At 42.7% G+C, this 67,002-nt stretch overlaps 1 protein-coding gene across 1 annotated transcript; it reads left to right on the top strand.

The window, feature by feature from the left end:
* The first annotated feature begins 12,158 nt into the window (after positions 1–12,158).
* TRIM36 (tripartite motif containing 36) lies at positions 12,159–38,380 on the top strand. Its single transcript, XM_066569614.1, has 10 exons — positions 12,159–12,260; positions 13,199–13,433; positions 21,228–21,553; positions 24,777–24,923; positions 25,943–26,038; positions 26,903–27,156; positions 27,757–27,881; positions 28,666–28,959; positions 29,235–29,532; positions 33,622–38,380. Exons 1-10 carry the CDS (start codon positions 12,234–12,236, stop codon positions 33,974–33,976), a joined length of 2,157 nt encoding a protein of 718 aa, XP_066425711.1. The 5' UTR covers positions 12,159–12,233; the 3' UTR covers positions 33,977–38,380.
* Positions 38,381–67,002: the final 28,622 nt, after the last annotated feature.

The raw sequence follows: 67,002 nt of genomic DNA, 5'->3' as shown, positions 1-67,002 counted from the left end.
CAGGGCTCTGCTCAGGCTTGCTGGATTTGCAGAAAAAACACTTTTCTGCAGGCCTGATGGCAGAGTGCCCTGTGATGCAGGGGCCAGGATCATCCTGGCCAGAGCTGCTTGGGAGGATGCCATTGCCGAAGCTGTGAAATCAATGCAAAAGTGGTTTGTGGCTTCCTCATGCTTAACTATCACTGGCAGCCATCTGAACCTGGAGTGCTAACAGAGCTAATCCTGAAACAAAACCACTCCAGGAAGAGATCATGAAAGAACCATCAGCTTCTTCCATCTTCTCCTGTATCCTTTTTACCCTGGCTGATTTCATGACTTGAGCTACATTTACATCTCTTTACATTTACATTTACATTTATCAATTTATGGAAGTGGGACATGAGCAGGTGAAGGAAGGGAAACAAGGAATTGTCCTTTTTTTTTGTCCTAAGTCCTTGAATTGCAACCCAGGCTGGCCATAAACTACAAGATTTGGCCAAAATAGAGAAAAAACCACACAACCCAAATCCAACTGTCGAAGAAAAAAAGTCATGAGACAGCAGCCAGAAATTCAGAGCACATAGTTCACAGTACTGGTATGGTTGGTGGCTGAAGAACACAAGACAGAGCTCTGATTTGGAGCAGATCCATGGTGCATGCACAGGAGGAGGCTCTTGTCTCGCATACTTTGGCTGGTGGCTGTTGGGGGTTGCTTGACCGAGACATGACAAAGCTGCAGTGAGGTTCAGGTGCAGGTAGGCCTCCCACAGAAAGCATTCCAGGGAGTAAACAGCTTGTGCTGTGGAGCACAAAGGGTTGTAAATTCCCTGGCTTTTCACACAGCCTGTCATTAAGGAGCTCTAGGGTCAAAGGTATGTTTGCTCTTGGTGCTGGTTATGGTTTGGAGATTCACACTGATATTGTGGTACAGCCTTCCTTGAGGCAGGAGTGCTGCTGAGGCTAGCATGGTTTGCTGCAGATGGCTGCTGGACTGGAGCAGCTTGGGAGAAGCAAGGTATTCCTTCAGGCAGTCCCTTGTCCCAGCCTCAGCCAGCCCTGCCCTCTACCAGCAGCCCACACTGAGACAAAGAAATTAGAGTAGTGAAAACTTCCTACATGACTGCCATTCGGTGAGTTGAAATCAAACTAGGAAGCAAAATATCTCGCACTGAATTCAATTATATATGGAGGACTGCTCAGCTGTGTAGGCAATGATATCTGACTGTCCCCAGTGCCACTGCCTATTGTTTATTCCTGGGCTGTTTGCACAAAAGCAAGAAGTTCACTGAAAGCCTGTCTATATCATAATAATGAGCTATTTGAATAATGAGTAATTTGATAGACATAATTGTGCAATATCTAGTAACAGAAAAGTCTCGAGCTATTCATGAGTCCCGTTTCCTGAGAAAGGAAGGATATACTATTTCAGTGAGTAACCTGTAGAGAGAATTTGAGATAACATTACTACTATATCAATATCTTAGGAAATGCAGCCTCTGAGGGGATACATTATACTGTTATAAAATACTCTTTGGTGTGTTTTCACCACACAGGGGTGATGTGCTCCATGGGATACCTGATAGCTACAGCGTAAGAAAGGCTTGTCACCTTCCACCTCTCGGCTTGGAAGAGGACTGGTGAGATAGCAGTGGGCTGGCCATTCACCTGTGCTTCTCCCCCAGGTCTTGCAGGCAGCTGGGACCTTTGTGCTTGGGGAAGTTTGACTCCAGAACAGGAGAAATGAGCCACTTCTGGCTGAAGCGAACTGCAGTTCCTCCACCAGAAGGAAGGTGTATAAAAGGCATGGAGTGGGGACAGGCACGGAGCAGAAATGTGATGTCTGCCACATGTCTAACACCATTCCCCAGCTGTCCTGTGGAGTCCCCTTGCCCACTGTGTCTGGGTGGTTGTGCAGTGCCTCACCTGATAGCTGATCCTCATGCCTGGTGTGAACATTTCAGTGGGACTGATGGTTGCCTTCATCAAGCAAAGGATAGTACTTGGGTTGCTGGGACCAGTTTTTCTGCCACAGTTGTATACAGGCATGTTGTATCCATCTCATACCTAAAAGCTTCATCAGGCCTGGGATGAAGAAAAGAGCTGACAGGAAGATTTCTTCCCGTTTGAGTTACCCCACAAACACGTCACCAGTAGAGTGCAAACACATGAGAGAGATCATGTATGCAATTATCCACACTAGTAGGTAGAGAGACGATTTGTCATTTAAACAAAAGCTTAGAAGTTAAGAAAGCCAGATGGACCCTGAGTACAAATGCATCATTCTGTTCCTCAGCATACATCCAGTACAAGCTGTGCTTTGAAGGGAGGCATGCCCACCTTGGGTGTTGCCCTGTGGGGCATGCACAGGCACCAGCCCAATGCCACAGGCCCAGTGACTGATGCAGCATCACTCAGTTTGGACGAGACCACCAGTAGGGGCAACTTTGTCGGCTTTGACACAGCTCCCGCGGCCGCGGCACCTGAGCAGAGGCGGTGCTCCTGGGCCCCTCCCGGTGCCTGCCAGCCCTGCCGCCACGCTCCGGGATGAGGCGTTCTCGGGAGCATCCCGAGTCCCGTGAGGGGGTGGGCGGGCAGAGCATCTGCGGCACCAGGGCGGCCCTTTCGCGGAGCGCCCCGGGACCGGGACCGGGCAGCGCGGCGGGCACGAAGGGAGCGCAGGGGCGGTCCTGGAGCGATCCCCCCTGGAGCGGGCGAGGGGCCATGGAGGCGGCCGCGGAGAGCACCCGGTTCAGCTACATCCTGGAGCTGCTGCGGCGGGACAAGGTAGGGACGGCGAGCGGGACAGCGCGGGGCGGGCAGGCAGAGCCCGCGGGGAGAGACCGCTGCCTTCGCCAGTGGTTTGTCGGGTTTTTTAGGGGAATGTCGGGGGACGAATGACCCGTCTTCACAGCTTATGTACTCTGGAGGTTCGACTAATATTTGCCACATACTTCCGAGGCTAGGAGGTGAGAACGTTAAAAAATAATTTCCACGCGAAGCGTCCCCCAGCCCAGCACAGCTGGGCGCGCATCTGCCGCGTCTGCAGCCCCGCTCCTGCTCCGTGCGCGGCGGAATGCCCCGCTCCAGCGCGGGGATGGGATGCGCCCTGCCCGGGGGGATGCTGCTGCTGGCCACCGGCTGCGGGCAACGCTGGAGAGAGAGCTGCCTTCCCCAGGCACCGATTCAGAGCTGGCCTGTATTTTGAGGAAAACTTGCACGCGCATTTCGTAGGAAAGAAAAGAAAAAAAAAAGAGAAAGAAAAAGAAAAAAGAGCAAATCCAAATTCTTGTACTGCTGAGATGCTGATATGTGTGCAACTTCTTGTACTGTTGAGATGCTGATATGTGTGAAAACCAGGGAGCAGCAAAGATTCAGGCACAGTGGGTTTTTTTCAAAAAATGAAGCAGCCACAATTTTAAACTATTGTTTAATTACTGTTTGCCACAATTATTTTTAAACATAAAACTTAAAACTTAAAAGTAATTGTGGCAAACAATGGTGCTATCAGAAATATTGCTTATTCCAGACTCATCCTGCTGGCTTTCCAGCATATCTTCAAAGGCTCCCTTCACAGCCAGGTCTTTGCGCACATCCTTCTCCCCCTCCCTCTCCTCCACTCCCTCTTCTAAAAGTTCTGGAACAACCTTGAGAGCAGGTGAATGAGGAGTTTCCTGGGTGATTTTCTGCTTCTCTTTGCCTGAGCATAATCATGTAAAGGAAAATTCATTTTTGTTCTGTCCATTTTACACACCAAAGAAAACCATAAAGTGTTTCGGGCCAGAAACCCCTTGTGTGTGGAATGTAATGGGACAGTGCTACATCTGTCCCTTATTCCACAGTTAAGCAGTTTGGACTTAATTCAGACACCCTCTGCAAGAGCATATGGCTCGATAGACAGCAGAGTTGGCACAGTAGTGTGAAATATGCATGTTTATTACGAACAGTGCTGTTGTTTATACATAGACAATGACATTGCCAAGTCCCATCATCACAGACACTTGATGTACATGAAGAAAAGGGGAGCAAGACCAGTTGTGTGACTGCCACAGACTTCCCATGGTGGCGGTCACTGCTTGAGCTTCTCCAGCTCCCCGCTCTGAGACCTTTTGCTCTCCACATTTTCCTTTTGCATTTTTTGAACCTTCAGACTGGGGTTTTAGATTACAGCCTCTTTGTAATTTATTGATGTTATCCAGCAGCTTGGAGGTATTCTGCTGGGATAATTAAACTGCTTTCTCAGATGACATAAATCATGCCAGCAAAAGGACTCTTCTGCATGCTAAACTGCATTTGCTTGGGGTCAGGGTATTGCTGCTTAGAGGTTTCAGCACTCCAGTCTTCCTGTTCCCACATCCCCCCATCAATAAAGCTTTTGCAATAAAGCCTGGAAGCATTAACATTCTCTGAGTTAACTGCTAAGCATCTGGCTTTCACTGAACAAAGATCTATTAGAAAATCAGGACATAATAAGAATACTTTACACTTGCACACTCACTCCCAATACACAGGGTCCCTGCAGTATGGTGCATCAGCTCTTGAACCCTGGGCACATGACCCCTTTTGGCAAGCATGCTGTTTTTCCACTTAGCTGGCAACCTCCCTCAGACCTCTCAAACAGGGCAAATCATTATATATCGCTTTTCCCCGGGGGAATGTCACTTCAAAAACCTGTTATCTCTTTTAAGGATCTGTACTCATTATTCTCCTGTGACCCCCCTTCATACATACAACTTGCACATAGTACCTAGAACAGAAAGATGCATGTAGCACTTTTAGTTCCAACAAGACACTCCTTGTGTAATCCATATATCCACAACATCTGTTTAGGCTCACTACAATACTCTGAGATATTCTGGGCCTCCCTGGCACCTGTCACAAATGTCACAGTAGCATCTGAGAACTCCAAAATACCCCTGAGAGACAGATTAACAACTAACTGCATTTTGTATCAGAGGCACTGGTGCAGAAAGAGATTGTATGACCTTCTTTCAGGACTCTGAAATCTCAGTTCAAACCACAAACACAAAGGACACTCATCTCTCTCAAAACGATACATCATTCCAGAAATGGTCTCAGGCCTCTTCCCCACCCTTGCCCAAATTATTCCCTGTAAGTTTACTTTTGCAGTAGTCAAAATACACTCACTCCTACCCCAGCTATTCACCCAAACTCCAATTCAAATTGGTTTACTTTCATAGGTGTATGTTTTCTTCTTTTGAAATGCATAGGGTTCTCTTGTAGTATTAACTCCAGAGAATTTTTAGATGTTGTAAAAAAACAATCATATCTGATGGGTTAAATGATACCAATGCTTGCCATCTGTTCCGTAAAACCATTTGTGAGCATTTTTCTATAAGCAGAATACAATCAATAAGCTGATATAAACCAGTGGGAGTTTCAGATGGAAGCTAACAACATGCTTGATTTTTTAATCAAGGTCCTCACTTGTTTGCTTTGTTTTACCATCTTTTCCTACACTCCACATGGTTTGCAGAAACCAACAGTTTGTTGTTTATAAGAAACAGCTTTAAAAGCTATTCTCCAGAAAAAGCATTTAGAGAAATAGATACTACTGGAAACAAGCTCTAAGCCCCATATCATCTGAGCATGAGAAATATATAAAAATAATTTTAAGAGCATTTTAAGTTCTGCACGCTCTCTACCTGCAACCTGCAGGTGACATTGATTTCTGTCCCTGCCTTCTGCCTGGTTTCATGTAATGACTAATGTAAAATTCTCTTGTGGTAGCATTTCACCTTTTGTCCAGGTGACAAAAAGGGATACAGCTATACAGAGGTTCAAACTGAAATCTCAGTGAGGAGCCAGAGAGGAGAAATGAAACATTATTAGTGGCTGTGGTGGCTGGCAGGTGGCTCTGGGCTGCCTGACTCAGCTGAACTGGAGCTCTGCTCCTCATGTGAAAGAAGATAAGGCTTTGCATATTTCTTGCTTATGTGCGGGAAAGTGCTTCTTTGGGGTTTGGGCCCCTATGAGGAGAATTCTCCTCTAACAGCAATTTTCTTTCTTTTACAGAGTATTCAAAAGCATGCCAGAATATGTGTATATTGTGAGGGGCATTTGCACAAAGAAGTGACTCTGGTTGAGAGAGTATGTAAAGATAACTTGGAGTTCAGTGTCAGGTAGCAGCATTAAGTTAGATACTTCAGAGGGGTCTGAGATGGAAATCTAACAGTCAAGAGCAGTTAAAATCCAATTTGCCTGTCTTCACAGCTTTTAATCAGTTACTTGGCTGAGTTAGTCAGCCTGTATGACAAAGGTGTGTTTCCACATCTTAGACATGTCCTCATCTCTCCAACAGTTTTCTTGAAGCACCTAGAAGCACATGGGATGTGACATGGCAGGGGTGAGCTGCCAGCTTTTTCTTCTGTGACAGGGGTATATGAAGTCTGAAGCAAAGGAGAGAAGCTCCCCATGTGCTCCATGTGTACTGTACTATTTATTGTGTCACATCTTTATGGTGTCAGAAACTGAGCCCGTGACTGATTTGCTTATATTATTTTTTTTCATGAAAATGGTTTATATTCTAAATCCTTTTCAAAATAACCTTACATTGTTTTTCTGCTAAACAGTAATAATATCTTTAGAGGTAGGACTGTCTCTAAATTTAGAGCTGGGAGATATTTTGTTTTTAATGTATTGTATTTTTGGAAAGCTTTTTCATTAGAATTCTTTCACTACTTGGCAAGTGATTGCAAGATACGGAGGGAAAGAGCAGAGTCCTCTGTGTGGACTATTGTATGTAGCTGGTCCTTGGATCCTCTGCTGCTTTCCAGGCATCGTGGAACTGAAGCACAGCGCTGTACATTTGGCAGTAAGTTAAAAAGTAAAGACACACTGAACCACTTTAGCACACTTTGAAACATGCTAGCTACAAATCCTACCCAAAGCTAATTGCAGACCAAGTGTACTGGCAGCTCAATGAGTGCGGTCTTTATTGCTCGGTCCTCTCTGCAAAGCAGTGGCACATGGGACCTTCTGAACTTGTCCAGTCCTGCTGATCAGGTTATGGGATCTGTTAGGAAACCTGCCCAGCCTTCAGGATTATGGACCTGTGGCACTTCTGTGCAGAGAAGACAAACAACCCTGAACCAAGGGATTAGGATATTTTTGTTTTATGATGAGATACTCAGGCCATAGTTATGTTCACTTTGAAACACCCAAGGTCTACAGATCCATGCTAGCTCTTCAAGGTCCCACAGTTGAAGGGCAGCCATTGCGAAGACAAAAATGAGCCTCTATTCCTGAGCCAAAACAGGCACATTTATCTTAGGCAGCATAAATTCCTGCCTTATTGCGGCCTTATTTTTTAGCCTGCGTGACTGAAAGAAACCTGTGGGTAAAAGTCATCTTCATTAGGTTCAGCTGTTCAGGAGAAGAGAAGTAAGTAGAGAAGCAAATTGCATCACTGACAATTTACAGAGAGTGGGATGAGGGCTAACACCCCTCTGAATTCCTCCTGGAAGAAAACACATTGTACAGGGAAAAAAGTGTTTGTGTGTCAGGACAGTCAGTCATACTAGCTCAGGAAAAATTCTGTTCTCATCCTGCATATCTCCACTGTGATGCACTGGCTCTAATAATATTTTCAGTCAGAGGAAGGCAGACCAGCAGGAAACTGCTTCAGTCTCAAGCTGTGGTTGCAAAATCAGCATTAAAATGTCTTGAAAAGCTTTGGTTTGAGGACCTTCTAAAGGCAGGGGAGGTGTTGGCAGAACCTTTCTGGTGCTTTGGGACAGGCTTTTGTTTTTTCATGCAGTAGGACTCCAGCTGCACTGTTTAACAAGTGTAGGATTTTTACAGCTTGTTGGAAAGCAGTGCTGCATCCTTCTTCAAACTATCTTAGTAGTTAATGTAAATGAGCACTTGGGAGATTTCTGCATATCAATTATTTAATTAACAAGCATATTTAACCTGAGGTAGGGTGGAAAAGAGAATGCCAATGCCCACCCATCCTAGTTACTGTTTTATTCTGCTGTCTTGGGAGTGCAGGGCATGCTGTAAGTCCTGGTCAGACCCTGTCTGCCAAAGCAACAGGGCTGAATTTTGAACGATGTGTAGAGCTACTTAAACACTACCCAGGCATTACTCCATGCAAAGAGTCCCTTGTGAGCAGAACGGGTGTCCAATTGATTCACATATTTGGCTGGAAACAAAGCAGAAAGGTAGGTCTGACTTCTGTAGTCATGCTGATCTTATTAACCCCCTTGTCAGAAGCCAAGGACAGGAGTCTTTTCTGACATTGGTTTGTGCTCTTATCTTTTTAATGTATCAGTCATTTCTAGCTGTTGCTTTTCCTCCCAGTACTTGAGGCTAATGAGAATTTTGGCACTGCAAATTTAGTAGTCCCGAGCTGGGGGAGGATCAAAAGGCTAGTAAAAAGGTGTGAGTGCAGAAGAGGGAGTTTTGCCCTTTGCAGACCTTCAAGGACATTTTCTTCCATGTAATGGAGGTGGTAATTAAAATCTTGCTCTAAACTACCCTGAAGCCAGAGCAAACAAGTACACAAACAAGATAATACCTTAATGACCTGTTAAGAGATTGAACAAGGAATAATTCACAAGTCCTGGCAGTAACAGTAGCTGGCACTGTGGTCCACGTGAAGACTTCAGGAGGCCAGGGGAAAATGTGTGCTCCATGTTTGTCTGCACTAGCAACATCCACCTGCGCTGGCATCTGCACCTTTGGCATGGAGTTCAGAATGGTTTCCCTTGCTGAGGCACCAAAGACAAAAGTTCATCCTACTCTTTCAAAGGCAGCCTTAGAGCCCAGGGGTCTTTGTTCTAGCCTGAGGCTGATTGTTTATTTGGCCCTGCATCAGCCACAATCCAGCATCAGTGGTGGGTAGCGTGCTAGTGCAGACAAGTGCTTATTAAAAACTGGTAAGCCTGCTGGTAAGGAAAGCTGGAATCAAGGAAGCTGGGGAATAGTAGAGGTAGGTAAGAGATAATATCCTTATTCAGAGGTTTGCAAATCAGTATTCAAAGCATAATTGGAAGGCTGACAACATACGACCTTACCAACCTGTTCTCCCCACGCCCAGTTAAGTGACATGTTTCACTTTGAATACACATACTGTACATTTGCTGGCATTATCAGAATAATTTCAACCAGAGCACTCTGTATTTTTATGAAACTGGTTACTAAAGTAAATGCTAAATAATATTTTTATAAGTCTTCTGTAGAAAGTTCTTCTTTGTTATACTGGACATGTAAAAAATCACCTCTGTCTCCATGATTTGTGAGTGTAAATTTCCATTCAAGTTTAACATCCAGGCCCCAAAACCCAGGTGTAAATTATGCCCAAGCAAGGCATTTCAACAGTGTTTGTTTTATTGACTCATATGAAAAGTGGTTTTCAAGGGAAAAGGGAACTTCTTATCCTGATGTTTTTCTTCAAATAGGCAAGTAGGTCAAATTTGGTGTTTGTCAAACTGGCAACATTTCATCACTCATAACCCAGGCTTCATGTATTTTAATTAACTAAACCTCCTTGGGACAGTGCATGCTTTCACTCAAAGCTTTCTAACTGGTTCTTTCTCCCTTAGCTTAAGCTATGTTAACTATTGCCACTGCAATGGTTGTGTGTGCACCCTTGCCAAAACCTGAAGGTCCTGGAAATTTAAAAGTATTTTTAGTTTGTTCTAGTGGATGGTGAAAAGGGTATTTACTACCCCTTTTCCAATGGAAACATGCTGTAAGGGAAGGGTAGGAGGTGCTGGCCATCATAACCACTTCCCCACCTCTTTTTCATCCTAGCTGCCGCAAAACCTGCCTGGTGCATGCCCCCTGCATGATATTTGAGAACTCAGGGCAGTCAGGCAAAGCCCCCAGTGACAGGAAAAGGGGAAACACCATACCTATTTTTGATTAGGGGATGAAGGATGGTCTGGGTAATTACAGACTTGTGAGCCTTACCTCGGTGCCTGGGAAGATCATGGGACAGTCCTCATGGAAAAATGTTAACGCACATGAAAAACAAGGAGGTGGTCTGAGACAGCCAGCACAGCTTCAGAAAAGGGAAATTGTGCCTGATCAAACTGGTCACCTTCTGTGATGGGTGACTGCAAAAGTTGACAAGGCAAGACCAAGAGATGACCTCTGCAATGTCTTTGACACAGTCCCACATGACATTCTTATCTCCAACTTGGAGAGACATGGATTTGATTGATGGACTATTCAGTGGATGAGGAATTGGCCAGAGAGCTGTGGTCAATGGTTCTGTGTGCAGGTGAAGGCCAGTGATGAGTAGTTTTCCTCAGAGCTCTCTCTTCGGACTGGTGCTCTTCAGTATCTTTATTAATGACATGGGCAGTGAGATCCAGGGCACCCTCAGCAAATCTGAAGATGGCACAAAGCTGAGCAGGGCAGCTGACACAAAAGAAGGAAGGGATGTCATCCAGGGGTGTTGGATCGGCGGAAGAAAAGCAGCACTCAATATGAGTGACCAGCACATCTCGAACTTTATTGATAGTTCACGCATATTTAGATTGGTGTTAATGAAGCTTATACATATTGCAAAGCTGAGCTCATTATTGGTTAATTACTTATCAGTCAACTACGCCTACTTCTATACTCTTATGGTTATTTTGTTACTACTTCTACATTCTTGTGGTTATTCTGCTGAAACTATCCTCATATTTTTGGCAAAAGATCCTCTCCTCTATCCTGTTGTTGCACCAAGGGCACAATGTCCTTGTCAGTGGTTGGACACTGACTGCTGAATCCTAGACTTGCCTCCTTCTAATGTAACTAATGGTATTATGTCGACGTGACCTTTCTCAGCTAGCCAACTGTCCACAAAGCTCTCCACACAGGGGGACCTGGACAAACCAGAGAAGTGGGGCCATGAGAATCTTACGAAGTTCAGCAAGTGCAAGGAGCTGCGCCTGGATCGAGGCAATTCCAAATGCGAGGACAGACTGGGAGAAGGAGTCATTGAGAGCAGCCCTGAGGAGAAGGACTTGAGGGTTCTCAGGATGCAAAGTTGGATATCAGGCACCAGTGTGCACTTGCAGCCCAGAGAGCCAATTGTATCCTGGTCTGCATCAAAAGAAGTGTGGTCAGCAGCTTGAGGGAGGAGATTATCCCCCTCTCCTCTGCCCTTACTCTATCCACCCGGAGTACTGCATCCAGGTCTGCGATTCTCAGCACAAGACAGACACAGATCTGTTGGAGTGAGGCCAAAAGAGGGCCATAAAAATGATCAGAGGGCTATAACACCTCTCCTGTGAAGACAGGCCAACAGCCCTCAGAGACTACTGAGCATAGAGAAGGTTCCATGGAAACCTTACTGTGGTCTTTCAGTACATAAAGGGGGCTTATGAAAAAGAGGGAGAGGGAGTGTACATGGCCAGGTAGTGTAAAAAGGCATAATGAATTTAAACTTAAAGAGGGCAGGTTTAGATTATATGTTAGGAAGAAATTCTTCACTGAGACAGTGATGAGACACTGGCATAGGTTGCCCAGAGTAGCTGTTGATGCTCCAACCCTGGAGTAAGGCCAGGTTGAAGAAGGCTTGAGCAATCCATTCTGGAAGGTGTCCTGGGCATTGGAATTAGAATGTTTGGGTTGAGAGGACACTATCTGAAGCTGCATCAGGAGTAGTTTAGGTTGGACATGAGAGGGAATTTCTTCAAAGTCCAGGGAGATGGTGAAGGTATTTCAGGAGAGACTGGATGTAGCTCTTAGCGCCAAGGTCTAGTTGACATGATGGCTCTAGGACAGAGTGGACTCGATGGTCGCAGAGGTCTTTTCCAACCTGATTGATACTGTGATTCTGTGATCTTCGAGGTCCCTTGCAACCCAAGCCGTTCTACGACTCAGCGATTCAATCACACGGGTACCACGGGAGGTGATCAATGGCTGAGCGGGCGAGCCCTCAATACTGCCGGGACGGGCGGCGTTTCCGGTGCCGCCTGGCGAAAGACAAGGACCAAAACAATAGCAGGGCGAGACAGCCGGTGTCCCGCGGGGAGCTGCGCGGCGGGGGCGGCTGGACAGCTCCGCTCTGCGGCGGCTGCCGCGGCCGCGCCCGCCCCGCCCCGCCCGCGCTGCCCCGCGCCCGCCCGCCCGCCCAGCCCGCTCTGCCTCCCGCCCGCTCTGCCTCCCGCTCGCCATTTTGCGCCGGGCGCCGCCGCGGGCGCTGCTCCGTGCGTGTCCCGGCCGCCCGCCCGGGCTGACGGCGCCCCGGCGCAGGAGGAGGAGGAGGAGGAGGAGGAGGAAGAGGCGCAGGGATGGAGAGCGATCGGCTGGAGAGCCCGGTGAGCGCGGGGGGAACCGGCGGGGCGCGGCCGCCAGGGCGGGGTGCGTCGTTCCTCCTCTTGTGCTGCGGGGGGCTATAGGGTGTGTGCCTGACTGTCAGTCTGTCAGTCCGTCAGTCCCCCGCGGTGTGCGCCGACAGGCTCGTCCCTGCGGGGCTGTCGGCGCAGCCGGGACGGCGGGCAGGGCTCGCAGGGAGCTCCGACGGGCGCGGAGCGCGGAAGGGAAGCGCTGCCGGAGGGCGCCGGGCGGACCGGGCACTGCCGCCGCTGGCGCTGCCCGCCCGACGCCCGGGGCTTGGCGGGGCGCGCTGCTAGGGGCGGCCGCGGGGGTCGCGGAATTACTGAAGAGCCGCACCTATCTACAGGCGGCTCTTTGTGCGACAGATAAAAGACGTAAATAAACATATAAATAAATAAATAAATAAATGATGTTCCTGACTCGGAATTGTTACCCTAATGAAGTCAAGACAGTTTCAGCCCTTAAACGTGAATTAGACGTCAGGAAAGCCTGTTGTTTAACCAGTCTGACACTTAATTTTCCTTTTTTCCCCCTTCTCCCTCTTCGTAAGCCAGCGACGAAGCTAAACATATGGACTCCTATTGTTAAGAAGTATGGTTGCGTTCGGTTGCATTTCACTAGGTCCTAGAGTGGAATTAAGACTACTCCCCTCCTTTCCTCCCCTGCAATGCAGACATGACCTAAAGATGAACTGAGTTTGCCTAGTGGCAATGTTCACTTCAGTTGAAATGAATGCTGTCAGTGCTTTCATAAATGTTAATTGATATGTGTTTTAGTCAAAGAAGTGCCTCAAACCATATAAAATTGTGTGTATTTGTTCTGCAGAGCTGGGGTTTGGTGACATAGACCAGTGCCATAAGTCTTGGTGGTTCATGTTTTCCTGCACTTAGACTTGTTTCTCCCTCTTTCTATCATGAAGATTGCCATTAAGGGTATTGAAAGAGAGCTTATCTGCCCAGCGTGCAAGGAATTATTTACCCATCCACTGATCCTTCCCTGCCAGCACAACATCTGTCACAAATGTGTGAAAGAAATACTTTTTGCATTTGAAGACTCCTTTGCTGATGGAGGCTCTGAATCCTCTAATCAGAGTAGCCCTCGAATTAGAATCGCTGCTTCTAGCATGGACAGAATTGACAGGATTAATAGATCAGGTATGTATCAGAAATTGTGCATGTTTTCCTGATTTTATTATTAGACTGGCTTGAGCGGAATGGTGTCTGCATTGGTAAAATGTCTTCCTGGTACTCCTGATGTGGTTATAGAGATAACTTGGGGATAGTGCTGCTCTTGTTAATTTTGTGTCCATAACAATGGGAATATTTTTAAGGACAGTGCACTCTGTTCCATCTTTAATAGATTCGTCTTTGTGGCATTCTGCAAATCTTTATAACCGTTGTGTTTATTTCTGTATTTCAGTTACATGGCGATGTAGTAGCATCATGTTCAGTAGCATGGAGATATAGATTTTGGCGATTTAATTGCCTGCCATGGTTTGCTCTGGTTTCTACCAGCCTCAATGCAGTAGTTCTGACTTCCTTCTGAGCCTGTGTAGACTTTGCAAGCTAGTTTTGTCCTGCCCACTTCATTATGCATACAGTAAATAATTTTCCATTGGTTATGATTATTGCACGGTTGCAGATTTGAAGGGCAGATGACTGGAAGCAGACAGCCCTAACAGCCTCCTTCTTGCTTGAAGATTTAAGCAACTCCTCATGCTCTTTGTGGTATCGTGCTAGAAAGATTCTTCCAGTCTTTGTAATCTGTGGATGAGTTGGTCTGCTCTCCTACAGATGCATTGACAGTGCTTTGTGCATGCTTTACTTCTTGAAAGATATCTAATCTTGGCTTTCAGGCTTTTTTCTGACATAATTATCCACTTTAAAACCACACTCCTCTGTGTTCAGGAAGAGTTACCAACAAGAGAAACTCTAAAGCTTTATCTTTAAAAGGCTAATGCCGGTTCATAGCTTCTTAATGATTAGGATGATATTAAAGAGGATCAGCTTTGGCGAGTGGGGTGGATTCTACTACAATTGGTATGAAGCTGTGGTTGGCTTCACAGATTTCTGAGCATTTTCCATCAAAAACACCTGGCTGGGAGGCAAGAAAGGAGATTTGGTTGAGGTGTCCTGGGATTTTACACCTAGGCTGGAGACAGCTCATGAGTTATCTTATATTTCACGTTACTAAAGTTCATCCTTCCCAGTTTTCACAGATCAAATGTGCAATTTCATCAGCTTATTTTAAACAACTATTTAGTTCTGTTTAGTACTGAATTGTTAATACTGGTACTCTTTCGAATAAATTTGTTAAGCAAAAAGCCACTTGGTACTTCTCCTGCCACCACCACCCTGTCCTGGGATACATGTACACAGGTTGTTGCAGGAGTTGTAAATCTTTAAATCCACTGTGGTCTGCCACTGTCTCAGCAAACTGATGGGAATATATCTCCTGATCTGACCTGCTAACAGGGAGGTGATGGCTTTCCTAAAGACCTGTTTGATGAGTAGCAAGAGAGGGTTGAGATTTGGAAATAATGAGCTTGCCCCCTCTTACCTCAAAGAGCTTTGGGCAGATACACATCACAGGAAAATTACAATCTCAGACAGTTCAAATTTACAGAATGAAAAGCATATGGAAATTGAAGCATTAAAGAATAGATGTTTAAATTCAGATTATACTGTCTTTGCTTCTAATGTTATAGGCATTATAGCTCCATTGCTATATCAAATGTGAGATTTGCTCTCAGACCAGTTTGGTACCAGCAATGGTCGCCAGCTTGCAATTTGCATTTACATAGTTGTTTTCTTGCATCTGAAGAACTCATACTGTGCATTGCCTTGCTAAATTTTCTTTGTGATCTGTAGGGGAATTTGCAAGAAAACAGCTCCATAAGAGAGATAATGCAAGGAGAACATTCAAAGTGGGGTCTCACATGCATAACAAAAATCCACTAGAACTTCTGGGAGGCTTGTGCAGGGCATGTCAGTGTCAAGACCTTAGTGTCACATTTCAAAATGCATATGACACCTTATTCCCACTACGGGGTTTCTTTTTTCCTCCCACCTAAAGAATCCCTGATGTCTCTGTAAGGAATATAATCTATTTAAAATGGGTTGGCATTTAAATTCTTGGTATGCCAGAAGGAGCTGGTCTGTATTTGGTCATGTTCTGTATTTGTTGTGCACACACAGCTTGCATTTACAAGTACAATTTATCTTAATGTAAAAGCAACAGAACTCATTGAAATAAAGTGTATGTGCTGCTTAAAAACCAGTGTATGTGCTGGTTAAAAATACTCTCCTGTTTGTATTGTATTTAAAATAATTTTTAATTAGCAAAGTCTTGCTGTATATAACATGAAAATGAAGGCTATTTCTTATTGCTGTTCAATTATCTCTAATGTTACTGTAATTACAGTGTGGGTGCAATTAAAGCGTGTAATGCGATTATGTTGACACTCGTGTGAAAGTTTGAAATATCTTTCCCTATGCCCCTCCCCCTGCCAATGCCTTATTTCTCCCTTTTCCTGTTCTGCTTAAATCTTACCGTTGTTTGATATGCTAGGAAATTAAACATTCTTGCCTTTCAACCCTGCAGGAGTTAAGCAGCCACAGGAGAGAAAAGAGTTGGTGCTTTTCATTTGAACCATTGTAAACCAATGGTATATCTCATTTTTTGATGTCTAAACAGCTCTCTGTTCATTGTTCGCAGCCTCACAGAGGAGGTCTTTTGGGTGCAGAGGTAGAAATGCTTCACTTCTTGTGTTGGCTAGAGATAGTCTAGCATTTAGATCTCAAGTTAAATATTGTCAATTAGCATATAGCTTTTTGTCAGTGGTCAAGTCCACAAAAATTCTTTTGCAGTGACTAAAGGTACAGCAAAGAAGTTCTATAAGGACAGCTTTTCATTCTGTGCAAGAGTGATTTAAAGGTCAACTGGACTGGAATTCAGTTAAGGATTGGATTATATTTTTTTCCTTGTGTGTATATGACTGAATATACATTGGTGGGTACAGAAATGCACACAGAACCCTAGCAATCACCACACTGCCTCCTCCACCCCCTGCTTTTTAATTTTCAGGAGTTTACATGCTCAAGTTTCAATGAAACTGTCTTACTGGTAATGAAGTGTGATTATTGGATTGATCTTCCTTATGTTTACCAGTCGTGTTTGGCCATCACTGCTAAATGGAATGTAATATTGGTTCATTATTGTATTTAAACCTGCTTAATTTGATGAAGAACAGATTGAAATTTACACCATGTTGAAATGAGTAGGTAGTTATGAATCTCACAGTTTATCACAGCACATGAATGTGTGAGGAAAATGAAACATTTTACACTTAGACTTGTAGTATTTGGTGTGTCTAATGACACAATCAGATTGAAGGATAGTCAGGCTTTTAATTATATCTTGTTTCCAAAATTGAGCTTTGTCTGAGCAGCTCAGCCACTGTGTGGACTTTTTAAATTACATTTTTAAAATGTAATTGTTGGCCAAAAATGGGAGAAAAAGTCCCTGAATTCTTTGTTGCCACAGTATTGGCAGACACATGAGTAATCATAGGATATGGTGTCCTTCAAGACAGATGTGAAGTGAGCTAAACACAAATCTGAATTTCACACTCAGTGAAGGACAAAGCAGCTGATGGGAAGAGGAAGTTTAAATTGCCTCGGTTGAAGGCTGAAAGTGTCATTAAACGGAGATACCATACAGTACCATCAGACCTCTTGGAAAGCTGTCCATGTCTGCTCTTTTTGCAGAAAGCTCTTTTGATTTGTGAAAGACTAAAGTATCTGAAAGTAACATTTTAGCTCTGCTGGCTTCTCTTAGGAGGCCTCCCCACTTTCACCTTTCCCTCTCTCTTTCTCTCCTGCTTCCCTCTTTACCCCTTCCTGTTGCTATCCTTATCCCCTTTTTTCCCTTCCGTTTTTCCTTCTCCCTGAAAACCCCATCCAAAAACATTAAGTAAGTTATGGGGTAGCATAAATATTTGTATTTTTAAAAAGAGAATCCAGTTGCAAGAGAATCCAGTTGACTTTTAAATCTTTTTTTATTAGACTTTCACACATTAAATGTCCATGTCTTCCACAACCATAGAATATTATGGTAATACTGTTTACTTGAAAAACACAACTTTAAGATGTCTTATCCCTTTGCAAACCATTCAGTGCAGCTTGGACTTTTCAACATTTTAAGTGTTGGTACTTCTCCTTGCGAAGATGATGTTTAAACATTGTCTTTAAAGGACATACTTAAAATTGCTTTTTGACTTGAATCTTTGCAATGTGTATGGTAATACTTGTGAGTCTATGTTGTGATTTTTTTTTTTGTAAACTGATTGAGCAACTTATTGCAAATGGAGCAATCAGTTTACAAATCACAGTGGAAAATTTCGTGTGGTGATTTCTAATATTTCACAAAATACATATTTGCTTGTTGTAAACTGAATTGGCAAGTCTGAAAGAGAATGTGGGTAGGAGCTAAGTTTCTCTGAGCTGCACCTCTAAATATGTCTACAAAATCCAAGGGTTTTTTTGCTCTTTTTTTGGTGTGCTTTTTTTTGTTTGGATTTTTTAAAATATAACCAGAATTTAGTTTCAGCAAGTTGGACACCATACAGATAGGAAAGATAGTGTCCAAAGTAATTCACTACTTCATCAGTGCTTTCTTCTTAAAATAAGAGTGTAGAAATCCTTTAAGCAGAAAGCATTTGTTAGTATTAGCAGAGTGTTAGTATTTAACACTCACTAGGCAAAAAGAGGATGTATCTCCTTATTTTTGAGTATTGAAGTGGCAGAACATGCCAAGCAGCTTAGCAAATAAATTTCTAGGATTTAAAATGGGAAAAAACCTCCAACCTAGATTCTCAGAGTGCTGTCAGTGAAAAGGGATGAGACATCTGAAGGTGTGCAGGACTTCCTTGATACTGGATTGCTTTCTGTAAAGAATGTCACCAGTCTTTGCAGAGCATGGCTCATGATGACAGTCTCATTTTGGTCCACCACTGGCGGAATGAAAGGCCTCCATTGGGATGGATAAGAATTTTAGATTGTATTTTTAAACTTGACCACTGCACCATGGTTTTTTTTCCCTTGTTTTCTTGCTTTGTCATTGTTCACTCTCTGCTCTAGCATACTACTTGTAGGCAGTCCTGATATGTGCTGCATTGTATGATTATTTTCTTAGTTTCAGCAAATGTGTGTATTCTAGATCACTTTTTGTAGCTGTTGTCTGCATGGCACTGCATGTGAAGTCATCTTTTTGTCTAGGACATTGTAGAAGTCTGTATAGAAGATTTCTCTGTGTTCCTGTGTGCAGTGCTAGCTTGGAGCGTACACTGAAAATACAATTTGTGTTTCACTGTTGTTGCTGTGCCTTGCATGCGCGTGTTGCTGTGTATGCCAAGTTATAGGTACTGCAGGATGTGCAGTAATTAATTCATTTCAAGTAAATATGAAAAAAAAGTGAAATCAGGCAACAATCTCTGCTCCCTTAGATAGAGAGTTGCATACCTGTGCCTTGTGTCACCCATCTTCTTCCGTAAATGCAGCCTAGTTGTTCTGCTCAGAACTTACAGAAAAGCATGGGACCAAGCTGGGTGGGAGACTGTCAGTGCACACTTATCCATGCTCTGACTCTGACTTCTTAGCTGACAGTCATGCATAACTACCACGGGTTAAATTTCAAAGATATTTAAAGGAACTGATTCCTCATAGGAGGGTCGGTTTGGTGTTTTATTTGAAGAGACTGGAAAGGGCATGATAGGAATGGAGGTTTTGGATTGTTAGGTGAAGGAGCAGGAGAGCAGCTCAAGGCAAGTCTATTTTGGGTAGCAGTACAGGACACTTCAGAAAGAAATAAAGCATTGGCAATTTTGATGGGAAAATACTGATTAAATACAAGAACAAATTTCCCTTTCTGAAGAAGAGTCAATTTCAACACTAAGAATTCAGCTTTAAGTCATACCTCCATTTACAAATTTGTTAGTGTCCTGGTTTCAGCTGGAATAGAGTTAATTATGTACTGGAGTATATATTGAAGGGATAACAAAAATAAAAAAAATAGTAGTACAAAAGAGAGAAAGGAATAAAATCCAAGAAAAACAAGTGATGCACAATACAATTGTTCACCCAGTGCCCACCCTGTCACACCTGACTGCCCCTAGTTTATGTCATGTCCAGGACCTGTTATGGTTTGGAATATCCCTTTGGCTGTTTGGGTCAGCTGTCCTGGCTGTTCTCCCTCCTGGCTTTTCATGCACCTGCTCTCTGGTGAAACATATAAAACTGGAAAGTCCTGGATTTAGGGTGAGCACTACTTAGCAACAGCCAAAACATCAGTGTGTAATAACCTCATACTGAATCCAAACCACAGCACTGTACCAGCTACTAAGAAAATGATCTCTGACCCAGATGAAATCAGGACAGTTATACCAATACACAGTGCTCTTAAAGAGATCTTAAAGCAATGCACCAGCACTACAGAATTTGGGGTTTTTGGTTCTTTGTAAGGGGAAGCGAAGAGAATACAAGTTAAGCCTAAAGACTGGCTTAGCCTGCTTTTGAAATACATAAAGGATTCTTTCTGGTAGTTGCAGCTTGTGGGTTCATGAGTGAGACAGGATGCCCTCCTGGTTTGATAACCTCAGGAATATTATCTTGAGAATAACCTCTGAGTCTGTGTGAGCCATCTCCTTACAGACTCAAAAGGCTTCTTAAATTAGTGGCTTTGCTTAAGCCTGTGATTTTACTTTGGAGATAGGGGGAAATTTGTGTGTAGCTGTTTGGTAGGAGTGCGGCTTCTCTGCAGCTCCCCCTTTAGAAATTAATAGAGGTAGATGTATGCTGTTTAACATCTCTGTGGAGATCTGTGGTTCCTCAGTTCAGGGTAGAGTAACTTGAAGATATAACTACCTCAGATAACTTGAAGATATAACTACCTTTGGTGTGCAGGGCTGATTTAGCAGCCCTCCTTTAGTGAGGCCTTTCAGGAGGGGCCAAGTGAGCCTCAGCATTTTTTGATGAAATTATTTGGCTGAGATGATGTTGCTGTTGAGTAAGAAATGACACAGACTCACCAGAAGGCTGGTTTGCACAGCATAGCAGCTTTACTTCAGATCCTCCTTTTTATACATTGTTCCAATCCAGATAGACCTGATTGGTCAATTTATCAATACGTTTCACCTGATTGGCTAATTAACAAAAAGCCTTTCTTATAAACAATCTTTGAGAAAATCAAGAAAACAGAGAGTAGGAAAGCAACATCTGCAGGTTTTTTATATTAATAAGCTATCATTGTTTCTCTTTAACTCCCTAAAATCTCACAAGCTGAAAAACTTACCTAGTTTTTTGGGAAAACTTACCTAGTTTTCTTGGTCTCTGACCAGACTGTCACATCTACAAGATGTCACACTGTTGCCTCATTTTCCATTCTTTTTGTGATGCCTCTTGGGATGAGTAAAGTAAGTTTGAACTCAGCCAAAGCAAATATCAGGGACCCAAGGTTGGCTATGTGTTTCTGTTGCTCTGGGAGTAAGCATCTTTCACTTCAATATGTTAGGAGGCTGCTGCTCTCTCTATGGATAACCAGTTAGTCTGAAACCACTTGGCTTCCACAAAGTTTTGTGTTTATTGTTTCAAAAGGTTACAGCTTGAGTGCATCCAAAACTAGATAAAGAAAATGGAATTGGAAGAGCTAAATTTATCTTAACATAAAATTAAGTTTTCGAGTAGTAGTTTGTAATGTTCTTTGGAGTCAGACATTACACTGCCTTGTCAGGGCAATTGTATTCTCTTTGGCTTGGCAGACTGCATATGAATTGGTGTTGTTTGGATGATGTGCTACAGTCTGGAATTGGTTCGTAAATTCCTGTGCTTCTTTTAAAATCTAAACCAGTTTGGTTTACACTCATCCTAAACTGGGTTTTGGTGTCTACACAGGCAGAAAACGCAATTCACTGACTCCTAGATCAACTCTGTTTCCTTGTCCGAGTTGCCAGCGGGATATTGATCTTGGGGAGCGTGGCATCAATGGCTTATTTCGCAACTTCACTTTGGAAACCATTGTGGAAAGATACAGACAGGCAGCCAGGGCAGCCATTGCTATTATGTGTGATTTCTGCAAACCTCCACCTCAGGAGTCCACAAAGAGTTGCATGGACTGCAGTGCAAGCTATTGCAATGAATGTTTCAAGATACACCATCCTTGGGGAACAGTGAAAGCCCAGCATGAATACGTAGGACCAACCACCAACTTCAGACCCAAGGTAAATATAGTGTACCTTACAGAATTCAGGTTGCAGCATTCTCATGTAGCTGCAGACATATCTGTGCAATGATAGTTGCTTTTTAGGACCATGATTGCTTTATTGACGATTGCTGTTGTTTATTGAGTGAACCACAAGCTTTTGCTTCTTGCTGTCATTGAAGGGGACATTGAGAACATACTTGAAGGGTCCCATAAAGATAAGGGTTTTTACTTTGTGGAATAGATTGTGTTACTTGTGATCTGAGTCTTTCCTTTCTTTTTCTTTTCTTTTTTAAGGCTTATTGATCACAAATAACAGAATATTCTGGGTTGGAAAGGACCCACAAGGATCATCAAGTCCAGCTTTTAAGTGAATGATTAATACAGGGATTGAATCCATACCCCCCTTGGTGTTACTGGCACCTTGGTCTTGATCATCTAGAATGGACTGCCTAGGGAGGATGCCTGTGTGTGGTAAACTTAAAAACCCCCACACACCTGGCCTCTTCCATGCCCCCTTTAGCTACATCCCCTTTGGATGCTTTGTGCTTGAATTTGATCCATCACCAAGCATCTTCTTTCTCTCCTTACTTGCATCTAACAAGAGCAAAACGTGGAGTTATGTTCTCCATTGTTATTACACCATTTTTTTAAATCTATAGCAGAAGAGATAAAAATGCTATGGCAAAAATTCTACTTTATAGCCTGGTGCTGCTGTTACTGCATTCAGGCAAAACAGTGATAACAAAATGCCACTATCTTTGTGTCTCATGCTGAGCATAGTGCAGTACGTGGCAGTGCCTTATTGAATTTGTTATATCACAGATGTTACATGTCATAGATACTATCTTGCTAATCAGGGACCACAATAATGGCCTTAATGTCCCAGCACAGGTCGGGGGACATGAAGGGGCATGTGCCTGTGCCTCCTTGCTGGACATCCCACAGGTGCCAGAAATGCTGATGGTAAAGGAGTCCTGATTAATTATTATTAAATTAAGTAAATTTGACTAATATGCAATGTGTAAGAAGCTCTTGACTGCTGGTGTACTTTCCTTCTGAGACTGGAAAAATTTGAGCCTCTAAAGTTAGCAGGCTGGCAGATACTGAACATCCAGAAGTCCACTTGGTGGTGTTTTCCTTGAGTCTAAAACACTAATTCCAGTTAAAAGTGAGCATGTGCTTCATATGCTTTCAAATGTGCTTGCACATTGTGTGAAATGTCCCTCTATTGGATAAATGAGAAAGGTGAAAGTTTGCATGCTATCTTCTAGCTCTTGCTTTAAAATGCTATACAGCTCCTTAAAAACTTTTCTTCTATGGCATCTAAATCCTCACAGCTGCTGTGCTGCTATGGGAAAATACCAAAGGCATCTTGTGATCCCTGTGCACTCCTAAAAGTGCCCTGTGATGTTACACTACACGCAGACTAAATTCAGGATTAAAAGTCAGTAGGTGAATTCTCTTGAAGCAGAGCAAAATGGGGTGAAGTGGTTTAGATTATTCTGACACTGATGTATTGAGTATGCGTGCACATGTGGGATTTAGCATTTCTAATTGTATGTGAAGACAGGAAGAGGGGAAAAAAAGGAGAAAAGCACAGTGTAGTTAACTTTAGATAAATCTACTTGTTTTGAAAAGCTTCCCAACTGTGGCAAGCTGATCTTTACTGTGCTCTTATAGAAACTTTTCTGAGGACTGTTTGAGCTTAATATAAAGTAAGAAAAGTGCATTTTTCATTGCACTGCATTTTTAAGACCTGAGCTGAAAGCATGAAGTATTTGTTGATTCCCTAAACAATGTCCTCAGTCACCACTTTAATTTACAACCAGGCTGGAGAGCACTTGGTAGGGTGTGTGGTGGGGATGGGAGAAGCACATACTGGGCTGATTGTTCTTGAGTTTTGAGAGAAGACAAGGCAGTCTGCTGACCTCTGCTGTCTCTTGCTTGCAGGCTGTATATGAGGAGATGAATAAAAACAAGGAATTTCTGTGAGGTGTGGCTATACACTGCTGTGGAAAAATTACTTCCACGGATTAAGTGAATGACTGTAGCTTTTGGAGATGTTTGCCTGCACATCTGATTTTCTTGGCAGCTTCTTTTTTTCTCTTTTTATATCCTTCCAAATCTAGTAGTCAATCCAAATGGGATCGCTAATTGCATATTTGGTTTAAGGATAGTCTTAAGGTGCTGGTGACACTGGTGCCTTTCACTATTCCTTAGGATAACATTTGAGACTTGAAAGCTGGTTTCAGGTTTTAGCTTATTGTGTCCATATTTGTGATGCTCACAATTTTCTATTTTTATGCCCTTTTCTGACCTTTCTTGTGTGGGGGCATATTGAAACTAAAAAGTTCCCTCAAAAGTTCCTGTTTGGTAACTTCTATGTAATAAATGACCTAAATGTTGTCTTTCAGTGCTCTAGAATGAGCAAGCATTGTTTCTTTTTTTAAACAAACACACACACGCTTTATATGTTTAATCTGTTGCCTGAACTTGGACTTGAGAAGCACTTTTTAACTCTTTAAGCATTTATTTCAACAAGTTCTGGTTTTGAAAGGTGATTTTTTTAGCAAACACCAGCTTTCTTGCAATGCTGTTTGAGCTAATCCCGGAAGTAGCAGCCAGTGTGATCAACTTGTAACTGGAGTCAGACAGAAAACTTGAAACACAAATTTGAAATTTTGTCTTTAAAATTACTGTAGCTGTAGGTGGTGGCTGCACATCGTAGCTCCAAAAGCAATGGTTATGTGGTTTATTAAAATCTAGCTTGGACTTAAACTGCTACAATGTTATGTCAGCTCTTGCTTTACGAATCAGTTCATAGCTCTTGCAAGAGATGCTGGCATGAGCATGGTTAAGTTTGACAGTCTGAGTGTGTTAATGTATATATTGTTAATGTATATATTGCATTTACAGCTCTGAGCCGGCGTGTAGGATGCTGGAGGATTGCAAACAACATGGGCAGGGTTTAGCAAAAGATTGATTGCTATATGGAGGCTACACAGACACTGCTAGAGGCTTACTTACTGTAAACCTTGTGAAACTGTATGTGTTCATCTGCTGTCTTTCAATGGCATTGACAAATAAATATAAAAGGTAGAGATAAACTGACTATAAAAAAATTCACTGATCAAGTCACATGCTGCTTTGGGTTCATTGGATGTTTTGATTTTTTGTTGAGAACCTCCATTTCTGGAAGTACACCTGTACTGTCTCTGCTCTTTTTTTTTTCCCCACAGATTTTGATGTGTCCAGAACATGAAATGGAGAGAGTAAACATGTACTGTGAAATCTGCAGAAGGCCTGTTTGTCATCTTTGCAAACTGGGTGGAGGTCATGCAAACCATAGAGTAACAACCATGAGCACTGCCTACAAAACCCTTAAGGTAAAAGAAAATATCATTGGACCTGGCCTTAAGAAGGGAGAGAGTACTTCTGATGTGAGGGCAAACTCCCACAGGATGTGTGTGTAGGAGACCCTGGACTAGTTTTGAGCCCTGTCATTGTGCAACATTTGTTAATGTATATATTAATGTGATATAGGGCATATTTTAGAAACCAAACTGTTTGCTATGATGCTTGAAATATAACCCCAGAATAGTACTGTCATCTTATTTTAGCTAATTGTACAGCAGAACAGACAACGCAGAAGGTTTAAGTAGTTAATCAACTTTACAATCAATTTTTTTTTAATATAAGTGTCCAGGTAGCTTGTGGTAGAGGATACTTGAGAAGCCGATCTGAGAAATGTGCATCTGAAGTATCTGTTGATATCTTTGTATGTTTCTGAAGCTGCATACCTTTAGAATGTTAATTTCCTAAGCAAAGCACAATAGTAAAGACTTGCAAACACAATAATATAAAGATTGTTATTGAAGACAGCACCTACTTCCTCTTCTTCCTTTTCTTCCTCTCTTGCTCTCAGGAGAAAAAAAAAAGGAAAAAAAAGACCAGATTAGCCTGCCTTGTGCTATTTGGCCTCCTCACCAGTTTGCAAGGCTTTTCCTGTAACTCTTGCAGCTAAGGAAGCACTGGGACAAATCTGTGATTTAAACTACTCATTTTTCTAGCAACTCTTACTACAAATGAGTTAATAACTATCCTTTCTGTAAGTTTAATGTCCTGAAGCCTCTTTTTCCCAATCCAAGAGAAGGTGATTCCTGGGTGATTGGGAGCCAGCTGACACTGTTACCTCTGATCCTTAAGCCTGTGCCAGCAGTCTCTCTCACAGTTGCTTTGCAGTCACTGCAGGTCACCAAACAATTCTCCACAGGACTGCTGCTCATAACTGGTGTCATGCTTTTGTCCTTGTGGCTAGATAAACTGAAGACAAAACAGGATGACCTGTTTGTGCTGGTTGTCACTTTGTGTGAGATGTCCTGTTCTTGCTGGTTTACTTCAACAGGAGAAACTTTCAAAAGATATTGAGTACCTCATCAGTAAGGAGAGCCAGGTAAAAGCTCACATCACACAGCTGGATCTGCTGCTGAAAGAAACAGAGGTAAGAGTGGCTTCAAGGTTGTCTGGGGTTGGCCTTTGTACAGTCACAGGAAGGATTCAAAACTGTTTTCAGTGAAATGTTTCAAACTTTTGAGTTTTTCAGTTAAGCAGTAAAACAATTTTTGAACAGTTTGCGGTAGACTGAGTCACACATGCTAAGACCTAGTCCTGCCAGTATGGGAAGCAGACAAAAGGAAGTTTGTGTAAATTTAAATAAAATAAAGCTTACTTGATACCTTAATCAAAGTGGGTTACACATAGGGTGTTTGTGTATTTATGATGGTGCACTATTTACACTGCCTGTTTACCTTGAGAAAGGCAGAATTAAGGGCAAAATCTCCCTGCAAAAGAGTCACATACAAGCTGAAAAGCACAAAGGCAGAAATGAAAGAAGCTCCTAGTACTGGTGTGTCTTGATTGCAGACTGCCTCTGAGTTTTGCAGTTCCTTTTATCCAGGGGCAGTATTCAGAGGTTCAGAGGGTGTACACAAGAAGCTGGGCTGGACCCTCAGGTCAGGGTGGTTGGGGAAGGTGGAAGAGCATCTAGCACTTGGGCATGAAGACTTCTGAGACTGTTTTTACAGTGCTTTTTCATGAGCTATCTAGACAAATGTAATGCATAACTCAGGGTGTAATCAGAGGAATACTTTCCTGCTCTTCATTCTCTGTTAAAGACAGCAAATGCTGACTAGCTTGGGTGGTGTGCTGATCTCATTTTCAGTGCTGAATAGCATAACAAAGCTCATTAGTCTTACTTGTCAAATGGATGACTAGATTACTGTGATATCTTGAACAACCTTAAGTATGTTTCTGTACAGTCACAGTGACGTAGAATCTGTCTGAAATGTCTTTTGTTTGCTCCTAGTGCAACAGTGAAAGAGCTAAACAAGAAGCATCTCAGAGTTTTGAGAAATTATATTGTGTCCTGGAAGAGAAGAAATCTGCAGCTCTTAGGGCAATTGAAACTTCTAAGAATATAAGGTTTAAAAAATTGCAAACACAAGTGGAAGAATACCAAGGGCTCCTGGAAAATAATGGCCTTGTAGGATATGCTCAAGAAGTGCTTAAAGAAACAGATCCCTCTTGTTTTGTTCAAACAGCAAAACAACTTCATGTCAGGTATCTTAAATATCTTCTGTTTGAGGTGCAAGTACTGTTCCAGGATGTCTGCGCAGTTGTATCCTTGGGAGATTATCCTGGTCATGTTTAGCTGGAATTCCTGCATTAGAGTGTGCCTTAGGAAACAACACTCTGGAGAGGAGTGCTCTTGTCCTAACACAATGCCTAGCCTTGTTCAGTGGGACTGAAGTGGGAGGGTAGTCTGTTTAGCTCCCTGACAAATTCCTTGTCTCAGAGATTTTATCAGGTATTTGCAAGTTAATCTACCAGGTCTCTTCTGGCTTTAGGCTCTTTGATCTTTGTGTTCTCTAGTAGCGCCCTACATCAGTTTTGTTCTTTAAACGTAATGCTCCAGATTATTTAAATGCTTTGCCAACTGAATGACTACCTGTTCATTATCTTTACACTGATGTATAAAAGGCCTTTAAATTTGGCATTTGAGAGTCTTTCTAGAGATTCTAGAGAAAATTTCTGGGAGACATCAGTAAGTACATGAAAGCAAAACTTTTTTAAAAGCAAAACCTGGCATTTTTACTTTAGGAATGTCCAACTTGAATTGCCTTTGTTTTTTCTTGTGCTATCCCACTTTTGTGTTTTCAGAATCCAAAAAGCTACTGAGTCTCTGAAGAGCTTTAGGCCAGCAGCTGAAACTACTTTTGAAGACTTTGTGGTGGACACTGCCAAGCAAGAAGACATCCTTGGTGACTTGTCCTTCCATTCCAATGGTAAATTCTGAGAGCATTAGGTCTTTCTCAAGTTTTAGCTTTAAGGGCTTATCTGGAGAAAGGCAGAACTTGCACAGAGCAGCAGTTGCAGAGCTCAGTGTGGCTTGCATTGTTCCTTCTGTCTCCATGATTCAGAAGGCATTACCTGGCAGCAGTGTTAGTTTCAGCTTTCATAAAGAAACTAAACTTACATTTCCTTTCCTACAGTACCAGTTTGCATTGGCTTCCAAAATATTGTATTTACATCACACTCAGTCTTTCTAAAAGCTTTTTATTGCGTGATAGAAAGAAATAGTTTTTAAAGCTGCCAGAAAAAAAAAGGCTCAAGCCTTTCAAAGTAAAAACAGAAAATAGGGGATTTATTTAAGTGTATGAACAGAGAACCATCCTCATCTACTCCTTTTAACTGAGAGAGTCACATTCCCCCTTTTAACAGTGCTATAGCTCAACAAAGGGATTATCTCTTGGTTTAAGAAGGTTTTAAGAGGTGGATGCTTTAAAATGAGTTTCCTTCCAATATAGTTTTAACCAATCCCTTTCCACCAATAAGGAAAAACAAATATGAGTAGATAGAAGTGAAGAAAATAACAGTTTACTAAAAAAACAAAATAGCAATGGGCCAAAAATAACTGTAATAGTCCCCAGTTACAAAGTGGCTGAAATCTCACAGCGGCACAGCTAGATTTGGAATACAATAACAGTTTGGGTTACCCAGGCCTGGTTGTATGATTAACTCCAAAACAACATGTATCTAAATTTCAGAGCTTTTTTTCTCATGTTTCAGGTCTAGAAATACCAGAAATCAATGAAGAGCAGAGCAGAATGTACAACAAAGCTCTGATCAGCTGGGAATGCTCTGGGAAGACAGATTCAGCTGATATCTATGTCCTTGAATATCATAAACTTAATAAAGAAGAGGAGAGTGTGACATGGCAGAAGACTGAAGTGTGTGGCAAGAGCAAAGTATTATCTGATCTCGATGATGACAGCAGCTATGCCTTTAGAGTTCGAGGTTACAAAGGGTCCATCTGCAGCCCTTGGAGCCGAGAAGTTATCATGCGTACTCCTCCAGCTCCAGGTATGGGGTTTTCTTATGTCCATCAGTGTTAAGAGCTGAAAGTCGTTTCCAGTAGCTCCCAGATGCCTCCTACACTGTTACCAGTTTCATAAATGTTTAGAAGCACTGTTACAGATTAAGTCAGTAACATACAGAGACTGTTAGCTTGCATAACATTCCTGGTAGCCTTTAAAAGTGGCAAATTCTAATGCCTGCATGACTTAAAATGTAGTTTATAAGCACAGAAGGCCAAATACATAACTAAGCAGAATTTTTTTGGGGATACTATTTTTCAGTTTTCAGTTTTCTTTTTGATGACAAATGTGGGTACAACAATGAACATCTCCAGCTGAACCCAAGAAGAACATCTGTGGAAAGTAGGGCTGGATTTCCTCTGCTTCTGGGATCTGAGCGCTTGCAGGTTGGATGCTTCACAACCCTGGACTACATCATTGGTGACACTGGCATTGCCAAAGGGAAGCACTTCTGGGCTTTTAATGTTGAAGCCTACTCATACCTGGTGAAAGTGGGAGTTGTTCCTAGCAGCAAGATACAGAAATTGTTCCACAATACTCCTGATGTGATCAGTCCAAGGTAAATTGCATACTCTTGCTTTAATGCATGTTTTACATAAGAGGATGTTTTTTTAAAAAGTAAATGAAGAGCAAGTCTGTTTTCAGTTAGTGCACAAGGTGAACCTAACCAGTGAAATGTTTGAAGGATGTTGTGTAAGCAGTTTCTCCTGTTATTAGCAGAAAGATGTCCTGATTATCCAGAGTCCTATTTTCTTTCTTTTTGGGAAAGAAGTCAGGTTCCTATAGATGCCAAGGAATGTCAGTTAAAGCAAGAAGGTTAAAAATAAGTGTAAGTTTTAAGATTGAAGCAATACTTGATTATCAGTAGTAAGGCTCTTCCTTAATTCCCTTGGCATATAAGGTTGGCAGCCTTTCAGAGAAACAGTATTCACTGTGCATATTTGTGTTTTTTAGCACTAGCTGTGTCACAGTAGATTCCAAGTCACACTGGCTTACCCCAGGCTTGCATACTGTATTGGAGTGCTACTGAGCACAAGCCAAAGTACAATGGACAAACCAATAAAAAGATTTCCATCTCACAATTACAGTTATAGCAAGCCTGGACATATGTGGGAACTGCAGGCAGGGAGGCTATCTCCTGGGGACTCTTATTTAGAAATTTAACAAATATTTGGCTTCTTCTTGTATAACACATGGAAAATGTGTCAGCACAATCTTGAGCTGCTTAAAGCCAGATGGAGCTATTTGCAAAGTGAGAAATTAGATCTAATTTTCCTGATTTCTTTTTCCTTCTCTGCATAGATAGCTGTAAAATTTTAGCTGACACAGGAAGAACTGCCCCCACAAGCACCCTAAAACTGAAATCCTAAGTAGGGAATGTTTCTACTGAAGAATGTGTGCTTCTCCATGTGTCTTTATCTGAGGACAGAGGTGGAGAGAAAAGCATCTAGACTGACCAAACATGTCTGCAGACTCTCCAGTAACCATCTGGGAAACTTTCAGGGAAGTCTTCAGACAAAGCACTTTAAAAAAAGCCACCAAACCTAAACCACTAAAACACTACCTTTTGTTTTGTGAATTTTACAGATACTGTAACATAGCAGCATCATGGAAAACTCACAGGACATGTTCTTGTCTGTAAGGATTGGTCATATTTGCTAAGTTACTTCTCAAGTTAACTAATTTACTGTACCTGTAGATTCATTAATGATTGCCTAGCCTAAGTACATTTAGATACATCCACTCCTTAGTAAAGCCTTCTGTGGTTTTGTCCTTATTGGAGTTCAGCTGTTATTAATTGTTTGAAGTAACCCAAGTGAAATCCCACCTACTAAATGTCTCTTCTTTCCTGGCTAAGCTATGTGTCACTGGTGTAAGCCAAGCCTGGTGGGATGAGTGCTGTGACTGGAGTGCCCTGTTGGTTACAGGCTCTTCAGAGGGACAGGGGGCAGATGAGGTGGGGGTGGCACTGTCTGTAACATAGTGAATGTATGGAGCCTGCAACTGGCAATGCTGCAGTTGAGAACCTCTGGGTAAGGATTACGGCACAAACAAAGTGGATGTCATTGTGGGAATCTACTACAGGCTACGCAGCCAAGATGAAGACACTGATGAATTATTCCTTAAGGAACTAAGGAATATCTCTACATCAACCACCCTTGTCTTTTAGGGCACATCAGCTTGGCAGATGTTAACTGGGAGCCCCACATAGATGATACAAACAGGTCCAGAGGAGTCCTAAAAGACCTGGATGATAACTTCTTGGTATGGGTTCTAAGGGAGCCAGCTGAGAAAGGTGCTCTCCTTGATTTTTTCCATGTCAGCAGAGAGGATCTTGTGAGCAAAGTGGCCCAGAAACCATGAAGCAATTGAATTTAAAATCTCTGTTGTTTCTCTGGCCCCAGAAACCATGAAGCAATTGAGTTTAAAATCTCTGTTGTCAGGAGGAGAAGTGCCAGCAAAACTTCAGCTCTGGACATGAGGAGAACAAACTTCAGGCTGCTGAGGATACTAGTCAGGAAAGACTGGGAGACCACTATTGAAGGTGCTAAGATCCATCAGTGCTGGTCATTTTTTAAGCACCACCTCCTAAGGGCACAAGAGCAGGCAATTTCAAAATATTGTAGGTCAAGCAGGTGAGACAGAAGGCTGCCTTGGGTGGGCAGAGAACTTCTAGAGCTAAGGCAAAAAAAAAAAACGGTATGGCAAATAGCAGCAAGGTTGGGCAATGTGGGAGAAATAAAGAGATGCTGCTTGACATTTGAGGGGAAAAAGTTCATGTGGTCAAAGCCCAGCTGGAGTTGAAGCTGGCCAGAACTGTGGGGAACAATAAAAAGAGTTTTTTAAAAATACGTTAATAGCAAAAGGGAGTCAGAAATACCATTGGCCTGTTACAGGAGGAGGATGGTCACCTCACTAAAAGAGACAAAGACAGGAATTGACAGTTTCAACACCAGTAGTAGTCTTAGGGGGTCCCAGAACTCAAGGACCATAGCTGTGAGAATGATAAACTCCCACCCAATCCCAAATTTGTGCAGGATTTGCTGTTCCATCCAAATCCCCATAAGTCTGTGGAGCTTGATGGGATTCTTCCTAGGGTGCTGAGCTGACTGATGTAATTGTGAGACCTCTCTGAGGTTTCAATGGTCTTTGGAGGTGCCAGTCAACTGGAAACTGGCAAATGTTGTCCTAGTTTTCAAGACTGGCAGGAAAGATGACCCTGGTAACTGCAGGACTGTGAGTCTCCCTTCAGTGACTGGTAAATTTATGGGGAAGATTATTCTAGGAATTACTGAACAATATCTGAAGGACAGTGCAGTCATGAGGGGAAAGTCCTGCTTTAAAAACTTACTTTATTTTCATGACCCATGTAACCCACTGAGCTGACCAAGGGAAGTTGATGTAATCTTTTTTGATTTCAGTAAAGCTTTTGACGCTGTGTCTCCCAGGATCCTTCTGCACAAACTATCCAGCACACAGCTGGATAAATACATCATATGGTGGATGATCAAGTAGCTCATGGGTGAGGCAGAAAGGGTTACAGTGAATGGGGTGACACCAGACTGGTGACCTGTCACTGGGGGGTTCCAGAGGGCTCCATGCTCAGCTCTGTGCTCTTTGTCTTCATGAATGGCTTGGACACAGGACTGGAAGGGTTACTAAGTAAGGTCACAGATGATACAAAACTGGGAGGAGCAGCTGACTCCCTCAAGGGCCGGAAGGCCCTGCAGAGACACCTTGACAAATGAGAGGATTGGGCAGGCACCAACTGTATGAAATTCTGCAAGGGAAAGTGCTGGGTTCTGCACCTGGGATGGGGCAACCCTGGATGTACAGACAGACTGGGAAAGGAGAGGCTGGAGAGCAGTGTTTTAGAAGGGCCCTGGGGGTTCTGGTTAATGGGAAATTGAACATGAGCCAGCAGTGCCCTGGCAGCCAGGAGGGCCCCCATGTCCTGGGGGGCATCAGGCACAGCATCACCAGCCAGGCAGGGGAGGGGGTTGTCTTACTCTGCTCTGGGACAGCCTCACCTGGAGTGCTGGGGGCAGTTCTGGGTGCCACAACACAAAAAAGACACTGAGCTGTTAGAGAGTGTCCAGAGGAGGGCCATGAAGATTTTGAAGGGTCTGGAGTGAAGGCCTTATAAGGAGTGACTGAAGTCACTTGGCTTGCACAGCCTGGGGAAGAGGAGATGGAGGGGAGCAGAGAGGAGACACTGATCTTATCTTTCAGGTGACCATTGACAGGACCCAAGGGAATGACATAAAACTTTGTCATGAGTGGCTTAAGCTGCATATTAGAGAAAGGTTTTTCACCCAGAGGGTGGTTGGACTCTAGAGCAAGCTCCCCAGGGAAGTGGTCCCAGCATCAAACCTGCCAGAGCTTAAGAGGCATTTGGACAATGCTCTCAGGCACATTGTGTAACACTTGGGGTTGTCCTGTGCTGGGCCAGGACTTGGAATATGATGTTTTTAGTGTTTTCCTTGTAATTCAGGATATTCTATGATTCTATGATTTCTTTTACCACCCAAGGTTTTTGGGTGATCATGTGGTGTTCTCTGTCTGACAGAAATGTTCTTCTCCTGTTCACATCACTGATCCCACTTCAGCATTTATCAAAAGCACATGGGGTTTTTTTGTGTTCCAGATACGAGCAAGACAGTGGTCATGACAGTGGGAGTGAAGATACCTTCTTTGACTCATCGCAGCCTTGCACACTGGTCACTTTAGGCATGAAGAAGTTCTTTATCCCCGCCACACCTGCTGCTCCCAAGGATCCAGCCAGCAGAATCCTTCCCCTGCCATCGTGCTTGGGCGTCTGCCTTGACTGTGACAGAGGCAGGGTGGGGTTTTACGATGCAGGCCGTATGAAGTGCCTGTACGAGTGTGAGGTGGATTGCTCTGGCCTGATGTACCCAGCGTTTGCTCTAATGGGCAGTGCAGCAGTGCACCTTGAGGAGGCTATCACAGCCAAGGACAGGGAGTACCACGACGACATCTAGTGCAGTAATCTCTTCCCATTGCTGTTCTGAGACAGAAAATGAAAGCAGAAGAATTCTACCTTAGCTTTTAGTCCTGATCAATTATATTCTACCTACAAGTTGCTCGCAAGCCTCTGGCCTGTGATTTTTTTAAAGTAAATGGTCCAGGCACTTCTGCACCAGAGGAATTCTCCTGCCTTTCTTGTGATCTGTGCAATGCTGTTCTCCACAGACTTCCTTTCCTGAGGGAAGCAGGGAAGAAGAAGTCTGACTAGCAACCAAAATTTACTTTTCAGGACTAGCAACCAAAACTTACTCTTCGGGGTAGAAATCTGCCTTTTATTTAACTTAAATCCTTACATAGTCAGTTTTGTATTTAATGAAGTCAAAGCTGACGGTGTGTGATTGCCATTCTCCTTTTAAGAAATATGCCTGAATGCCTCTGCAGGGTTAAATGCTTTCCAGTTTACCCCTGAGCACCAGTTGGGCCTTTCAGCACAGAAGAGAATATAAAAAATGTAACATGAAAGAAGAAGAAATTAGAAATGGTGTTGAATGTTTAACTTATACTTGGAATGATGAAGGTAAACTTGAATCTCATTGCATGTTGTATACCCTTAATGTGATTGTAAGTTAAAACTCAAGTTCTGACACTCAGTGTCATATAGTTGGTGGCATAATGGTAAGTTTCTTTATTCTTCTAGGCTTTTACTATAAGCTATCTAAAATAAAGTGCAATTGTACCTTAAATGTCAGAATTTGGAATAAAAAATCAGAAATGTTTGCATGTGTGAGTAACGGTACCTGGTATTTAGGCAAAAGGAAGTGAGTTGCTGACATGAGTAATTATATGTGAATTTAAAAAATTAACCTATAAAAGCAAGTATTAAAGAAATACCTAATTTTTTTTTAATCTAGTAGCAGATTGGATTTTTCTTAGTAAGAATGTTAAAAATGCACTGGTTAAGTTTTGAGACCTAATTTCTGCCTTAAAGGATGTCTCCCTTCAAATTTGAGTTCCTCTAATGTTAAAAACTGCATCACATTCGCAGAATCATAGAACCATGGGAACAGCTTAAGTTGGAAGGGATCTTTAAAGACCATCTAGCTCCAACCGCCTTTGCCATGGGCAGGGACATCTTCCACTAACCAGGTTGCTCAAAGCTGCATCCAACATGACATTGAACACTTCCAGGGATGGGGCATCCACCACTTCTCTGGGAAACCTTCTCCAATGTCTTACCACCCCTATTGTTAGAAATTTCTTCCTAAAAAAAAAAAAAATCTCCAACCTAAATCAATCATCTTTTAGTTTAAAACCATTGCCCTTTGTCCTGTCTCTCGAGGCCTTGGTAAAATACTTCCTCCATCTTTTTTTTAAATCCTTTTTATATATTAAAAGGCCAAAATAAGGTCTTTCTGGAGCCTTCTCCATGCTGAATAACTCCATCTCTTACAGTGTCTTCACAGGAGAGGTGTTACAGCCCTCTGACAATTTTTCCTCTGGAACCACTCTGTACTGGGAGCCCCAGAGCTGAATGCACGCAGTGTGTGCAAGTACACATTGCTGGTTCATGGCCAAGTTTTCATCCATCAGGATGCCCAAGTCCTTCTCTGCAGAGCTGCTCTCTATCCCCCAGTCTGTATTGATAATGGAGGTTTCCTGGATCCAGGTGCAGTACCCTGGTTGGTGAACCTCATGAGATCCACATCAACACTGGTGCCAGGACAGACCCTTGAGGGATACTGCTCATTACTGGTTTCTGCTTGGACATTGAGCTGTTGACTGTGATTCTTTGGGTATAGCTATTCAGCCAATTCCTTATTCACTGAACAGTCCATCCATTTAAACCCTTCTCTTTCAAGTTTAGAGATAAGACTGTTGTGGGAGATCTTATCAAAGGCCTTACAGAAGCCCAGGTACATGGTATCTCTTAGCTCTTCCCTTATCCACTGTTGCGGTCACTGGGTCACCGAAGACTGTAGTCAAGCAATTCTTGCCCTTGGTGAACTCATGTGGCTGTCCCTGATCACTTTCTTGTCTTCCGTAAGTTTTGACCTATCTTCCAGGAGGATCTGTTTCATGATCTTACTGAGAATGGAGGTGGACTGCCTGTCTTTATAGAAACCCATGTATAAAAAAAAGTAGGGTGTGTGAACTGTTGACTTGTGGAAAAATATGGATCTAAAGTGAAGGATGTTTCTAGTAAGTACTTGGTGCTTTCTAATTTGGGGATATGCTTTCTAATTTGGGGATATGCTTTGTAATTTGGGGATAGTGTTGCATCTTGATGAATGTGTGTGAAGTATGCTTACTAAGTACACGTATACAGCTGCAGAGCACTGAAATGGGACCTGAAAATCACAATACATTTAAGTGAATGTAGGTCATAACGCAAATCTTTTGCAGGCTTTGCTGTCTGAACTGATCTGACCTTGAGTCCACCTCTCTCAGTGTCTTCTCTCTTACGCCTCGGACTGTGGCCACTGTTGGAAAAAACTGTCAGAAGCAGTTGTCTATGCCAGCATGAGCATGACAGCCAGAAAGGCTGAGCAACTGCAACTTCTTTTCTGCATCTCACCTGCAAATGTTCTGTCTTGATGAGACTGTGTGAAAGTGCACTCCATAGATTCACTGTGAGTTGTGTGAGAAACACTTTGATGTCCCAGCAGCAGGTGTGAAGTATGGGGTACCTTTTGGAATTTTCCCCCTCAAGAGAAAAGACAAACTGTCTCTCACTAGTTAGCCTTTTTAGTAATTTCATCTGGTTTAGATAGTTATCATTATAGCCTTTAATTTCTGTCATTCCATCCCTTTCATCTTCCCTCTTACTGGATTGAAGCCATTGCTCTCTTCTTGCCTGCTGAGGCTGACTGAACAGTCCATCCATAAGACACTCTGTTGCTGTGAAGGATGACAAAGTTTTGTGTTTTCCTTCTTCTTGTAGTCCTAAAAACTTAATTGCCTTTTATTTGATTGATACCCGATACCATACTCATGATGAAGCTTCTTCTGCAGTGTTTTTCGTGCAGTCCTGATCGTTGTGCAGGGTGTGTGCAGGGTTTTCCCCACCTGGTGGGCTGTTTATGTTGATAATGCTTGTTTACCCAGTCACTAAGTTCTGAGGGTCTTCTGCAGCTCTTCAGTCACTTCTAGACTTGGATGTTCCTGAGTAGCTTAATTGGAAACACAAACATGCCCATGTTTTTGTTTGTTTGCTTTTCCAGGTCTTGGAGCAAACTGGTTGTAGTGAGACTCACATGATCTCTCTGCTGTTAAGATTTTTTGTTCCTCTCACTTCTTTTCCCCCTCCAATATTTATTAAACCCCAAGTCAAGCACTGAAAACTCTTACATTAGTGTACTCTGCTGAGTATTATGTGTGAGTGCAGCAGTCAGAGAGAGCCAGGAGAAAGGATTCTCACTTCAGTAGCTGTGACTTCTCCCCTTGTATAACTGGCAATGGTCACTTCATCTACCACACCAAGAATCGGCTTAGAGCTGTAGGTTGTAGGGCTGAACTTTCTTTTCCAGACCAAATCTCCTTCTGTAGACAAATGTTTCATTTCTGATTCCTCTGTTTCAGAAACTGGTCTAAATTAGACGCTTTATGTCATGGTTAGCACTCCACATTTCCACATTTAGATTTTTTATAAGCATCTGGACTTGTATCCCCGGACCTTTTTTTACTTTATGGAAATATTTGTAAATGGAACAGTCTATTGCAGATATGAAGACAGTGTCTCAGACTCAATGATCTAAAAAAAGATTATTGGTTTGAGACTGTAGAAGTAAGAAATTCAAAATTTAGGGGCTTTTTCTACTAGAGTTTCAAATTCGTTTAACATGTGTTCTGCTATGCAATTACTCTACTGGACAGAAACTGATGCTACTTTAAACATTTATCTACCTTTTGATATATCTGTATTTATCTCATCCTGAGTTTAAAAATTAATTTGGCTTTTGGTGTTACTTGACTACTTAGTATGCATTCCAGACAGTACTCTTTGGTGCTTACTCCAGCTTATTAAATAAAAAACACACTGTCAAGAGGCACTGACAACACGCTGTGATATTTTTCAACTACTATGGAAGTGTCAACTTTCAGAAGTACAGTTCAGCAGTACTTGCCTATCCAGATAATTATTTTTTCAAGTTTCTCCCTATGAAACAGCACTTTACAATGTAGACTAAGCTAAAACTGGTGTGGTATTGTGTGGATCTTTGTGCAATATAGCTGTTTGGTGATTATGGTGTGGCTTGCAAAGCTTCATACAGGTGTGAATCATGTAGACACTTTTTAGATACCTAAAGCTTTAACAAAAAAAGCCTTGTCTGAAAATATTCTGAAATGTAAAAGTGATGTCCTGGGTTTTTTTTAATAAAAGCTGAAATAAAATATCTTATTCACATTATTGCATCCCAGCTCCTGAGTATCCTGGTTGAAATAATTTTTCCTACAAAACATGACAATAGGTGAATTGTGGGGAGAAAGCATTGCTTTGGTTCTCAAGTGTGCTCATATACCAGTATCTCTGATTTTAGGAGGACTAAAGAGTAGTTTGGACTGACTGCCAAGCTTTTACTTAAGATGCTGATGTTAGGAACTTGACTGCCTGAGCCTCCCTCCCTAATCAGGGAAGGAAAATGTGCATCTAGAAGGAACTTGGCTTGAGCATTTTCAAGGGAAACTACCCCTTCCCTAGTAGAGGAAGCAGATGCTTTAGCTCTTCAACCTGTACAGCTCAGCCAAAAGACCTCAGGTTGGGTAGACCTGCCACTGCTTAAATCTGCAGTCCTTGTTTAATTCAGTGTTTACATTAGTTGATGTTGTTGTTTGCAGGGTGTTTTAAAAGTTCCAGCTTCCAGTGGTTGCTGCTTTCAGGCCAGCTGTGTGTGCATATGGAGAGAGGCTGTATCCACAGGGAATCTCCCGTGAGCTGTGCCAGTGCAGTTAAAGCAGCCAATATGTAGATGTGTATGCTCTAGGAGAGGCAGACTGATACTCCTGTGAAAGCAGGAGTATTGAAACCAAGAGCAGTATTCTGCTGAATTTTCACAGAATCACAGAACAGTTAGGGTGCGAAAGGGCCTCTGGAGATCATCTAGTCCAACACCTCTGCCAAGTCAGGGTCACTGTCATGGTTTAGGATTGGTGTTCTTCAGTTGTGTTCCCATGGAAACAGCCCACATACATGTGCTGCTTTGTCCCTTCCCCACTGTGGCAGGAGGAGCACTGAAGGCATAAAAGAGGTAAAGATCATGGGTTGAGATATGGAGAATTTACTAGAAAAAAACAATGAAATAAAATTACCAGCAACAACAGTAATACTAATAACAGAATATACAAGGCAGGTGAATAATTGACATGGGATTGCTCAGCACATGGAACCCAGTGCCACCTGAGGGCACACCCAGCACACCTCGGTGAAAAACCCCACACCCCTCTGTCCCCACTGCACAGGGCCTGAGCTGCTATAGAATAACCTGGCTGTGCCATTCATGGCTGCTGCAAAAGTTAAGACACTCTGTTGTCTTAACTTGCCTGGTGGAACCAGGACATTCACCCAGAGCCAGGGAGAACAGGAGCACTTCCAGGTGGGTTTTGAATGTCTCCAGTGATGGAGACTCCACAACCTCCCTCGGCATCTTGTCCCAGTTCTTTCCCAGTCTCAGGTGAAATTCTTCCTCATGTTAACATGGAACTTCTTGTGTTTGATTTTATGGCCATTATTCTTTGTCCTCTCACTGGGCACCACTGGAAAGAGTCTGGCACCATTATTTTGGCTCACACATCTGAGATGTTTGTATTTATGAGGTCCCCTCTCAGTCTTCTCTGCTCTGGACTAAACAGGCCCAGCTCCTGCAGTCTCTCCTTGTGAGAGAGATGCTCCAGACCCTTAATCATCTTTGTGGCCCCTGCTGAACACTCTCCACTAGCTCCTTGTTGTTCTTGTACTGAGAAACTGGACACAACAATGCAGATGTGGCCTCACTAGGGCTGAGAAGAGGGGCAGGATCACCTCCCTATTGACCTGCACTGCTGGCAGTGCTTCCTGATGCAGGATCCCATTAGCCCTCCAAGGGCATTGCTGGCTCACAGTCAGCTTGTTATTCATGAAGACTCCCAGGTGCTTCTCAAAAGAGCTGCTCTCCAGGTCAGGCCTTGACCTGCGCTGGTACTTAGGGTTATTCCTCCCCTGTTTTAGTACACTTGCCCTTGCTGAACCTCACTACGTTTCTATCCACCCAACTCTCCAGCCTACCAAGGCTCACTGAATGGCAGCACAGCCTTCCAATACATCAGCCCCAGTTTCATATCATCAGCAAACTTGTTGAGGGTGCATTATACACCTTTGTCCGGATCATTGATAAACAAGTTGAACAACACTGGACCCAGTACTGATCCCTGGGGAATGCTACAGACCACAGGCCTCCAACTGGATTCTACTCCACTGACCCTCTGAGCTCTGATATTCAGCCAGTTCTTGATCTGCTTCACTGTCCACTCCCCTCGTGCACATTTCCTGAGCTTACCTACAAGGATGTTATAGCAGACAGTGTTAAAAGCCCTGAAGCCAAGGTAGACAACCTCCATAGCTCCCCTCACCAACTCATCCTGCCATGCCATCACAGAGGGCCATCAGACTAGTCAAGCATGATTTCCCCTTGGTATATCCAAACTGACTACTCTTGATCACCTTTTCTTTTACATGGTTGGTGATGACTTCTAGAGAAAAGGCTCCATCACCTTTTCAGGGAGGGGGTGAAGCTGACTGGCAGGTAGCTTCCTGTGTTCTCCCTTTTTGAAAATGGGTTAACATTGGTCTTTCTCCACTTATGGGGAACCATTCTTGTTCTCCATCATTTTGCAAAGATGATGGAGAGTATCTAAACAGTGGTATCTGCCAGCTCCCTCAGCTCCCAACCCTTTTTGACCATAGTGAAATCTTCCTTTTTCCTGCATTCCTCTCTTAACTCTGAGGTCTGGGACCCCAGAGAGCCGGCCTCAGCAGTAAAGGTGGAGACAAAGAAGGCATGCAGTAGTCCTTCCTGACCTGTGTCTTCTGTCACTAGGACACCCATCTGGTTCAGCAGCAGCCCCACATTTTCCATAATGTTCTTTTTGCTGCTGATGTACTTGCAGAAGCTCTTATTGTCCTTGATATCCTTTGCCAGATTCAGTTTCAAGTGGACCTTTTCTTATTGCATCCCTGCATACTCTAATGGTGCTCTTACCATTCTCCCATGTGGCCTGTCCCTTTTTCTACATCCCATAAATGTTGTAGTGTGTTTTTGTTACGTTATTGTTTTCAATAGTTGGTTTTGTACCAACCTCCTCCCCTGAGGCATTGGTTTAGTCCCAGCTGTCAGTCCTCCCTCATACCTACCCCTTTTTCCAGAGATTTCCCTGTCAATTTTGTATCCTTTGATGCCTCATTGGTTTAGTTAAACCATTCCCCGCCCCTGTAACTCCCATTGGTTTTAACATTGTAATCTCCACTTTATGTTCCACCCAAGTCCCTTTGTTATTGGTTTCCTACCCTAAATTCCACCCCTGTACTGTCCCTTAAAACCCAGTACCTCTGTTCGAGGTCCTTGCCTCTCTTCTACATTTGAGTTATGGATGGTTTTGTATTCACCCTTATGCTTTAATAAACAATCCTTAGATAAACAAGCAAGGCCCATCTTGCTTTTCCACATTGATCCTTTGGCAAGTGCTTAGGAGGTTCAGGGTCCTGGGGAGGTGTCACACCCCCATCAAATGCATAACACTGAGCACACTACATCATATACATTGCTTTCTTCTGTTTGAGATCGACTAGAAGCCTTTTGCTCATCCATTCAGGTCTCTTGCCCACTTTTCTTGAATGTTTCATCATGGGGACACATGGGGTCTTGAGCTTGGAGGAAGTGATGCTTGAATATTGGACCCCCTTATCTTGTAGAGCCCTAACCCACAGAGCCCTTAGAAGAGGCTGAAGTTAGCTCTCTAGAAGTTCAGGGTTCTCGTTCTTAGTGCTTTGCTTCCTCCACGAAGAATGCTGAGTTCCACCATCTCATAGTCACTATAGCCAAGACTGTTCCCAGCCTTTTTATCTGTGACCAGTCCCTCCTGGTTTGTTAGTACAAGGTCCAGCAGCATACTTTTCCTTCTTGGGTTCTCTTTCACTTCTGTCAAAAAGTTACTGTCAATGGTCAACTTCCTGAACTGAGTGTGCTGAGCTATGCTGTCCCTCCAACAGTATCAAGGTGTTTGAAGCCCCCCAGTCTGTGACTGTGAGGCTGCTTCCAGCTGCCCATAGAAAGCCTCACCTTCCTTCTCCTGATCAGGTGGCCTGCAGCAACTACCCACAACAGTGTCACCCTTATCAGCCTGCCCCTTATTCTCAACTCTTTCATCTGCCCCTGGAAAGTGCTCAATACATTCCCTGTGCTCCCTCACTTAAGGAGCAATGCCATCACCTCACCATGCTGAGCTGTCCTTTCTATAAAGTACACAGGCATCCATGACAAAATTCCAGTAATGTCAGCAGTGACATCAAGGCCCTGTTTAGGTTTCTCGTTCTTTTTTGTTCCCCATGCTGTAAGCATTTGAGTACAGGCATTTCAGAGATGTCATGCAGCATCCAGGTTCCCTAGAAGGGATTTACCAAAGCCTTGATGTAGTTATCCCTGTGCTTCTCATATTGAGAGGCAGCTAAGGGAGATTTGTCACTGCACTGGCTCCCCAGGAGGAAGCAGTGGCAGGAGCATTGCCACTTCAGACACAACACCTCCCCTGCCCTCAATCCTTCCATTTAAAGCCTGTCTCACCAAACTGGCCATCCTGCTGCCAAAGATTCTCTTGACCCTTTTAGACAGGTGGTTCCTGTTTCTCCCTGATAGGTTATCATCATTAAAGTACAGCCCATTGTCATGAAAGTCAAAAACCTCTTGATGGCACCAGTCATGAGGGGATTCCAATTCCTACTAACTTCTCTTGCCCCCTCAATTTTCTCCTTGTCCTTTTCCTTTTTCTTCAATTTACAAATTTTTATGCTTTTGTCACCTGTGGCCTTTTTCTGCCAACAGGCAGCATAGGCTAGTTGTTCCGCATTTGGACTTCCTTAGGTTCTTAAATGCTGACTCAATTGGGAGCACATCCACTGATCATGTGTTTCATACCAAGGCCACTCTCCCTGTAACTTCTAACTTTGGCCGGACTTCTGTACAATAATGAACCATCTTGATTTGGTCTAGGCTTTTTATGGCCTCCTGAGAATTCCACTTGTCTAACAGCTGTTGAAGTGGGCTCTCAAGGGGGATACTTCTCACTTTCTCATTTCTTCTTATGCAGCCTCCCTCTTTGCTAACACATTTACCCATCTTTTAAACCAATAAACTAAAACTTCAAAGGTGCCCCTACCCAAACTAAAATATACTGATGGGCAACATAAGTTCGTAAGCAATTAAAAATTTCTTGACTTCCCTTATTTAACTTATTTTACCTCAAATTCTTAACACTTAACACTTAAACACAAATCCTTTTACTGGTCTGAACTTAATGCTTTTTCCACTACTCCTACACCTTTCACACATTCACTCTCACACAGGGAATAGGGTATTGGAATAAAGGATAGGGCTTACACACTCTTCTTTCACTCACTTTCTCTCTCCTTATCCCGGGCAGCCTCTGCTCACACTTGGTTGGCCCCTACGGCAGTCCCCTGCCTCCGCTTCGGCCAAGAGCTTGGACTTCGTGCTGATCCCTAGTGACCCAACCCCCTATGTACCCCCATGCCTCACCTCACCTCTGAGACTCTGAGCACACTTTGTGGTGCAAGATGGGGTCCCTAGCACTGGGGTCCTCTCCTTAGGCCCCAGGACCTTCCGTGCCTAGCCAACCTCCAAGCCAGACCTATAGTCCAATCTCCGGGCTAGAACCATCCTGTCCCTAGTGCTGTCTCTCTCCTGACTTTTTTATGCAGAGGTAGGAGGGCACAGGAGATTCCGTGGGGTTACCCGGATCAACCCAAGCGGGACCCAACCCCTTTGCCTTCCACCATGTCTGGCTTGGCTACCCCTCCCCTGGCAGAGTAGCCTCAGTGAAAGGGCTGATTGTGTGTATGTATGGTGCCCGCCTTGCTCCCAGGGCTGACTCCCCACCCCTGTGTTCTCAGACCATGGGTTTGCAGCCCCCCTCCCTGGGACCACGGCAGTGCACCACTTACAATATGTCTGGCCCGGTCCTGGGAAGCAGGTACCTCCTTGGGCTCTTGGTATCGGCAGTGTCTAGGGGACACCCTGTAAACCCTGGTATGGTCTGCCTGCCCCTCCAGGGATGCGCGTGACTCACACCACACCAAAGGCTCTCCACGTGCCCAGAGCTGCCTAGGCCACTACAGCCTTACCAGGGGAGGCCTAGCCCTAATGTGTGTGGCTCACACCCAGTTATCCCCTGCCGGCCTGGGGAGCCCTCTTTGTCCCCAGGAGGTGCCTCACTCACCAATTTCTTTCACTTCCCCCTGTTCCCAGCTGTGCTCCTCACGGGAGTCTGGAACAGTGGTACAAGGCATCCACACTCGCTTTGAGTGTCCGAGCTGCCAGCCCGCATCTCACTCATGCACCACCCGCACACCTCCTACACCCACAACTGGAATTTCTTACCCTTCCGGTGCTCCTCGACATCGCTGGTGGATCTGCCTGGTCCTCTCTGGTCCTCTTCAGGCAAGGCTATCCCAGATGAGTCCCCAGCTGAAATAAATGGGCAAGGAGACCTGCTCCTCTTTGATGCCTTTATTGTGAGATCAGCTCTGGGTGGGGGCCCGAGGGGTCACACACACCACTGCTGCTCCCTTTGGCGATGTGGAGGAGGAGGTAGGCAGCTTTGCTGCATAACAGAGCTGGGGCTTCTGTCCTCACGAGCATGCCTAGGAAGATGCCTTCAGGTTCATTGTCTAAGGTCCTCACTCTGGTCCAGTTCTTGTTGGGTTATGGTGACAACCTGGAATTACGCCGATGGAATAGAAGGATAGGTCTCAAGCATGACAGGTCACTTAGTCTCTTGAACTGCAGGTTGGCTCATCTTTTCTAGGGTGTTATACCTCTGAATGGTACCGGGTGTCTCTCAATTTACATATATGCCTGTGATGTTACCTTCCTCTTTATAACTAGGACCATTTTGAGAAGCAGCGGGGGTAATACTTGATGGATAAAGAAAAAGGATACAGGTAAGGGACTGTTGGGTAGAGTGATTACCAATATAGGTAATTAACAGAATCAACACATTCAACCTGGTGATTAACATTTAACAACCAACAAACGTCATAACTATTGATTAACTGAGTTAACCTATAAACTTGTTCATAACAAAGCCAGATCTTTATCTGCACTATGTCTGCTTCTCTGTCTCTATTTCTTTCTCTCTGTCTATTTATTTCTCTTCTGTCTCTATTTCTCAACTGGTAGCATAGACAAGAAGAGGACTTGGGCACTGATATTTTCCACCTGCCTCACCAGGACTTTACAGTCTTCCTTGATGCTGCCTATTTTTTGGCTTGTGGCATGATTTGCACTCACATGAAATAGTAGTAGCGGCATCTTGGCAAGTTGGGCTGCTCTATAGGCAACATCACGGATCTTAGCCCCTAGCAGGCAGCACAGATCTTCTGCCTCTTCATCAGGCTGGCAGATGGGGCATGCAGTGCCCCTTAATAGGGAGCTGCCCACTATGAGTAAGCTTTTGATATGGCTGCCATTCTTCAGTATGTTGTTCAAAGGTATGAATGATAGGTTTGTTTTTTTACTGAAATGTAGTAAAACAGACAGAAGGGTGTCTGAGGAAGCACTTGAAAAGGACTGTGAAGAATATTTTGAGTACCCCACCCACACATGAATGCAGAGCTGTCTGGTGCTTTCCAGAGTGTTTGCCATCAGGGGAAACCTGAGATGGTTTGTGGTCTTTGGCTCAGCTCCTGCTCAGAACCAAGGTCTGAAAGCCTATTTTGAGGTTCAGAAAAACAAACGGTTCATCTGTGTGAGAGACAATTTCATTTTGCACTGAGTCTCAAATTAGAAAGAAGTAGCTTTGATTCGGCTTGAAGGATATTTCTAGCTCCTTGGCAAAATAGTAAGACTTTTTGTGTATTTATTGCCTAACTATAAACATTGCACTGAGAAAATCCAAGTTAACCTGAAAGGATCCATTTGTTTTAGGAAGCCTGCCTGGTTTGACAGGCTTTGTCCTTGTTCCTAACCCTTTTATTCCTCCTGTATCCCATAAGACATTTGCATGGGAGAAGTGGGGGGCTTAAACACTATAAAAAATACTTTTCTCAAAAATTAATTTTTTTCCTGTCTGTTTGTTAAATTCTTCCTGTCTTTTGCCCTATCATAGCTGCTTTCCTGCTCTTTTCTCAGACCTGAAAACAACTAAAGCAGCAATATTCTGCTCCTCTGTTCACTCTGACTGGTGAAGAAAAGAAAGAAATAAAATACAGAGCTATATTTAAGCTAGAAGGAGAGAAAGTGCCCTAGGTAGAACAGAAAACTTTCAACTTGGTAGGAAAAAAAGGGAAAGAAAGGGCAAGTATTTTCAGAAGACAGGAAAAATAATTATTTTCTTCCTTGGACTCTATGAGTGACCATTCTGTATAGACGGTTGAGCACGGAAGAGGAGGTTCCCACCAGAGCTGCTAAACATGGGCAGCCCACGGAACAGCTTGACATATTGTCCAGAACTGTTTCTGGGGTTGGTAAGCCACTGCAACCTGGTGGGCTAAAACAGGGGAACATTCAGTTTCTCCCTATATGGTATAATGTGCATGTAGCTTTCTGTCTGTCTGAACTTGAATAAAAAGAATATATTTAGACTGTCTATGTTAGTTGATTTAAAAGATGTCCATCTCCAACAAAAACATTATTTCCATATGGATACATATGTATCCATCCTTTCTTAAAAAGAGAACTGTGGTATAACTTTTAAGAGTAGTATTTATAGCAATCTAATTTAAGTGAGTCATCATGCTTTGCTATATAGCACGCCACAAAAATACCATAACTAAATTGGTGGAAGAAAAGAGCTTGAGAAATAATCTCATAAATACTCCTTTCAAACCAAGGTAAGCAATAAATGAAGGTTGAAAAATGAGAATTCATTTGAGAAGTCATTTCATAACAGAATTGCACGGATTTGAACTAAGTACTTGGCTAGGAAAAGTTAATTCCATTTCTCATAGAACCTACCTCTCTATATATCTTGGGTAAATGTGCTTATATTTGTGCTTAAGTGCATGTATCTTTTTTTCTGGAAAGTTACTTGACTACTCACGACATTTTGAGGAAAATCAGAAGACAGCGGGACTTATACAAATAATCCTGATAATTGTTCTTAGGCCCATCTTACTCAGAACTGTGCATATTGTTGGGCTACGTGTGCTCACTGCAGCCAGGTATTTACATCATGAAGATGGCAGAGGATGGCCCTTTCCTTTCCTCACCTGGGAGAGAACAGGGTGAAGGGACAGTTTACTTGAGGCAGAAGGAGCTGGGTCTGTGCATCCATCCCCTCCACCTGTGAACATTAAGCCAAAAGAAGGTGTGAAGATGTGGCATTGTACCCCAGTGGAGCTGACAGGATTACTTTTTATCACTTTTTTCCTCACCAAACCTGTAGACAATACAGACACTTAGAGGTCCCTTCTTGCTGTTTCTTGGGAGTCATAAGACTCTAGAGTTGAGAATGATGTTAGGGAGCACCTTTCAAGCCTAATTCTTGTGTATCTCTAACCTGGCAGAAATTGTCTATGGCTATGTCCACGTGATCCCCATTCAGGGTCTGGAAGTAACTTTCTTTGTAGACTGCCTGGAAGCTAACTAGCAAAGGAAACAGGTTTCCCACAGGCATTCCAGACTTGAGCTGAATTTGTCACTTCTTTCCCTATTTAGAAGATGCTATAAATCAGGTGCCTCCTGATTCTCTGGGTATTTATGCAGGTGTGAATTTATTCATGTCTGTTTTATAGTGAATTTTTCCTGCTTCCACAGGGAAAGAGGAAACAAACCCTTACACAAAGTAAATGTAACCCAAAATGCCAATTTATCTTTTTTTTAAAATTACAATAGAGATCATTTTAGAGACTCATTGAGACAGAAAAATAAGGATGAAAAAGGATAAGACTGGGACTTACTATGAGAAAAAAAAAAATCACATATAGTACTGGGTTTGTACTATTTTAATTTTATTTCAGAGCCCTTCATTTTTTTCCAGACATAAAAAGACATGAGAAATGTATTTCCTAGACACTAGAGAGAAAAGTAAGATTTTTCTATGTAAATCCTATTAGTTGTCCAAATATTGCAAATCCCTTGCAAATTCAGATTTTTCTTTGATTTTTTTTTTTTTTTTTTTTACTTTATGCAGTTTGTATTTGGTGAGGCTGCACGGAGGCAAGCTGGCCAGCTCTAAGTCCCATCCAGTTCCCTGTGCACTAGCCAGGCACGTGTGTACCTGGCAGGCACAGCGCCCACAATGGTGCCTTACTGCTCTGAATCAAGGAGCAATAACACCCAGCATACAGATTCATGGTGTAAATGCATTCAAGAGTAACTGAGTATGAGTTTCTCTTCCAGCACCCCTTTTCTGACTTGCTGTGAGAGCAGTGAGTACACATTGTCTTGTTGAGCCTTTCCATGGGGCTCTGCCATGATTTTTTGTTGGCTCTCGGATGCTAATTTTGGAGCAGAGCAGATACCCTGGCCTCTTATCCTGGTTGCTTGTGCTCTGCTGTTGTCCATGTTGGGGGATGGCCACTGTCCCTCAGAGTTTCAGCTCTCCCAGCTCAGGGGTTTAGGATCCCTCTGTTGGTACTAACACTGAGGTTTTGACAGTTTATGAAAATTCCCCAATGTGCCCTGGTGTGATCCTCTACTCCAGGACATGCCTGCCTGGGCTAGCTCCAAGTTCACCCTGAAAAAGCCAGTTGTGTGTACTGGTGAGCCTGGAACACATAAGAGGGCAGCAAGGAAGAAATATTGAAATATTTTTAAGAATGCATAGTCAAAACATATTGATGGATAAGCAGAAACAAAAATAGTTAGGAAAGATGGACTCTCTGTTTTCACAGCAGCCATAAGCAGTTTTTCCTGGGAGACAGGCTGACCCTTTGTTCTGCTTCATGTACAGTCAGTGTATACTTTGCTTTCTACAATCTGCAATCTCGCAGTACCCATTTACTTCTCAAAGGAGACAAGAAAGATTTAAAGCTGTGTGAAGTGCTCTTTGACTTGGGACCAAACGAGGCTTTTGTGTAATTTTCCAGTGCTGCTGGTAGCACTGGGTTGTCCTCAACAGACCACACAAGAAAGGCAAAGGCACAAGGGCTAGCTGCTTTGAAGTAAATCTGGGAAATTGTTCTTCTCCTTTGAAATGTAAACCCAATGGCAAAGCCATTGCTCCAGTGACTGCCTCTCTGCTCCCTTTGATATGGCACAATACAATGCAAATGTATTCTAGAGAATGACTATCAAAAGGTTTTGAGAAGCAAAGGGAGAGAGAAATCATATTCTTATTTTCCACAGCTATTATGCTAAACAATATTCAGCCTGTTGAAATAGAGTTGAACAAGTAAGTTTGCAGAGACCAACTTGTTGAAAATTAAGTTAAAATCTTGCCCTTCCCCAAAGTGACTCAATGGATGATTGTACTGTTTTTCTCTGTTCACATCAATATTGTTCCCATTTGCAATGTTTTTGCCAGAAGATATTTAAGTTTGGCTTCTACACTGAGAAATCTGCTTGAAGTCCTTATGCCATCACTAGGGAATTTGAGAATAATATTCTTCATGAATACAAGAAAGTCAACTTAGTCACTAAGTTGATTTCTTAGTTGCATTTGTTCCTGCTGTGGAATTAGCAAAAAGTGAATTTTTTACACTTGATTATTTCTTTTTAAAATGATACAGTACTTTTTTCTCCCCGTGATTCCCTCATTTGTTGAGAATAAGAAAAAGAAAAGCAGGTTCTATTGACAAAAAGGCAAATGGACAAACCTACAATTTTTCTAATTTCAAAACACAATTATATTTTACTTTAAAAAGGACAAAACTCTAAACAATCTATTTATTACATCTTCCTGAATTGAGACTAAAGAAGCAGATATCTGATGCAGACATAATTATTTCTCCTTTTCAGTCCAGACAGGATTTTAACCATGTTCTTCAATCCAGCATATCTGTCTTTCTGGCCTGAATTTTCCCCGTTTCCAAAGCAAGTTTAGGTTTCATTCACACATTTACTTTGTGTGTGACTAAGATGTTCAGTCCAAAACTGGTTGAAGCTCTAAAATGGGCTTTGTTCCATGGCTTGCTGAAGCAAGTAGTAGATCAGAATAAAACAGCTTTAAGCTAAGATACTGAAAAATGAATAAAGGAAATGATTATTAATATTGCAGAAAGATTAGGTAATGTTATAACTTTGTAATACAAGAACCTGCCAATTCTACTTCTCTTTTCTGTAATTAAGTTACCAGAACATTTTTATCTCTCTGCCCTTCCCCTTCTTCTAAAAGATTTAGTCTAAATGCCTTCAAAATATTGTATATGTTGACATAAATAGCAGTAGAAATACTTAACAGATAATGAATGTTAGTTTGTTTTGTTTTACAGCTAGGGCCTTCTATCTTAACAAAGTGCTAAGACTACAATATTCCAAGTTACCAAACTGTTGAAGAAAAATCCTGTTTTACATCTTCATTAACAAGCTCTGATCTGATCCTTGGGTAGTTCATTCAACACATTTAGCATCAACAAGCTTCCAATTACTTAAGTTTTGTGTTAAATTTTTTTCATATTTAATTATTAAAAAACATTGCTGGATTCAATAGAAGAAAGAAAAAAAGCCCATGTGTTGAGCCTTGACAGTGAAATACCAAATAATCTTTCTCATTTTGAAACACAGCTGTGTTTCAAAAGTAAAGTCTTTACTTTAGAAAGTACAATATTAACAAAATACTGATTGATCATTTCCTTTTGTAAAAACTGCTCCCCACAGCAAGGCTGTCAAAAACAAAGCCAAGCAAATGGAACAAAAACAGCTTTGAGAAAGTAATTTAAACCTATCTTGACTGTATTAGTTTCAAGACCTTACCACTGAGCTTTCATAGCTTCATAAATTCCTGAACAGACCCCAAAAGAGGACAAGAACAACACATTTCATTAAACTCGAAACTAGTTTTCTGCTGGAGAGATGCAAGTATGCCCACATGGATGTCACAGAATGGTGAAGATCTTAACATCAGACATGAAAGCATATCATATTAAAAAGAAAACCTAGGTTCTTGCAAATAAGTAAATAGTCATAGGTTTCTTTGTGTTTCAAAAAAAATCTCTTCTGTTTGCCTTCTCCCTCACCTGCATGTTTTACTTTCCATAGCATGACTATTTTTACACACAGTTATGAGAGGTGGCTGGAGTTTTAACCTCTGAAATCCCAGCAGTTGTTAGCATGAGCATCTCTGCTTCTACTGAAACACTCAGGTTCAGTTTTAAATAGGTGTTTCTTCAGCCCAAAAGCCTGACACTGTGCTCTATGCAGTCTTCCAGATCTGACAATTAATATAATTTAGTAGTGAGCTTAGTTCCATTAAATTGTTGTCATTAAACCATCTGCATGGTGCTCACAGCAACTCTTGTGAACTATTGTGGGTACAGCCCAGAGAGAACCCTTTCAAACAGTGTTTTTAGTGAAGTATTTATTTCCTTACTCTTCAAAATGGTTATATTTTCATTAAGTAGTATAAAGAAATAGGTAGAAGCTGTAAGTTAGTGCCTTCCCCTGTTTTTGTAAGGTAGTGCCCTGCACTTTTCCTGAGGGAAGCAAGCAGTGAAGTCTGCTACAGGAAGACCAGAGTCCATTTTCTGGGCTACTGGCAGGATTGTTGCCCACTGCATGTTGCATACAGAAGTCGCAGACCTTTGCCTGGTTGGTTTGTCACTACCATTTTCACTACCAGGCTGAAGTTAGTAGGGGGCAGAGCAGTCCATGGTGGGCAAGACAGATTATAGTGGGTGCCCTCCCAGAGTGTCTATGGAGCAAATGCCTGGAATGAATTATGAGAGAAGGATTAGCTAGAGTCATGGGGAACTCTTCTGCAACCGTACCAGCAGGGCCCTGCCTGTGTCCTGGCCATGGCATGGCTGGCAGGCAGCTAAGGGGCACTGCTGGACCAGGGCCAGTGACCCCTTCTCAAGGGTCACTTGGAGATCCAGAGAAAGGTTGTGGATTTTGCAGACAAGCAGCTGGGGTTTAGATGTGTCTTCTTTCTGCTTGACCTTATGACAGACCTTAATGCCATAAGGAGAAATCTGTAAATGCCAAGGAATGGGTATTTCTACTTGGAGTGCCATGAAAGACAAGGAAAATGGGATAAAAAAGGGGAAGTTGGAAATAGGATGCCTGCTTAAACGTAAAGCCTACAGCTCAAATTAATATACTGCTAAAAGTAAGTTATGGGATTGCTGCAGGTGGTAGAGATATAAATGTATTAATTTGTGCTGTAGGAATAGAGGAAGCTCTCTTTTAGGGTGTATTTCAATGCAGACAAATATAAATTTGCTGCTATAAAGGCAAAACATTTCTAAATGTCAGTGAGGAAAAAAGGAAAAAAGTACTTAGAAGGTCAAAACTGTCTATCTGAATAGTCTGTGCCAAAGAATGTCTGGTCTCAAGCACCCACGGTACCAATCAGTTAAAAACTCTGTTGCTTTACACCAGAATATATTTCCTTCAGCTTCCATGTGTTTGGCCATCCATTGGGATGAGATATGGGGTTTTAGGGATGTGGCCCTTCCAGTGACCTTGGAAGGAGTCATGTGAACAAAGCTTGTGGCCCCAAACACCTCTTGCTGAGGAGCACCCGAAATGAAATCCTGCCATAGCCAGAGCCAGCTGTTCCAAAGTGTGATTCAAGGGACCCAGCCATAGACCAGGAACGCCCAGTAGCAGGTCTGTAAGCGTAGCAGGAACTCCTGTCTAGCAGCAAGGGGTGGCAGCCGTGCCTATTGACTCAAACCCCCGTGCCCAAAAAACTCCCACCACCCAAACCACAACACGAAACAAACCAAACCAAACGAAAACAAAATAAACCAACTAACGAAACCCCCAAGCAACAAATACCGTCCAAAACATAAACCAGCAAACCAAACACAATAAATGAAGGGAGCCCAGGCAGCCGGGCCCGGCGCGCTGTGGCGCGGCGCTGCCGGCAGAGGGCAGCCCTGCCCCGGGAGCCGGGAGCAGCTCCCGGGCTGGGAACGCGCAGCGCTCCCGGGCTGCTCTGTCACCGCCAAGCAGGCGCCCCCACTTCCCGGGATACGGCCGGGGCAGCTGCAGGGTGCTAGCGAGCGGCAGCAGAGGCGCTGGCTTGCCAAGTTTCACCTCTGTGCTCACTGGTTGCCTTGGCCCGGGGAGATCCCCAGCCCTGTAAGAAGCACCTGGGAGTCCTGCAGCCCCTCCAAGAGCTGAGAAATAGAGGAGGAATGCTTTGCCAGCAGGTTCCCAGAGTGGAAGACAGCAAAGGCCAAGTCGATTGCCAAAGACCTGCCGAGTCTTTGCTTACCCAGCTCCCCATGCAGAAGTGGGACAGGCGAGTCTGTGATCTGTGTCTCTGGCAGAACTGGGCACTGTCGTGGTCTGGCCATCTCTGGGCCATCTAGGTGAGACAGAAGATGCAGTATTACCACCTGTGCACCATGTCTGCTTTTGTTGCACTGGTGCTAAGAGAACTGCTGCAAAGTGAAGAACAAACTGTAGGATGCATGCACTAGGTATGCACTAGGTACTAGGCAGGATATATACGTTAGGTATTACAGTGGTAAAAATCTGCTGTGCCCGACAAGTTCATAAAAAATAAGAGATTTCAAAGGCTAGCCAACAAGCAAAAACCCAAGACTGATGTAGTGAAATAAAATTGAGGAAAAAGCGTATGTGTTCACTTGACAGTGCTGAGGATCAGGCCTATGTACACAAAAAGACGTTTCTATCTGCACTCGGTTAATGCATCTACCAAACATGCTTCAGATGTACAGTTCTGATCTCTTTAGAAATGCCAGAAGCACTCAGCTTTGTGCCACCATCGCAGGAACAACTAAAATGGAGTTCTGCACTGGGCACTAGGTCTATTTTCTTGACTGCTGTATCAGCAGGTGGTCGGGGGTTGCTTGTGTGAGTACATGTGCCAACCAAAAAGATACACACCTTTTCACTTCCTGAAAGAATGCTGAGTTCCAGGCATGCTTTTGAAACACCATTTTTTTTCCACTCAGGATTAAATTTGAATAGATGCCAACTACCTTCCCTTCTACATCCTTCCCACACATGCAGCTGAGTGGCAGTGTCCTGTTCACAGTGCCTAGGCAACGCCTGCACACTGCTTTTGCTCCCCCAGCCCTGTGCAGGGGAACGATATGGTCTGTGGGCAGCAAGTCACCCCAGGTGAGGTGAAGCAGAGCCTCCTCTGGCTGAGCTTGGGTTGTCTCAGCTGGAGGCTGTTCTTGGCATATGTTCACTACATTCCCAGAAGGACATACAGCTTGTTCTAATACTGAACACTCAATTTGCAGGCACTCTGTGCCTGAGACTATAAATAATTTTAAAACCAAAGGACTTGGAGAAGATCACACTACCATTTCTTAATCTGGTGATGAATCCATAGGTGGAAAGAGGACACAATGCCCATTTACACAACAGGCTTCTCAGTCTAGAGGACATTTTTGAAAATTTGTTGCTGTTGGGGACTAGGTTTCTTTCCTTTCGTCTTTTTTATATGTAGAAATTTTCCCCATAAACTGCTAGGAAACTCTAATAACCGAGTACTTAAGGAAAACAAAAGAAGTGGCCAAGCTTAGGGGAGAACGGTATCTGGTTTCACTTTTCTTATCTGGGATTTTCTCTCCGGAGGGCAGAGATACAGCGGGAATTGGGCAGGTAAAGGACGGGCTAGGGCAGCTGCTGGCTCTCTGTCTCTGTTTCTCTCTCTCTCTCAGCTTCAGAGGAGGACGGTCGGAGCTGCTGCTTGGGGAAGGGAATTCGCTGCTGCCGCCAGACCCCAGCCCAGAGCTGCTTCTCCTGCCATGGGGTGAGCCTCTGATGGTGAGAGCAGCCACTGGACTGGGAGCTCATTAACACCGACCTCACTAAAAGAGGGACCTGTCCCCGTCTGCTCCGTGCCGGGGAGCCTGAGCTCGGCTCTCCCTGCCCTGCTGCAAGCCGGGCTGCCGCTGCCCCACCCCTGCAGCTTCTTCGGCACTGTTCCGAGCTTTCACTGCACTGTAGCCCCCCACCCCTGCCTGCCGAGACGTCCTGCCGCCCCAGCTTGGTTCTCCCGAGAGTCCCGCTGGGCCCCGGGATCGGTGCCATGGGGTTTGTGAAGCAAGGCCTGTCCCCCATCCCTGCCCGTCTGGCCCGAGCCGCCGTCGCCACAGCGCCCCCTGCAGGCGCGGGGGAGGCACCGCCCCCACCCCGCCCCCGGGAGCAGCGGCGCCCCTGCCGGCCAAGCCCGGAACTGCAGCAGAGGGAAAGCGCCGCGGCCGAGCAGGCCGGGCCCGAGTTCGGGTTCTGTGTGGGGTCACTGCCGGGGCTGGTGATGTTTGTGTGCTTTATTACACACACTGGTCATGAACTGCTGTTCCTATTGTCCTATCTTTGCCTGAGAGCCCCTCAGGTTCAAAATTATAATAATTCACAGACAACAGGGTTACTTTCTCTGCTCCAAGGGAAGCTCCTGCCTTCCTTAGCAGACCCCTGTCTTTCAAACCAAGACAGCTGTCCAGATGGGGCTGTAGCCATCTAAAGCAGCTTTTTGGGTGTCTGAATATCTGGATCTCCTACTAAGCAATGCAGCTATTCAGCTTTGGAAAGGCTCTCTACTGACAAGTGTGTCAGAAAAAGTATCTTCGACTATTTTTGCTTTATTTTATGCAACACATAGGAGATAATTTTTTGCCATGATCAGCTCAGTAAATAATTCCTTTATAATGAAAAGCCACATACCAGAATAATTGATGCAGAAGGGTCACAGCCATGGTGTGAGTAGATCACTGATAACTATGTCCTGACACAGAGTAAGTAACATGACATGTCCTTAACCATTCCCAACATCAGGGAGTTTCCAAAGATTCTCAAGATGGTACTGGTAGTGTCCCCCTCTCCTGCAGCAGCATAGCTTGCCTGGTTGAATTTTTTGCATGATGGAGTTCAACAAATCACCCTCTTTCCTAGGCATAAGTTTCTTGAAGTTTTAAAGATCATTATTACACCACTTCCTTTTTTGTCCTTTCTTTTTAAGTACAAGCTCTCTGCCAAATTCTTTAGTCTGGCTCGAAAAGTCATGCTTTCTAGCTTGCTGATTGCTTCCTCCACCCTCATCATGCTTCTAGTTCCTCTCAAGTGGCTCCTATTTTTATGGAAAGACACGTCTGAAACTGAACACAGAGCCAGGGAGAGCAGGCAAGTGCCTCACATCTCGTATTTGCAAGCATGCCATGTAAAGTCTGAATTACATATATCTGTTTTCTCACACTCTGAACAGCTTCTTGCCTGTAAGTTTCAGCAGATATATTTTTTTTCTCAAAGAGGAAAAAAAAATAATTCAAGAAGGATGCTGCTTCTCTAGGGCAGTCCAGAAACCTGCTAACTAATTAAACATATGAAAGTTATAAAACTATGGTTTTGAAGGTGTCAACCAGAAGACTGTTCACCTGGCATTACTAAGCTAGGTTCAAAACATCTAGGGGCTGATATCTGCTGGTTTTATTAACTGTGTGCTTGAAGATGGCCCTGGGAGAGGAATGGATTGTTTTGGCACGTTCAGCTACTGCAGTGTCCCCTGAGTATTTCCTGGCTCATATTTCCAAGGGATCCAGCATCCTGATCCTCTATTTCTCATGTATTTTATCTGCTGTTTGCGTCTTTGTGCTTTTTTTCCCATGGCTTATTACCTCAGCCTCATTTAGTAGCATCAGGGGTTTATCCTATAATTAGCCTAAAAATTGTACAAATTTTCTCCTCTCTGACACACGGACACAGATTTCTCTGAATCATCTGTGCCCTGCTTAAGGGCACAGTGCCATGCTTATGCCATCAGTGCTGTGTCATGATTAAGTGAAAAAGGGATTTCAGGCCAAGGCTTCTAAGTCACATTTTCTGTTAAGAGCAGTGATGTAATTCTGTATTACAGTTTTAAGCAGCAAAGCTGATTTAAGATGCTTGTGACCGCACTGCCACCAGCTGCCTGACTGCTTTTTTCACACCCCCAGGAGATATTTTGTAAAGGGCAGTGACTGATACTGCATGGGTGAGAATGAGCAACATGCCACGGGAAAGGGTGAACATCTTTGGCAATTAAACCACATTATGAAAATTTAACATGCAATAATGAGCTAGATACTCTGTAACCAAGTACCAGAAGAGGCATACGGTGATTTCTTCTTTTTAATTTTTTTTTTCCTTGTACAATTTATTTTTATTTAGGTCTCTTCTTGTTTTCTTTGATGATAAACAATGCTGTCAGGTTTGTGGAATTCTCTCCATTATTATGCTGTAATTTAACTAGATATGCAGTTTTCTGATAGTCACACTAGGAAGCCTCCTGGGAGCCTGAACACTAGTCATCAGCACTGACTTCCAGAGTGGAGTCCCCTCTAAAGTCTGGAAGCCTTATTTTATTAAAAATAGATATTTCTATATTGCTCAATTTGTATATTGACTGGGAATAATTTTATTAGCGAAATTGATTTGATAGGTGCTTTGAAAGATTCGTCTGGCAGTGATTTTTAGCAATGTTTGAGAACACAGGAATGATTATTAAGTAGGGAAGAAGGCCTCCTGCAGCTACGATGACAGCAATTAAGTTAGCAGACTTAATTGTCACTAGTGTTTTGCCTTTTAGGTCTCCCTGTATTGTTAGGATTATGTATAAAGACTGATGGAAAGTGGAAAATATATATTTTTCAAGGACCAGTCCTACTGTACGCTTGTCCACTGTCCTACAAACTAGATGAACAAATAGTGGCCTATTAGACAAACTAAAAAGAAGTTCAAAAGCAATGTTTAGCCATTCAGATCACTTGAAGAGAGAACCTCCGCAGTCTGAAAGTCGGCCTGTACCATGATGTTTAAATAGATCTTTAGTGCATTGTAGTCAATACTGTCCATGTCTTTAAATAGAGATGGAAAACTAAATAAAAATAAAACCATTGAACCAGCTGCTGTCTGCAAAGGGTGCTGTTGCTGAGCAGGTAGCAAGCAATGATTTACCATGAAAAATACATTTATTTGCAGTTACCAGAAACTGACAAAATAAACCTGAAGTTTGGGTCTTAAAGGCCTCAGCAGAGAGTTTCAGCTTTGACTTTACTGTGACTGAGATATTCCTTACTGTTCTCCCTCTGGCCTTACTGGGTGAAATGAGGCATATCACACCATGGCCTTGGGACCTTGGTCCGGGGCCTAATTCATGTCTTAGCATGTCTTTGCTGGAAATGCTGCATGACTGTGTGTAGTTTTGCTTTCATGTTATGTAACAAAGTGAGTTTGACTTGTGAAATGCCCTCTGAACGTGTCAGTAACATGCTCAGTTTTCTGGACTGTCTTGAAAGTTAGAGATAAGTCTAACATGAGGAATCACTGCACAGGGAAATATAGCAGCTAGGCGTACCTAAGTATACCTGTGTCTCTTACTTTCAGGCACTTTCATTTAATGGTTGAAATTTTGAAGACTTCTGACATGCATTTTATCATAAGCGCTAATTATTTTAAAGGGACTAGTTGCTCCCAGTTTGTTTTTCCTTTCCCAATACTCTTCCTGATACACTGATTTTTTTTGCTATTAATGCTGTCATCACTGTTAAATCTGGAGAAAGAATAGTTTTGATGGCAGTGGTTGTTGAGGCATTCATTATAAGAAGGGCTCTTTTGAAAGAAATGAGATGGTGTTCAAAAATTAAGCAAAGACAGAGCCCTATCTTAGAAGAAGTCAGAAATTTAGTACTACTTCAGCCAGAAGGAAGACATGTGGAGAGGACTGAATTTAGAACAAACAGCCTGATAATGCTATAAGATGTTAAGATTCAAGTGTTGGTTCAGAAGAGTAATATGATGTAAACAGTATATAATCCAGAGTCATGGCCAATTATGTTTGAGAGAGACTTGCTTATTTTACTCAGTGGTATTACATTTTCCCTAACCCACAGCACATCCTAAGGGACAAATCCTCTTCCCCCAGCAGGGTATATTGATTCACACTGCTTTCCTGACATTCGCACTCTTCTTCACAGGGACAAGTGACAAGCGTGAGGAATTTTGCCGAAGTGCAGGTTGCAGATTCCTTAGCACAGGACTGACTGTGCCCATTAAGATTTTGGGGAGAGAATGGCCAAGTGGGATGTATGGGAATAGTAGGGATAAATGAGATACCACCTCCATCTGCATCAGACAACACAGGTTAGAGGCCCGAGTTCCACCAGTCTCTTCTATCCAACAAAGGTACCAAGATGACAAGAAAATGCTTGTATTTGTAGTAGACATATCTGAGCTGTGTCTGCAATTTCTTGTAAAGTTATAATTGCATGTGTTCCAGGAGACAAGGGAGAATATGAAAGCCATGATAATATTTTTAGAAAGGTAAGTGAAATGACCTGTGTAGTTTTAGGTCAATCTTGCATTGATTTGTGGCCAGAAGATGGAATGTTTAAAAGATTGAAGCAGAATTAATGACAGTCAATAGGGCTTTAAATAAAATAGGGTTTGTGAAATGTACTTCATTTAATTGCTTTAGATCATGGATTCAATTGATTAGAAGTATACTGGTTTTCTTGGACTTCACTTTTTTGGACACATGACAGTCTGCTATGTTGCTTCCACAGTCTTGACCATTGTCTGCTTTAGGATTTTGTGGAGATTTCAGGTATTGTCTGTAGTTTGGTAGCCTTTATTTGCAGCTGCCTGAGCCTTGGCATGCAGCTGAGAGGGCAGCCTCACCTGTAAGTCACAGATGCCTTCCCTGAGATCCCCAGCTAACTGGGCAGCCTTTTGCAATACAGCAAATCACAGCAAATTTTTCTTTTGCAGCTATTATTCATGAAATTGCGGTATATTCTTCTGTCATCTAGTGTGGATGCAGTTACTCGCATTGGTTGTTCTGGTGATTCAGGTTGCACTGTATTTAGGTGCTATCACAATGAAATGGATGATGACAATATGTGAGGTTAGGAAAGCACCATGAGAACATTTTGGAGTCTGGACAATGGCCCTGCCAAGGGAGATTTATCAGCTTGGTATCTAGATTACTTTCATGATATAAAAGTCCTTTCTGGAGTATCGTATCTTGTCACTATTGAGTAAGAAATGACACAGACTCACCAGAAGGCTGGTTTGCATAGAGCATGCTTCTTTACTTCGGATCTTCTTTTTATACATTGCTCCAATACAGATAGACCTGGTTGGTCAATAAATCAATACATTTCACCTGATTGGCTAATTAACAAGACACCTTTCTTACAAACAATCTTTGAGAAAAACAAGAATACAGAGAGTAGGCAAACAGCACCTGCAGGTTGTTTATAATAAGCTATCATTGTTTATCTTAAACTCCCTAAAGTCTCTCAAGCCTATTCTGTGAAAACTTATCTAGTTTTCTTGCTCTCTGACCAGGCTGTCACATCTACAGCATCTAACCTTTTATTTTCTTATAATCTATTCATGAAAATCATAATGAGAGAGCAAAAAGTTGAGAAAATGTATGCTTTGAATAATCCTACCAAGGGTTAGGGTAAATAAAAGGTCAGTATTTTATGAAAAGTAATATGTTGTATTGCACTAAATAGTTTTATTTAGTGGCTGTCTTTGTATTGGGTGATGGGAAAAAATGTTACTGGTCACGTGGATGGTGTATTCCCCTCCCTTTCACATGGTTGCTCCCTCACAATTCCCCCCCTTTCTGTATTCTCGGGTGGTACGTCCATGGGTGGCCCCTCCCCTCACCCCTCCCAATGGCATCCCATTGGCCATGGTCCTCTTTCCCCGCCCCCTTTTCCTGGGGTATAAAACTCCGCTGCACGGGGGCCACACCCCAGTCTCTGCCTGGGTGGTTGCCTTTTCTGGCGGTGTGCTGTCCAAGCAAATAAACAGGATACTCGCTCCCACGTGGGAAGAGCACTTCTCGTCTTTTATCTTTCGTCTATGCAGTCCGTGTGGGCTTGGGTTCCAGCTGGCCAGATTGGACCCGTACAAAACCCGGACAGCCACGGATTACTGCATATGCCAGTTGGCTGGTGTCTTTCTCCAGGATGTATGTAGATTGGCCTCAATTTTTAGGTTTCTGGCAGAAGATACTTGGTGTCCTTTCATAGCTTCTGCTATTTTTGACTTGAATTGACTTATGAATTGATCAAACCTACAGCGGTAAGCACCCACCAATAATTACAGAAGAACTCATCTTCTCAGGTGTGATTCTTGGCTGAAATGCTTAAGCTCACACTAAGATATATGCATTATGTTAGATCCTCAGCTGTTAAGGTTTTATTTAGCACCATTAGCTTATCTGGGGCTAAGTCATTAGCACCAGTTTGATTTTGCTTATGAGATGCCAATTCATGTAATTTCAAGAATTCACTTATCTCTGGTATCTATATTGAGCATCAACTGGAACATTGTTTAAAAGCAGACATGTCATCTCTGGGGAACAAAAAACATCCTTGACTTCCCTCTAACTTCAGCAAACAATTCTTGTTTTATCACATGGCTGACTAGATTTGTTTATCATGTGCCCTGGTAATTAAATACACATCCAAACATGACAAAAGGGAAATAAATAACCTTTGTTATGCCCTAGTCCTCCAAAGTGTTTTTCAAAACTGATACTTTGACTATAACTAATGCTTTAGTATAGAATAGAAACAAAGACCTGCGAGGACAGTCAGCTGTTCTGTCAGTTCCACATATTGACACAGACAGAGGAATACAAACACACAGAAAATACAACTGTTTGAAAGAATAATGCTTTTGGAAGTGCAACTTGGAACATCTATCTAGAGCATGAGAAGTGCAATATTCCGGTGAGTTTCCTATAGACACTGATAGAGCTGATACATTGACTACAGTTTTTAAGTAAGAAATAAGCACGTGCCTAGAAGTTTTGCTGACTACAAATTTATTTGAAAACATATCTGAATAGAAATAGCCAAACAAATCAAGGGCCTATAAGATTTTTGCTGGTATTGCATCCATAGCAAAGTATTATGTGGAGAATTGTGTGACTTATCATGACACTGTCCTCTGCTCAGCATCTCTAAATCCTTTCTTATTTTTACTCCCTGTCATCTCATACTACAGTAACAAAGAACAGATAGCTGAAACTGTTTAATAAATTATAGTCTGAATTTTTAACCTATATTGAGTAGATATGCAAAATGCATATTCATTTCTCTAAACAAAAAGAAAATCAAAAGTAGAAAATTCTGCATAATCACACTATCATAAAATTTAGTCATAGTTTACTTGAAGAAGATAAAATTTTACACTTATAAGATCATCACATGTATTGTCACTAGTCATTCTTGCAAGATGTATCTTCATTGTGCTCAGGGGAGTGTCTGATTTCATTATGATAATTTTGTAACTCAACATATTTTGTATCTGAGCACTTTTTGTGAATAGGTATAATATCTACTTATTCAGATCAGTGTCTGTATTTACAGAGAGAAGAGTACACCACAAACAGCAGAGATGTATCATTTAGTTCCCCACAGAGTGATTGCACAAGGCTTCTGTTATCTTTTTTCCAAAACACACTTGCCTCCTTGTCATGGCTAGCAGTCATGGTCTTTCAGCCAGTGAGTTCAATGCTTAGTTCAGAGGCATGTTTTATTTCTTCAAAGCCATGAAAAGAACTTGCAGTGGTCAGTGATCTACATGTGTATCAGTCAGGTTCCTGATGGACAGCCCAGATGAAAAAAAGCCACTGGGAAGAGCTCTGCTGAACCCAGAAGTCTTTGGATTGAATATTCAGTGAGGAGAATGGCAAGAAAAGAGAAATGGCATACTAGATCTAACTTTGAGTGAAGAAAGCAGGTTACTAGGTCATGCTAGTCATCTATCTGATGGGAATTGCTCTTTCATGCTTTGTGGAATTTCACACAGCTTTTTATGTAGGGCGTATGCACAATTCATGAGCAGCTGAAACAAATAAAGACAAAATTTAACACAAAAACTAAAAACGACATCCAAATATAAAAGAATGTAAGACAGTAATAAGTGAAAAATACTAGATTAATACTATCATAGCAGAGGCAGTCGTTCAGTGTAGTTATGAATATTAATAAACCCAAATAGCTGCATCTGTAAGCCAGATTATATTTTAGAAAGGGATTTCTGTCATCAAAGACTAGATCAGTATTCAGATATTGTAGGGTGGAATCAGTGAGACAATAACCGGTGAACCCTCTTTAGGGTTCCTGAATTTTTACCTGGTGGTGGTGAAACATATATTGATTTGTAAGGTCTCGGCTTATAAAGTGGTATTAGAGGAGGAAGGAGAAAAATTAACGGGCTGTGAAAATGAGAGCTTTCAAAATACATTCCATTACAGCAGAGGGAGAGAGGGAGGAAGGAGGGGATGGGACAGGACTGTGGGTTTTGAGATACCCCCATGTAGATTGTTGCAGAGCTCAGAGTCCTCTGGGAGATTTGCCAGCCAAAAAAATTGCTCCACTCTCCTCAGGAGAGGCCATGTCAGTGTGTGTCTGTGTGGAGCAGCTCAGGCAAGGAGGAATCTGCCCTAGATTGTGCCTAAAACATAGATGTCAGAAATTATAGCAGAGTTGTGGGAAATAAAGCAGAAATGCTCCACAGACAGCCCAGTTCTGCACGCATATCAGGCTTTGAATTTTGACAGATCCAAAACCAGTCCAACTCCATCCCATTGTCTGCTTTATATTAATATTTCTGGTTAGAGGCCCATTTAACTTATGATTTGATGGGCATCAAATAGGAATGGAACAGAACTACATCTTTCATTTCAGAATGAGCTTTTATAGCTGGGGAAAAAGAAAAGAACTGCAGTGCAACCTAAGAATGAACATTTAAATCTTTGCAACTGTAAGCCAGCCACTTCAATGAAAGAATAATTCATCTCCAGGCAAAATTTCCAAGACCCTAGAACCTCTGCTTCTTTTCCCAAACAACTGCTCCATTACAACTGTTATATATTAAAAGAGATATCTGCAGGACCTCCCAGTCAAAAATGAAGGTACAGAGCAAAGCAGTAATTGAACAGGAATGCTGTGCTGTAAGCTGAAAACCCAGGTGATGAACAGTGCCTGATGTCTCTGCCAGCCCAGGACAGGAGGCAGGTATCACCTGTCCTGCTGCAGTTATCTGAATTTACTTCATGGATGTCATATACTGCTTTTGATTTTTATTTCATTGTCCTCGTTTTGGCCAAGACCATCTTAATTTTTGCAGTAGTCACGAGAGGGAATGGCCAGAACCCAGAGGTTCATTCTTTACCACCTCACATCATTGTCAGAGGCAGGGAAAAGGGAATGTATTTTGAAGAGAATGGGTTCATGCCAGGAGGGTGAGGCAGGCAGGCTCTAAACTGAGAATTTTGTATGTGAATCACTTTCTCTTTTGTTTAACGCTTTTGTTATTAATATTGTTGCTGTTGCCATTTGTGTTGTTGTCTCATTGCTGATTCCAGTAAATTGTTCTTATCTCAACCTGTGATCTTCAAATTTTGTGCCTCCATTTCTCCTCCCCAGTCACCCGCAGAGGGAGGAGAAGGGAGAGGGGGAGGAAGTGGGTGGCAGCATGGTTGTAGTGGGAGCATGAAATTGGAGAACACCATTCCTAAACCACAACACTTCTCAACAAGCTAAATGTGCCGGGAATATGCCTAGTAAAAGACACATGAAAGTTTGAGAGTCTACTTTGCAAACTATTACATTCAAACTCTCATTGATTCTTCCAAAGTGAATTCATTTTTTAGGTATTTTCCTTCTTCACAAATAAACGATAAATTTGTTGCTATCATTCACGTTGTTTCTCCCAAGAAAAGGACACTAAAACTGTATATAAACATTAACATTTGCATATAACATGCATATCCTAGTGTGAAACATAAGACAACCACAAAAACATTTCAGGCCTGTCCCTTGGTCTTGATAAAAAGGCCCGTCTTAACACAAGTAATCCCCTTCACCTGACAAAAAGGACACCAGTTTAATACTAAATATTTGCTACTTGAAGGGTTTTTGGCATAAAACCTTGCTTTATTGCCATTTTAAAAGATGTTACTTTAGGAAATGGACTAAAGCAAAATGTCACATTTTGGACTGTTTTATGAGTGTTTATTTTTGTAACTCTGTTCTGCTTTCTTGATTGTGCTGTAACTTAGATGTGAATGCAGCAGTGCTGAGGCAGTACAATACAGGACAAAGGATCAACAAAGACTAGAAGTATTTCAGCATAATTTTCATGCTGTGAAATGAGATAGTGCTTGCAAGAAAGACTAGGCAAAAAAAAAATCTGAATACCTCTTTCATGTTTTAAGAGCTATATGCTATTAAATATTTTCTTAAGGATATTTCCTCAATTTTTTGGTATTCGCAATTGAAATGTTATATATTTTCTTAAGCCTCTCAAAGCTTTAGGCAGAGAACACAAGAGGGCACTTGAGTCCATTTATTTATTCAAGCTGGTATCAAGGAGAATCCGCTCCACTATTCTAACCCCTTGAAGAGATAAACCAACAAAAAAGGTATTTTTAACACTCACTTTTCTTGCCCAAAAGAACAAAACCGAGGACCATTTGTAAAATCACTAGAGCTGGTGAAGTAGAAAAGAGAGAAAATTGAAGAAAATGTGTTCTGTGCCTTGGGAATGGAATTTGCCTCTCGTTGAACAACTGGTGATCATGCCTATTTAAACTGAAATACTGGGATTAAGCACAGGTATAGGAAACTTATAAAAACATCTTAAAGAACGTTTTAGAAAATGATGGTGCTGATTAGGTGACTTGCTTCCCTTTAGGTCTAAATCAGGCTGTGAGTATTAAAGTTCTGGAAATGTAAGCATATGAAATATGAAATAATTTTTTTTTCTTAGACCTTTTTAAAGAAATTTTCCTTAGGAACAAAGTTGAAGCCAAAGGTCCAGTAACAGTCATTCTGCAGTGGGAGTTGTTCTTAACTTCTGAGTTGTACTGTCATTATAAAAATGGGTTTATTCCAGCCAGTGAGGCTATATTCAGCTGCAGGATGTCTGCTACAGTCATCAGTTGATGCATTAAAAAAAAAAAAAAGCCCTGGAAGAGGGAGCAAGGATAATGGCAATAACCTATTTTCTCAAGGACCAAAAGTTTCTTTATTCTGCTTGTAATGAGGTACTGCCAACAGCACCACACAACCAGAAGATACTTTTAATGCACCAGAAAGCTTTATTTGCTGGTTTTCAGTGCAGTGGATTTCACATGTATTTTAATTTTTTTTTTCTCTTTCTCATGCCCATTTTCAGTCTTTATTGTTTTGGAGTGAAGGAGGGTATTTCACGCTCCCTGAGGTTCAATTGTCCTTCATTATGATTCTATATGGCCAGGGACGTTTTGCTGATAGCGATATTACAAGTGCCCGTCCTTTCTGTGTCTTTTGTGTCTCACTACAAAAACAGGCTTTTCAGGTTAGTAGCTGGGCAGACTCCCTTTAAGTATTGCTGTTGTTTTAAGCCCAGCTGGAAAATAAACACCACTCAGCCACTCCTCAAGTTCCCCCATTTCTTCTGCACCACCCCAGTGGAATAGGAAGGAGAATCAACGTAAAACTTGTATGTTGAGAAAAGAACAATTTAATAAATAAAATAAAATAATAGGGGATTATAATAATTACAATAATAATGGAAAAAACCAAGTGCACAATGCAATTGCTCACTGCCCACTGACAGATGCCAGAAGCCACTCCTGGACCCAGACTGGATGAGCTTCTGGGTGACTCCCCCCAGTTTATGGACTGGGCATG

Source organism: Molothrus aeneus, chromosome Z (genome assembly GCF_037042795.1).
Source record: "Molothrus aeneus isolate 106 chromosome Z, BPBGC_Maene_1.0, whole genome shotgun sequence".
Taxonomy (NCBI): domain Eukaryota; kingdom Metazoa; phylum Chordata; class Aves; order Passeriformes; family Icteridae; genus Molothrus; species Molothrus aeneus.
Note: the sequence above shows the minus strand (reverse complement) of the source record. Positions and strands in the feature narration are given on the sequence as shown.

Coding starts and splice junctions, on each gene's coding strand:
- TRIM36 (XM_066569614.1), top strand. CDS start 12,234: ATGGAGAGCGATCGGCTGGAGAGCCCG. Junction 27,882..28,665: donor CTTGTCCTTCCATTCCAATG/GTAAATTCTGAG, acceptor CTCATGTTTCAG/GTCTAGAAATACCAGAAATC. Junction 28,960..29,234: donor GCGTACTCCTCCAGCTCCAG/GTATGGGGTTTT, acceptor ACTATTTTTCAG/TTTTCAGTTTTCTTTTTGAT.